This window comes from Antechinus flavipes, chromosome 2 (assembly GCF_016432865.1).
Source record: "Antechinus flavipes isolate AdamAnt ecotype Samford, QLD, Australia chromosome 2, AdamAnt_v2, whole genome shotgun sequence".
Lineage (NCBI taxonomy): Eukaryota > Metazoa > Chordata > Mammalia > Dasyuromorphia > Dasyuridae > Antechinus > Antechinus flavipes.
In genome coordinates this window covers 326,495,094-326,567,182 of record NC_067399.1, presented here as the reverse complement: position 1 = coordinate 326,567,182, position 72,089 = coordinate 326,495,094, and the positions used below count along the sequence as shown (strand labels likewise).

Sequence of the window (72,089 nt, the reverse complement as noted above, 5' to 3'; positions counted from 1 at the left end):
CTTCATATAAACAGAGTATAGAAAAAGCTATCAATACAATACAATATTGGTCTTTTCAACATCTTCCCCCCACTCCTGCCCCAACTCTGAAGAAGAGTAGAATACAATTGTCATGTCAGTTCTGAACAACGTGGATAACAATACTTTTTCATGAAAGCCAGTTTTCAGCTATCAACTTCAGAATAAGCCTTACAGGAATCAGTTGACATTGTTGTTTATCTTTGGACATTACCTTGCTCCCAATTTCTTCAGTTGTGAAGAGTAATGAAAATGCTTCTGATAAATGGTACAGAACAAAAAACACTAACTCAAATTCTATATCTGATACTTACTACCTATGTAGTTATTTAATCTTCATAAAACTCAGTTTCCTTTTCTATGTGATGAAGTTCCTTCCAATTCTACATCTATGATAAGCTACATCTCTTATCCTTGTGTTCGTGAAGGATTAAGATGAACCAAAGTTTAACCAAATCCCATAATCAAAACAAGACTCTTTAGAGCTACAATTACACATTTTGGAAGTAACTGAAACATCTTGACTTTGTATAGCCAACTTAGCTAGTTCTGAGAAAGAATAAGAAAGAAAAGAATGATCAAATTTTTCTATACAATTTTTCTGTTGACAATTTTTTCATACTTCGATCTGTATTTTCAAAATCTGTTAAGTCATTTAGTTTTATTTCCAGTAATATTGTTCAATGTGTAGGCAAAGAAGGAATGGAACAGTAAAACATTTTTCTTAATTCATTAATGTCCTGTAATGATGGGACAGTACATGCTTTCCCTACTTAATTCATATTTCAAGGATCTATGATTTACTTAGACTAAGTACTTATTTTTTCATATATATACAAAATCTTTATGAGACAATCTATACACACATTGAGGGCATATTTAAGGAAAATATAGTAAGAGGGAAGAGGCTTTCACAAACAAAATTCTATAGTAGATCATATCTTAGTGTAGATCATATCATATCTTTTAACTGAAAGTTGACAATCTTGCAGAATGCAAGATTCCAAAATGTGTTATTTTGTTGAGTATCAAAAAAAAAAAAAAGATTCAGTGGAACAAAATATCACATTAAGGCTAGTTATGATCATGCATGCCTATGATCTCTGCTACTGGGGAGGCTAAGACTGTTGGATTGCTTGAATTTGTGGATACTGAGCATCAACATAGCTAAAGCCAAATAATAGAGTGCTTGAGTTAATGATTTTTGAGCTGAAGCAGTACTGAAGTTATTTGATTATTTTCATTAAATCTGGTTCCAATATGGTAAGCTCCTAGGAATGGGGACTCACCAAGCTACTTAAAGAAGGGTAAGTCAGCCCAGGTTGAATATTAAGCAAGTTAGAATTTTTCTGTCAATTAGCTTTGAGATAGGGTTTGTGAGTGGATACTGTACTTCTAGCCTAAATAAGGAAGAGATCTAATCTCAAAAAAGAAAATGTGGTATCAAATGTTCTCTTCCAATAAAGCATCTCACATGAATAAATTAAAATTCCTTCTTAAATTCAACAGCAGAGGTAATTTTGTTCAACTATTTTCTGGTAATTAATAGCAACTTAGTCACTAAAAAATATTCATGAAATATTATTTGGCACAGTCATGGAGAATGTCCAGCATAGAACATAAAAGGAATAGGGATTCAGTATGGATAGTGAGGCATTTCAGGTGTTCATGTCTGCAGCTGATTTCATCAAATCCCAGAATTCTACAAGCCTCTTTCATGAAATCTGTTATCACTGCAAAGAGTTTAGACAAATAATGCACAAAAAACAAAATCGAATGATGAATGACAATTGTCTAAACTATATGGTAAGTAATTGTTTAGGTGGCCCATAAACCACCAGTAAATATATTTTGAACATATGTATCAGTTAAGCAGTGATATAGGGCCAGAAATGACTAAGTAAGAGAAAATTTGTATTGCATTTGGGACATTGTGAAACAATTTTATGACCCTGAGCTTCTCTGTAAAAAAAAACTCTTTTTAATACAAATATTCTTCTAGTGATACTATGTGGGTATAAATCTGGAGAACCACAATATTGAAAAATCATTATTGAGGATCAACCAAAGAACAAAAAAGAAATGTATGGTGGGCATAAATAAATTAAATTATAATATTGACAAATTATACATATACATAAATGCACATTAAAGAGATCATCAAAGATACAAGACCAGAAAAGAAGATGATCTAATCCCACAGTAACAGGGAAGGATAATAACTGACTATCATATAAGCTGTATTGGGGCCTATAGAAATTTAGAACATCTAAAAATAGGCTCCCAGTACTTTGGAGAGACTCCTTCCCTATAAAGAAGTTAGGGGGAGAATAAATATGAATCATATGAAATAAGAAGGCATATATGGGCTATTGTTTTAATCTGTTCCCTTAGAAGAAATACCTACACTAGTGTGATCAAAGATCCACAGATCTATAGCCTCTGGTGTCTTCATCCACTAAAGCACCCTAGCTCTGAATTCAAACAGATTAAGCTTAGATTAGGGGAATCTGTTCTCTAAATGAGATAATGAAAGTTTCATTGAACACTGTAGCTTATTATGCCTTTACCAAAGAAAACAAATCTTTTAAAACTTAGATTTATCCATGTCTAGAATCTCTTTGAAATGAATTATTAGGTTCCCTTCTAAAAAGATGCCAAATGTATAAAATAGATTATATATAGGACAGCTATTTTTGCAAATATGATATAACTTATCATTCCTACTTTATACTTCTAAATCATTGAAAGCTAAAACATTAAAACATGAACTATTTTGTGGAACTGCTATCCAGGCATATTATCTTTATCTTGTATATAATCTATACTGTTTGATCAACATACTAAAGTTCCCTGTCTCCTGGGCAATCCAGATCATGAGTCAGCCTTATCTTCCTGGAATTGGTCATCTTCTCCTCCAAGAAGTTGTCTCAAAAATCAGCTCTGGCTAAATAGCTAGCATCTAGACACAGCAACTTGACAGCTCAGATTCATGAGGTAGCCACTGAAATTGGAAACATCCATCTCAGTATTTTTATTAATTCACCTCTGCTTTAGAAAATAAAATCCCAAAGAAGGAGAGATAGGCAGAGACTTGAGATCTAGCCTAGAGCCTGAAATTCACCTAGAAAAATATATGTTCTTCCTGCTACAAGAGAGCAGCAGTTATAAGTGTTGGGAAGAGGAGTAGAAGGAGGTGGGAAGAAAAGTTTCTTCTTCCTCTCAATAGAAGTCCAAAGGAGAACTCTTACAATCCTAAAATATATGTTTAGAAAGAAGTAAAAAAAGGCAAGAAAGGATCTTTGTACATATGCACCATGGAATGATCACTGTTATTATTAGTAATAATTACTCACTTTACCAATATAGAACACAACAGTTCTAAGTCTTAGTCTTTATGATTTGCTATAATTTTTTTAAAAAGCCAACAAAAGTGGACCGTTTTCTAGTAAGATAGTTGGTCCATTATTATACCTGTTCTCAAAGCATTACACTACTATTACTACTATTAATAATAATAATAACAAAAGAAGTAACAATGTCATTCTTGGAGTCAGGAAGACTCGTCTACCTGAGTTCAAATCTAGCCTCAAACACTTATTGACTGTGTGACCTTGGGCAACTCACTTCACTGTTTGCTCAGTTCCTCATCTGTAAAATGAGCTGGAGAAGGAAATAGTAAAGTTCTCCATTATGTTTGCCAAGAAAAGTCCTAATGGGGTCAAGAAGAATTGAACACAACTGAACAACAATAACAACACAGCATCTAATAGATGCCAGTTATTGTGTTAAGTGCTTTGCTAAGATTATCTCATTTGATCCTTTCAACAATACACAGGAAGGAGGTTCTATTAATATCCTCATTTTACAGTTGAAGAAACTGAGGCAAGTAGGCTCATATGTAATTCTTGTCCAGAATAACACAGTAAGAATCTAAAACTATTTTCAAGACTACCTGACTCCAGGTTCAGTACTCTATCCATCTAGCTGCTGCTGCTGCTACCATTACTAGTACTATTACTGCTGCTGCTACTGCTATTACAATTACTACTGCTGCTGCTGCTACTACTGCTATTACTATTACTACTGCGACTGCTGCTACTACTGCTATTATCACTACTACTACTACTATGGCTGCTGCTGCTGCTGCTACTGCTATTACTACTGCTGCTGCTGCTGCTGCTGCTGCTGCTGCTGCTACCAACAACAACAACTGGTTTATATAGTGTTTTAAGGTTTATAAAGCATTTTGCAAATATTATGTGATTTAATGCTACCATAACCCTGAGAAGTAAATGCTATTATTATCCCCATTTTACAAATGATGAAATTAAGAAGTTGAGATTCCCCCCCTGTAATATATCATTATCAAGTGTCTAAAGCCAAATTTGAACACTCTTCCTTCCTTCCAGTACTCTGATTGCTGCTTTATCAGCTTGATAGTACTTGTCAGAGTCAATGTTTTCTACCAGAAGAAAATTTGAAAATCCAGATCCAATCCAGTCCATGTTGAGGCAGCGGAAAGAAATTTGAGTTGAGATATTTCTCTCTACACTTAAGTGTAGCAGATATAATAACTTTTGTATCACTAGCATAGGCCATATCCATTCTTTTGACTTTGAACATCTTTTACTCTCATGCATATGAGGCAGTTGATGTTGCAGGAAAGAGAGCTCTGGGTCTAGAGTGAGAAAGATCTGAGTTCAAATTCAGCTTCAGATACTTAATAGTTGTGTGATTCTGAGCAAGTCATTTAATGTCTGTTTGTCTTAGTTGCCTCAACTATAAAATGAAGATAATAGTAGTACCTACTCCTGGGATTCTTTTTTTTTTTTTTAACAATAATAGCTTTTTTATTTTTCAAAATAATAGCAAAGATAATTTTCAACATTCATCCTTATAAAATCTTGTGTTTCAGATTTTTCTTCCTCCCTTTCCCTCTCCAAACAGCAAGTTATCCAGTATAGGTTAAACATGTGCAATTCTTCTAAACATATTTCCATATTTGTCATGCTGTACAAGAAAAATTAGATCAAAAGGTGGGGGGGAAACATGAGAAAGAAAAACAACAACAAAAAAAAGGTGAAAATACTATGCTTTGATCCACATTCAGTCTCCATAGTTCTATTGATGCCAATGTCTCTTTCCATCACAAGTCTATTGAAACTGCCTTGAATCACCTCATTGTTGAAAGAGCCAAATCCACTATAGTTGATCATCACATAATCTTATTGATACTGTGTTCACTTCACTCAAGATCAATTCAGGCTTTTCTGAAATTAGCCTGCTCATCATTTCTTATAGAACAATAATATTCCATTATATTTATATACTTTAATTTAATCAGTCATTCCCCAACTAATGGATATCCACTTGGATTCTAGTTCCTTGCCACTTCAATAAACAGCTCTGATATTTTTAGGATAGTTAAATTAGTCAAAAACTAAAGACTTATTAAAATGGTGATAATTATTCATTAAGTGATATTGTTAAGTGTGCAATTGGTAACTAAAGAAATAATTTTAAAAAACAAAATGTCAAAACTGAAATTTTTTTAAATCCAAAGGCATAGTAAATGGTCCGAAGAGAAGGTGATAAAGGAAACTTCCAAAGTTTTTTAATGGAAAAGGAAAGGAGATGGGGAAAGGAACAAGTATTTGTTAAGGCATTGTATCAGGCATTGTTCTAAGTGTCTTCACTCTTTTTGACTCAGTTTCTTCATCTGTAAAAAGAGCTACAGAAGGAAATGGAAAACTGCTTCATTATCTTGGCCAAGAAAACCCCAAATGGGATCACAAAGAACTGAACACAACTGAACAATAATAGCAATACAGCAATTATTTCATTTGATTCTTACAACAACCTGCTTCAAAAAAACTTAGAAAAAATGTAATTAAATTTAAATATTAACTTTCCAGATAAAAAAATCATGTCAAATGTTACCTCAAAAAAGTCCTATAAAAATTTCTAAAAAAGAAAAGTTTTAACAAAATTCTCACTGCTATAATTGCTAAAATTAGTTATGGGTTATTTTCATATGATTCCTACAATCATTGTTAAATAAAAGAAGACTGTCGATTATTTAAAATGGAAAGTTTTCTTAATTTTTTTTTAATTGGCAGGGAAACTATAAACATCAACAATAGGAAACTGATTATTGATATATATTTACACATCAGTATCATTTGGGATAGGTTATTAGGAGATTAATATTGGACCCACTTCCAAAAATAATTTCACAAAGCAGAACAAATATTTTGAAGTCATATATATCATGCGCTATAATTCTTTGCTTAACACGTATGCAATTTTTTTTTTTCATTTTGAAAGTGTCACCATTTCCTTTGCCTCTTTTGTATTATCTGGTTTCAGTCTTACACTATTTGGCTAAAATTCCTATTCAAAATAGATTTGTGTTTCAGTGAAAGGGCTTCATCCCATTCTAGCCACAAGATTCTCAAAAAATCCCTTGTGGCTAATTGTCTTTGAGATTGCAAGGCTCCAAAAACATCTAGAATCATTTTTCATTTTTTTCAGAATAGAAATTCAAGGATTTTTTTGAGTATCATATACATGTGGGGCTGCTGTGGATAATCTGAGAGAGACCTTGAAGACATTTGAAAATCTTAGCTCTCCTGTCTCAATTTTTAAATAACTCACATGTTCAGAGGGAGCCATCTTTAAAATAAATAAGCATTAACTATACCTTTTTAAGTCCTTTGCTATTATGCCTTTAAAAAAAAAGAAGCATATTCATCAGAACTTAAACAAAAAGTGTTTTTAATTAGCCACTAAATATATATTATGAAATTATATATTTTATGTGATATTAGAAATATTTTAAGAATATTATATAATATAGCATTTGTTAAGCAACTCTCTTGAAATCAAATATATTTACCTCTGATGAATCATTAAAACTAAAGTTTTAACTAAAATGAAGCATTTATTCTTAATCACCATTATTAATAAGCCAATATAAGGTAAAAGGTATGATAAACAACAAACAAAAAATCTCTGCTCCTTAAGTGAATATGTGTGGAGTAAGCCATAGATACCAATGTATTATTCACAAAATGATTTGAAATTGTTCTTTAAAATAATAATGTGATCCATATAGATAATCTTCCCCATTGCTATATTCTTCAAAACATGTATACATTTGGGGCCCATAGAGAACGGAAATGAATTAAAGTCCAAAGTGATTTCCTAAAATCTGGGAGAAGTACTCCATTCAGTTTTTCTCCTCTAACCCATCTCAAACACTGGAAATGGATACATACAGATATTTTAATGTAGTTAAATATTTTGACTGAAGCTATTATTGTTTTCTTAATAAATAATCTTCTTTCATAAAGACTATTACATAATGGCTAGATGATAAACTTGAAGTCAAGAGGTTCTGGTTTCAAATTCTGCTTCTGCTGTTTACTAGCTATGTGACCCTGATCAGGTCATTTAACCTTAAGTTTGTCTCAAGCAACATCTTAGGACTTCTTTCCTTCTAAATCATACATTTATTCTATTGATAAAGAGAGTTCCCACACTCAGAGTTTTTCACCTTGACAAAAATGACAGGTTTAGATGTAGAAATTCATCATCTATAAAGATTTATAAATCAAAAGTAAGAAATTTATCTTTCTCAATTTTTGGTAATATTGAAATTATTGGGAAGAATATGTTTATTTTTGACTCATAAATTGTTTTAGGTGGATTTCTTTATGGTTGGAGAGACTAATTTGTTTTAAGATTATCTTCTAACTTTGTACAGATGATGATTACTTTAGACATATAGAAACTTTTTTGCCATAATAAGTCAAATGGCTATAAATGATTGTTTCATATTCTAGGCCATCATAGACAGCACAGGTAGAATCAGAAATAGGGAAGTAGCTGACTAATTTTGTAGAATTTATTGAGGGGAGACTTTGAATTGAATAATTCAATTAGAAACAGCTAGCATGGCTTTATGAAAGAGATATCTTACAAACCTTACTAGTTGGAATACTTTACAGGGCATTATTACCACAGAAAGCAAAAGGAACACAATGGATGACACATAGTTGTTAAAAATCCATGGATGTTGTTAACAATGAAGATTATTGGCTAAAACCACATCTATTGTGTAAGGTAAAATAGCTTGTTGGATTAAAAAAAAATTCAAACCCTGCAAAAGTGAGTGAATTTAATGGTAATTTTTTTTAACTGAAAGGGGGTTATCAGTGTGGTGAAATAAAAGCCCTGAAAAGAAATAACTAAAATTGAAGAACATACAATCCAACCTCATTACATTTGACTATTGTGGTATCTTCCCTAGAATAAAGGTACTAAGATCCCAGGTATTTTTAACTCTTTTCTATTTATTCTCTCATATTAACCACCATTTCTAGTTGCCTGTAGATGAGACTCAGAAAAAGGAAGAACATATTTAATGAAATAGAAGCCTAAGGTTTGGATTATGATTATTCAAATACCTATTTTTGAGGATCTCAAATTATATCTAAGCAATATCCAAACTACCTTTCCCCTATGTGCATAGAAACTAACAATAAATTTCTGGTATTTACATGTAATGTTAATTCTCTATTCATATTTTGCTAGGATTCATACCACATATATTTATATATATATTCACATGATATATGAATTTGTATAATACATATGCAAACACATATAGTACATATATATGTGTGTGTTTAAGGATAGGTAAGAAAGAAATGAAGTAAAGGATGGCCTTTTTAACCTAACCAAAAATAAACAAACAAACAAATAAATAAGGAATCAATCTGGGAGGGAAAGACCCTCAGGGTTTCTGGACAAAACAACAACAATTGCTATTTATATTCACTCTAAGGCAATCTGGGCCAAAAAGTGGGCATCTATTTTGAGAGCCTGAGCGATTTGGGTTTAAGGAATAGTCCTTAAAAAAAAGAAATTTACCCTATGAATCGCAAAATATCAAGGAAGGGAGCAATAAAATACATATTATTTACTTATTTTTGATTAGGTAAAAAAGACTGCCTATTTTTTTTCTTACCTAGCCTTAATCACTGAATGGGCAATTGTTTCAGTCAAATTGAGACCTATTAAAGACCTTAGCTAAAAAGATGGAGTATCTCCTTGCATTCAGGGCCATTTCTAGTTGTCCTGATCTAAAACTGGCCTCTAGATCCAGATGGCTCTGGAGGGGAAAGTGAGGCAGGTGACCTTGTAAATCCTTTCCACACTCAAAACCAAATCATTTGCATGTCATGACATTCCCCTCCCAGATGTGATAATCCCTTTCCAGAATGAAGGACAAACAACAACAGCAATGTGTGTGTGTGTGTGTGTGTGTGTGTGTGTGTGTGTGTGTTGCATTTCATTCAGCTTGAATATATCTAATGTTCTGGTTCATTGTGACCTGCCCGCAGAATACTATCAACATCAAAGATTCAGGAATATCAGTTCCAGTAAAGGGATGATCTTAAGAAACCTCAATAAATCAGATTAACAGATCATTTGATACCATCCAGTTAAATCATAGATTCATGAATATGCCTGTGTTTCAGATCTAGTAACAATTTGGGAGCAAAAGGGATCTCCTCTCCATTGGTTTTAGTTTTAACATGCTGTATGGTAATTTTTTTTAATCAGTGGGAAGTGAGGAGGGGAAGAGATGGAGTTATACATGTATAAAGTCATACCTTAGAAATAGAAATCATATTCTTCAGTCATTATTACTTTTTTTTTTTCAAAATTAACTTGGGTAGGTATAACATAAGATAAAAAATTGAAATACTGGTCGTCAGTTTTGTTTTGTTTTTATTTAAATTTCATTAACATAATTTAAGGAAGAGAGGCAAGGTAAGAGCATGGATAGACAGGTGCAGACTTCCTTCAGTCTTGGAGCCAGTAAGACCAGACCTCTTTCACATCCTGACTGTGTGACCTTGGACAAGCCACTTAGTTTCTAAATGTCTTAGTCAACTCACCTAAGATAAAAATCATAGAATAATTGCCAATTTGCATGGATAAAGGAAATTTCTTTCTCCAACATTACCTGCCCCAATGAAATATGAATTCTAGATGTTTTTTTCCCTTTCTCCCCTCCCCACCAAAAAACATAAGAAACTGAGAGGTAATGTTTTCAGATTAATAGAGAATTGATTAATGTGTATGTTTACATGCAAATTCTTTATATAAAAAGATATTAGTAATGTTAATAGATAAATGCATAAGATTAATTCAGATAAAATCATCCACTGGTAACTCGCTGAAAAATGTTAAGAATTATCTGAGTAAAGAATTGATAGCTTCTAAATGTTTTAATTTGGTACCTTTAGTGTCTATGTACTGTGTTCTATGTTATTAAATATATTTTATATGACTTACTTCACTAAACTACTAATTCATTTATGGAATTTTAATCTCACAAAAAGATTTTTGATGTGACATAAATTGTTTAGGCAAAAAACAAAATAGAAATTATAAATTGATTTTTCTGGCAGTACACAGAATTAGCACAATTCCTTTTCATAAAATAAGGATAGGAAAACAAGCAGTTTATGGCATTTAGAACATATAAGAAAGCAGGAACAACTGAAAAAAATCCAAAATGCAAGGAATAAACTGGTATTTGGCATTATTTATTTGTTTGTTCATTTAAAAGACTGGATCTCCCTATCTCAACTAGGCTGGAAGTGCATGGGTTATTCATTGGTCTTGTCCCACTCTTATTAACCTAGGAGCTTTGATTTGCTCATTTCAAACCAAGTCCAGATAAAAGGGTTCAATTTGCCTCCAGCCTTGCTCCTGGGGTTGACTATATTGATAGCAAACATAATATGGACACCCAATCTGGATAGCTCATTGCAAATCAGAATTCTGAAGCTCAAGAGATCCACCAGTCTCAGTCTCACTACTAAGTAAGATTACAAGTGTAATCAACCCCAAGAGAGAATGTTACATTTCTTTTTTTAAATATCATTTTTAAAATTTTCTTTTTAAAAATTAAAGCTTTTGATTTTCAAAACATATGCATGGCTAATTTTTAACACTCACCCCTGCAAAACCGTGTGTTCCAAACTCTCTTCCTTCCCTTTCCTCCACTTCCTCCCCTAGATGCCAAGTAATTCAATGTATATTAAATATGTGCAATTCCTCTGTGCATATGTCTACAATTATCACGCTACACAAGAAATATCAGATCAAAAAGGGAAAAAATGATATAGAAAAGAAAATGCAAGCAAACAATAACAAAGTGAAAATACCTTGTTGTGGTCCATACTCAGTTCCCACAGTCTTCTCTCTGGGTGCAAATGGCTCTCTTTATCATAAGATTATTGAAACTGGCCTGAATCATCTCATTGTTGAGAAGAGCCATGGAGAATGTTACATTTCAATGGAGGAAACATTTCGAACTAAAGTTTTGCACTTTTATTGATTTTCATAGCTTTTGGCTTTCAGCAAACTTTTCCATACTTCTTAGTCAACATGAAACAGTAAATTTTAGAGTTACTTATGCATTTAAACATAAGAAATAAAATTAAAAGATCAACTTTCATCAAGAAAACTTTATTCAGCACATATTTTTGCTATACTTAATATTTCTATTTTTTGTCAATCAAAGTATTATTGTTGGCATAGTTTTTAAAAGAGTTATCAACATATCTCATTCAGTCTTTAATTTGTTTCTTACTTTGAATTTGATGAGAACAAGACTACAAGTTGTGGTTCACAGAGATAAATTGTTATACACAGAATTTAGGCCCTGTGAGGATGTTTAGTAAGAAGAAGATAATCTTCTACAATGATAAACCAAAAATTATGCATCTTCACTATGGTGAAGATACCATTTCCCAATGGTTTCTGCTTATTGCAGGGATCAATTGGCTCATTCTTGAATAGGTTCTTGCCATCCAATTTTCTTCTAGCTCAAAATGAAAAGAATCTAATATACAAACCTCATTTATTTTAAGTTGTTCAGTAGGATTTATTCTTTCTACTATCTCTTTCATTTTTTGGATACATTGTAACACTCCCTTCCTTTTTAATCCCATCTCCCTTTCTTCAACCTGCAAATGTTTTCATTAACATTAGTGAATTTTAAATATCTCTGTAGGATAATGCAATTATTTACCAAGTAACACCCCTATTCCTTTGCCAAGCAATGAGTCAATCAATAAACATTTATTAAGTACCTACTATGTGTCAGACACCATGCTAAGTCCTGGGGATACAAAAGGTGTCAAAAAACTGAAACAACAAGCAAACAAATGTAAACAAATATGTAGGAAGAAAGAAAATAATTAAAAGAAGGAAGACACTAAAATTAAAAGGTATTGGAAAATGTTACCTATAGAAGATAGAATTTTAGTGGGGAGCTGAAGAAAGCCAAGGAATCCATAGAGGAGAGGAAGAAGTGGATTCAGGGCAAGCTGGTTAGTCAGAGAAAATGCCTATAGCCAAGAGACAATATGTCTTGTTTGAAGAATAGCAAGGGAGCCAGTCACGTTGATTTGAGAGGGAATAAGGTGCAAGACAGTTGAAAAGGTGAGGAGAGGAGAGTTAGCTATAAAGGATTCTGAGTGCTCAACAGAAGGTTTTATGTTTGATTCTAGAAGCAATTGGGAACCCCTAGTATTAGAGTAAGGAGTGGAGTGACATGGTTGGACCTATGTTTTAGGAAAATTACTTTTTTTGACTGAATGGAAGATGGAGTACAATGGGGAAAGATCTGAAATCAAAGCAAATCAACCATCAGATTATTGCATTGAGGTGATGAGGGCCTGCATCTTAATGGTGGCAGTGTCAGTGAAGAGAAAGAGATATGCTGGAAAGATGTTTCAGAGGTGAAAATGATAGACCTCAGTAACAGATTGAAGGGAGGGATGTGAAAAATAGTGAGGGATTGAAGATAACACTTAGATGGTGAGTAGAAAGGACTGAGAATGGTGTTGAAATGATAAAGTCAGAAACTGTATGGTAAAGAGTTAAAAGGCAAGAGAGAGTTGCTAGATCTATGTCCCAAAGATATCCAAAAAAGGGGGTGGAGGAAGAGGAAAGAACTATATGTGCAAAAATAATTATGGCAGCTCTTTTGAGGGTGACTAAGAATTGGAAATCAAAAGGATATCCCAAAAATTGGAGAATGGCTAAAATAGTTGTAGTATATAATTGCGATGGAATATTATTGTGCTATAAGAAATGACCAGAAGGATGATTTCAGAAAATCCTGGAATCATGTGAACTGATACAAAGTGAAATTAACAGAATCAGGAGAACATTGCACACATTAGCAGCAATACTGTATAATGAATTGTGAATGACTTAGCTATTCTAAGCAAAACAATGATCCAAGGCAATCCCAAAGGATTAATGATGAAGTATACTATCTACCTTCAGAAAAAGAACTGATGCTATCTAAATACAGACTGAAGAATACTATTTTTCATTTTCCTTAATTTTTTTTATTTGTCTTCTTGCATAAAATGACAAATGTGAAAATGTTTTATATAATTAAAAAAATAAATGAGATAAAGTATAATACAAACACACACATTTATATTTATATGTTTGGCCACTAAGACTAGAAGAAGTACAGGATGATATCTCTTCTATTAGCAGGGGTAGAAGGATCACATCAAGATTTTTTGAAGATGGTTGAGAGATGGACATGTTTGTAGGCAGTAACAAGGGAAAGATGAAGAATTAGTGATACAGTGAAAATGACAGAGGAAGCAATGTTTTGAAAAAGATGGGACAGAATGGAGTTTCTTGTGTAGGTAAAGGGGAAGACCAAGGCAAAGGGCAAGGCCACCTTTGTTTGATACAGGATGAAGAAGATAGTGGCAGAAAGCATCTGAATGATATGAAATATGGAAGAAGAGAGAAGAGAGAGCTCATGCAGATGACTTCATTTTTTCTCTGATGTATGAAACAATATGAAGTGAAGGTAGAAGAACCATGGGAGGTTTGAAGAGGAGAAAGAAAGTTCAGAAGAGCTATTATGGAGAGTAAAATAATGAGTATATAAAGAAGGTATAGAGGGTTGCCACATAATTTAATATTATATGGTGTTATCATTAATAATTAGCCCTGGATAATGTCAAATTCAGAGAATAACTTTTTTATAATTTTGAGCCTTATTAATATATCTCTGTATCTCCTAGCAGGGAGAAAAAACTTTGGGAAAAATTGAATTGATAAATGTATGAGTGAGGGACTGGTCCTCCTTTGAAAAATAACTTACCAACATTTTCTTATTCTGATATGTGTTCCATATTGAGAAGAGGTTTCTAGAGCAAAACTCCATTATTGGATCAACTCAGGAATCACAGTGACTTAAAATTCAAGTATGCAAGTGAAAATCTAGCAAAACTTTACCCCAAAGATTATTCTTGCATTGCCTTACTCTTCTCCAATTTTGACAATATTTTATCTAAAACTGAGAGGAAAGTCAAATGGTTTTAAGTAGATTATATTGTTAACAATAACTAGCAAACTCTATTTTTCTAATCATTAAGTTTACAATGTAATTATGTTTTTCAAAGTGATATTCAAATGCTTCTATTAATAGATGATATACTTTATTATGTCATGCATGGTAGAACACTAAAAATCTCTCCTAAATTCCACAGAAAGTTAAGAGATTATAACCATCCACACAACAAAAAGTAGAAGAATGGAAAACAAATATCAGATTATAGTATGCAATTGTATAGGAAATCATCAAAGTAGTCTATTTGCATATACATGTACATATAGCATTTATTCTACATATGATGTGTTTTATAATATATTTAATACAGTACATGAGTATGTATATAACCTGTACTGTAAACATGCAATCTGAGCCCATAAATGAGCAAAAAAAAAAGCTATAGCTTAATATCAATTGGAAAATTATTAATTCTTTTAATGATTCCAAGCAATTTGCAAGTCTATTTTTTTTAGTAAAAAAAGTTCTTCAGTTTTAAATCATTGAACACCATTTCAGAAGACAAGGCCACACAAGACCAAGAACATTCCATTCATCTGTCTTCATCATTAATTTACTTTACCACTAATCTAAATATGACATTTTTGTATATATATATTTCCCAATAGTGAGCAAACTCTCACCTTTTCTCACTATTTCCATGATAATCAGACCACCGGAATGCAAATCCTACCCTCCATCTCCTTCTACTAAGATCCTCATCTCCATTACCTTCAACTCTAATCCCACAATGTCCCAGTCCAATTTGCCTTTTCTTTCCATCATGTCTTCTGGAATTCCTGCTCTATAAATAATAAACTTCTCTTCCTCTTAGATTTCCTCTCACACTTCTTTCATCTTACTGAGACCTATACCCCAAGGATAACAATGCATCCTTGACTATTCTTTTGAATACAAGTTGCACCTTCTCTCATGCCAACTGTAACAGTAGTCTGGCACATGCAGAGTGTATTAATATACTCAGTTTATGCAACTTCTCCATATGAAGAGGCTGTTTCTGATAAAATCTGGTGGTTTTGAATGGAAATATATCGAAAAAAAAAGAGCAAGTAGCATCATGAAAATCCACAAAGTTGAAAGTGTTCAGGAGGAAAAGGTGGTTAACAGTATTAAGTGTTGCAGAGAGGTAAAGAAATATGTGAGTTAAGAAGAGACCATTGGATTTGGCAATCAAGAGAAAATAATTGGCCATATTAAAGAGAACAGTTTCAGTTGACTCATAAAAATATTCCACTTTGGAATATGTGTGGACATTCTATAATTATCTGTGGCCTACTAATCACACAGTTAGGATAAATCTTTTTTCAATTGATTGTCTACCCATAACTGGGAGTGTTTTCAAAAAGTTTACAATCTTTTCTCATTTTCCCTCTGGTTTTACTATAATATTGGTGGTTTTATTATAATACTCATGACACCTAGGAAGAAGTGATGCTATAAAAGGAGAGGACTTGGAGAACTTCTCTCTATAGAGGCCATGTGTCCACAAGAAATATGCTTTGACCTTAGTTTCTGTATAATAATGCTATATTAGTTAATCAGTTATTAGTTATATCAGTTATATCAGATATTCGTTATATCAGTTACATCAGATATTAGTTATATCAGCTAAGTTTGAGACTAACTACTCCTAAGTTCAAGTAGCAAAGAATAGGATGTCCAGGTTATACTTTTTTTTTTTTTTTTACAATATCTTCAAAGTCAATATAGCCTTTTGTAAATGCTAACTGACATTAAGCAATTAAGTAGGATTAGGGTGCTAGCCACTACTGCCTATAGGGGGGAGTTTGAACTGACTGGAAAATGAAAGAATTACTGTCAATTCCTCTCTCTTTCCTACCGCCTAAACCTAAGAAGCCCCCCAGAATAATATAGAATCTTGGAGGACAGATGTTAACAGGCACATTCTTGAGAGAGAAAGTCAAAGGATACTGACTACATTTCCAAACACGATGGTTCTGGAGGAGAAGTTAAAATATTCCTTGTTCCCCATTTCTACCAAGATTCTCCCTTTATTACCATCAAGCATATTCTCATATTACCATACTCTCTTCTTTTGAAATACACTCTATGCAAATTTAGTACATCACTGCAGATATTAGGGGCCATTATTATACTGATCCTCAAATCATTAATTTTCACTTCTCATTAAGTTTATTGTATAACTCACAGCATCCCCATCTACTACAATTTCTGTCCTTATTCTAGGGGACTTCAAATACATGTTGATGTTCCTTCAAGTACATTAGCCTCTCAGTTTCTTAGTCTATTCAACTCCCATTACCTACTTCTCAACTATGCATATAGGTAGAATTGATCTTGCTATCATTCATAAGTGTCCCACTTCTATAAATAAGAATTCATGTCTTTTAATCTAATCATACTCTCTTATCCTATTTCTCCTTTTACTTTATTCATTCTAAACTCATTTTTTGTATTTGCTGTAACCTATAATTCTTAGCCATTTCGACTTTTGGCAGGTCATTATACCTATTGTGACTACACATTCCTCTCTTCCCAGCCTTAACTTCTTAATAAACCAGTTCAGCAATATACCATCCTCTACCATTGAATTCTATGTTCTCTTGTTCTATCACCTCTAATGTATCAAACCTCCCTGTATTACTCCAACCATTCACTGTCTTTCTTCCTACCCACATGTTCCTGAATGGAAGAAATCACACAATCATGGGTCCAATTTAAATTTATGTCTTCTAATGTCAACAAGCAAAGCCCTCCTGTAACACCTTTTTAATTGATTTTCTATCCCACTCTCCATAATAGTTGATCCAAATATTATTTTCTTTTTTCAAGCTTCCCAAAGAATCCCCTCCTGCTATCCTTTCAGCTGACTTTTCACTTCAAATTTCATCAAAAATTTAAAAATAAACCATTAATTGCAAACTCCCCCACTCCCCTTCACCTTATGATTCTACCTCCTAAATTCACAACCATTAACATCATCCTCTGCTATTAACCAATATATCTCGCCTCTTTTGTAGACAAATTTCTTGAAGAAACCATGCCCATTCAGTGTCCTTATTCTTTTCAGTCTCTTACATGCTCTGAAATCTATCTTTTCATCACTTAAAAGGAATTCATCTACTGTTTGTTCAAGAAATTAATGACCAAAATTTTACTATATTGATGATTAATGATGATATAAGCAAAGTAACATTAAAGGATGGAATTGATTTCCAAGTTAAGAGATGAATACTAAAATGCACGTCCTCTATTTGTGTTTGAACAAAAGTCTTTAGTTTTTTATATTTTTTCCAACAGTATATACTATATGTGAGACATGAACATAATACTAACTTGATGTTAAAGCTATATTTGACAGTTTATGTCAACTAAAATAATAATGCTTAGTATTGTCATTGCTATCATCATTATTATTTTTACAAGAGACATTATGTTATAGTGGGAAAAGAACTGGCCTCAGAGACAAAAAAGACCTAGATGTAAATCCCATCTCTGACATATACTGACTGTGCATACTGATATAGATTGAGCATGTTACTTAACTTCTCAGTACTTTAGTCCCCAGCTTCTTAAACTGTGGGTTACAACACAATATAGGGTCTCGTAAGTGAATGTGAGGGTTGTCAAAAGGGAGATGAATATAAAATAGCATAGAATATCAAAACAATCTTTTGAATTTGACAGCATAAATGCAGAAATTAATGTTATTTGGTAGAAAGTATTTAAACATTTCAGGATCTTCAGAGCAGTTTATGTGCCAGCCCTTGCCACAGTAAGAACTGGAAAAGGAAAGGTGGTATTATCTAGAGTTACATCATGGTAACTTGAAAGCTCTTAAATATCTTCAGGATGCTCAATTCCAACTCATATAGACAGTTAAAGGTCTGGATGCCATGTTGCCCAATAAAAAGCCATTTAGAAGAAGAAGAAAAAAAGAAATACATAGAAAGAAATCCAGAAAAGAAAAGCTTATCTGAAATTCTATATGCCCTTAGTTATTGAAAGCAAAAATTAAATTTAAATGGTTAATGTGGTACAAGAGGGACAAAGAATAAAATGAATTATTAACATCAATCAAAAACTTTATTTCAGAGGCTTGAGAAGAAAACAAGGGTATAAGAACTCCTTAAGAAAGAGAATGTAAAAATAAAACAAAACCCTGCAGTTATATGTGGTTATAAGAAATCCAACACAACAAAAATTCAAAATAAACAGATTGTTTCATTATGTTAATGAACAAGAATAAGGTAGAGTTTTGCTTATATTTTTTGATATAACTGAAAAATATAAGCGAAACTCTATCTTATCAACAGAACTGGAAAGCAACAGGGGTGGAAAATATCCATAATTATTGATTCAGATATTTCATAATGGACCATAAATTACTAGCAAGTGTTTTGTCCTTTTTGTCTAAAATGTAATCTTAATCCCACTTTTTGTAACAAAAGGTATCACATATTATTGAAAGATTAGACCATTGATGACCCTTCCCCATATATGTCTACTATGTATTGTTTATATAAGTATTCATTGCTTGTGTTACTAACAAATACATTAATAAACACTTGCAAGGAGAAAAAAGTTTGCCCCAAAGTCACAGGGGTGGAAAGAAAAATTGCTTATCAAGTCAGCTGTTAAACAATCTGACTAAAAGTATCATAAAATATTTGTACTTCCTCTGTTGCCTACCACAAAGCCTTTGATTCAATTCTGTACTAATGACTTATCCATACACTACAACTATATTAAATAGACCCAAGAATAATGAACATCATAAAATATTTGATGTCCACATGGAAAACTTTTCTTTATTTAATATCAAGAACAACTGATATAAAATGTAACATTTCACAAGGAGACAATTTAAGGCCATTATAATTGTCTGTCATTAAACCATTAGCAATTTTCCTAAATAGAACTAAGAATGCTGTCCAATTTCAAGAGGCATAGAAATGAAACATGTTCTTAATCATTTGATTGACACAAATGACATCAAACCAAATGAATCTACTTTTAATAAAAACACATCAAATAGGTCCTTCATCTTGTAGAATCTTTCTCCAGTAATAACCAAAATGTTATTTGTATTTAATAAATATAAAATTTCTTAGTATACACAAGGAAAGATATACTAAGGCTATGAACTTGGATTCAGAGGGACCGTTGAATTAACAGACCAAGGAAGTATCTGAGTCTCTTTCAAACAAGAAATATGAAGTTTAAAAACATCAAAAGAAGACTGAGGTTGAATACATTAAGACTTACTAGCATCCTGAAATCAAGGAAAATAGAAAATATTTAAGGTAATTTAACACCTATCTAATATTAGTTTTAATATACCCTCCCAAAAGATGTTCCATAATGGAATTGGAAAATATTTTCACAAAAACCAATACACAATATTAGTAAAATACAATGTCCATCAATCTAAGGTAATTATAAAAGATCACCTTTCCCCTTCTAAAAAAGGAGGAAGAGGACTGATGAAATTCTTAGAGCACAAGATAATGGTAAAAAGCCTAGAATATAACTTTAGTAACAAATAATCAGCACTTCAGTGTTTAATCTGTTCAAACTAAACCAACAATATTTCAACAAAGAAGCATCAAATGATTGAATTAGTTGGTTTCCTTGTAGAAATGGAGGAGTTTATGATACCCAGTCAACTCTAGGTCATTAACACCAGAAATTATAGAGAAGTTATCCTTAAGGATCCTAGATTTTAATGATGTAATGGAATCGTGGAAACTGTATACATTGTACACATTATTGTACTCCCAAATACTTAGCAAGATATGACCTGGTGGCAAGAACTACAAAGCAGAAACTTGCTATCATTGACTAACAGACAATAAAGCTTATACTAAAAATGCAGAGCTTTAAACAATAGATTATATTGGAACAAGACCATTATCTCAGACCAAATTTTCATCCATAGTCTCCTGCACAAGACATCAAACCATAACTTAAATATAACATTTTTAATAGATGCCACTACACCAAATACTCATAAAGCGTCAAGCAAAGAAACACTTTCAAAATATAGAAAAATAGTGAAGCATACGAAAAACACTTAGGAACAAAATGAGGTATAAATCATTTATATTGTCTTGTCTCCTATTGTAATTTTACTGAGAATGTTTTCAATGGGAGTTCAAAGAATAAGCTTATGTACTAATATTCATATTCAACTGCCCCTCCAAAAGCATATATTTTATCCCCCCATGTATATGTTCATAAAATATCAAATATAAAAGAATAATAAAGATGGGGAATTATCTTAGGATCAGTTGTATCTAAGCCTCATGAAAAATAATGAGAATAAAAGATAACCAAGTTATGAACAGTAGAAAGTTGCAATATATATATATATATATATATATATATATATATATATATATATATACTACCTTTATAATGTTCTACTTTGTAAATAAAAATGGAAAAGGATGAAGGAAAGGATTTATTAAGCATCTACTATATGCCAGACACTGTGCTAAATCATTTTACAACTGAGGAAACTGAGAGAGACAGAAGTTAAGTGGTATGGCCAGAGTCACATAGCTAGTAAATGTTTGTGGTCAAATTTGCACTCAGATTTTCTAACTTCAGTCTCAGTGTTTTAACTGCCTATATTTTATTTCTTAAATATGAAAAAGGAAGGAAGGAAGGAAGGAAGGAAGAAAAGACGGGAGGGAGGAAGGAAGGAAGAGAGGGAGGAAAAGAGGGAAGAAGGGAGGGAGGAAGGAAGGGAGGGAGAGAGGGAGGAAGAGAGAAAGGGAGGAAGAGAGAGAGGAAGGAAGGAAGGAAGGAAGGAAAGAAGGGAGGGAGGGAGTGAGGAAGGAAGGAAGGAAGGAAGGGAAAAAAGAAGGGAGGGAAGGAGAGAGAAAAGAAGGGAGAGAGGGAGGGAGGGAGAGAGGAAGAAAGGAGGGAGAGGGAGGATTATAATAATGAGATAATAATGCAGACTGTGCAAGGAAATGATAAACTGGGCAATACATCACAGAAGGCTGCACAAATTTACACCCTACTAGTTACTTAACAAGACCTAATCTAATGACCAATATTTTACAACAGACTCTGACAACTTTTCATTCATAAACTAACAGATGACAAATCCTTGAATTAAAAATACAGACTTTAAAATATCCTTGAGAATTCAACAAATAAATGACAAACAATGGAACTGGATCATTATCACAAATAAAACTGTAGCCCACAGTTGCATAAATATAACATTGATCTGTAGAAATTTTAGAATAACATTTTAACTAGATATTCCCTTACCAAAATACTCATAATCTCCAACTAATACTCCAAAAAGCTTTCAAAATAAAGGGAGCTAACAGATGAATTCAAAACCATGTCAAAGCAGAATGAGGCATGTATCTATCATCCCATTTATATCTATTACTAGAGCTGCCTCAAAGAAGCTTTTGGAGAGCAGACAAAGATGAGTTTGCATTCCAATTATTTTATTCAATTATAAAAATAGTTATGTTATCCACCTATGCAACCATACATAGGACATTTAACATGTAAAATAATATCAGGGTAGTAATTTTATTGTTACCATTTCTAACTGAACTCCTATTAATGTTCCTCTTAATATTAATAAAATAATCATGTTTTCCATTTAAATGATGCTTTAAGGTTTACAAAGAAATTAAATATATAGGATCATGACAATGAAGCTTTCAGATAAAGAATGAAAACTTTTGTTATTTATCTATATACCAAGCAACCAAGAAACTTGAAAACATCTGTAATTTTTTTAAACTTTTCTTTTGGATGAATGGTAACACATAGAAGAACCCTAAATTTTGCCATTCACTAAAACAAAAATACTCACATAATTACAAATATTCTGATTATCTCTATGGTGTGGCATCACCTTCCCAACCATTTTATTTTTTGTAATTTTTTTTCTTCAGTTAAAATGTATTTATTTTCTCTCTTTCCCATTCCTCATTTTTTAAAGAAAAAGAAAAAGAAAACTCTAGTACTCAAGTATACATAGTCAAGGAAAACAAATCATTACAATGGCCATATCTAAAAATGTATGTCTCATTAGGCATATCAAATTTATACTCTCTCTCAGGAGACAGGGAACATAGATCATCATTGGTCTTAAAGAATTATGATTGGTAATTGCATAAATCAGAGTTCTTCCATCTTAACAATGTTGTTATTGTATAAATTGTTCTCTTGGTTATGTTCACTTCACTCTGCATTTGGTTATACAAGTCTTCCTAAATTTCTCCTTTTTATTATTTCTTATGGCATAATAGTATTCCTTTACATTCACAGACCACAATTTGTTCAAACATCCATTAATTGGTAGACACCTCTTAGCTTCCCAGTATAAAAAAAGCTTGCCAGTATAAAAAGAGCTGCTATAAATATTTTTTTTTATATATGGGTCCCCATCCAATCATTTTACATGTTCTAATCAATACCTATCACCATGGTCAAATCAATAATACAATGATCCACTAAGATTATAGAAATTAGCAAATCTACTGAGCTTTAGTTCATGCTGAGAGAAACAGTAAAATGAAGCCCCCCCCCAACAATTCAATTCAATTCAATTTGATATTAAATATCTTCTATGTGAAAAGCATATAGTAATGGATCTTCACATGACAATGTAAGGTTTATAAAGGGATTTACATATATTATCTCATTTGATGAAATAAGATATATATATCCTGCCCTCAAGGAGTAATCTATTAAAAGTAAAAAAATTGTAAAAATTCAAATAAAGTAACATTTATTGTTGCAATATTCTGAATGACTCAGAGATATAATAATTTTAAAATTATTCATGACTATCAGTCATATATATTAATAAATATGAGTGAACAGATATTGTTACACATTGCAATACTACTGACCACTAATAATAAAAATGCTTACTGGCTTCTCAAATATTTAAAACCAGAATGAGCCTTTTCTTCTATGAAGCATAATTTAGAAAATTTTTCTTCTGCTATATTATAAAGATTTTCCTCCCTCCATTTTTGTATATGTTGGATAATTTTCTGCATGTACTGATCTTATAATATCCTATTATTACTAGTGAAATTAATTAAGCTTGATCCATAAAACTAAAATAAGTTTGAAGACCATTTTATTTTGCTTTTTATGTCCTTTAAGACAAATTGTTAAATGACATATTTCATGCAGACAGCATTTTAAAGATTAGTTGTTAAAAGATATGAATAAACAGAATAAATAAAAAAGAAGAAAAGCAATCTCTCAACAATTATATGAACAACATGCCAAATTACTAATAATAACAAAGATGAAAATTAAAACAACTTTGACCTTCTATCTCATACCTATTAGACTGGTAAAGATGAAAAAGTAAATTTACAATTATGAGTGGAAATCTGGGAGGACAGGCACACTAATGCAGTATTGGTGGAGTGATCCAGTCATTACTATATCTGTCTTATTACTAAACTTTGGCCCTTTGAATCTTTGTTGCCACTACTAGGATTATATCCTAAAGATGTCAAAGAAAGGGAGAAAGAACTGACATAAACAAATATATTTATAGTAACAAAGAACTGGAAACAAAACAGATCCCACAAACTGGGGGATGACAGAACAAATTATAATATGGGAATGTAACAGAACATAATTATACCATAAAAAATGACAAAAGGGATGAACCCCAAGAAACCTGGAAACTCTTGTATGAACTAATGCACACTGAAATGGGAAAAAAATGAAAACAATTTATACAATGAATACAACATTGTAAAGGAAAACAACTCTGAAAGACTTAAAGAACTTTGATCAATACAATGACTATGATTCTAAAATATCAATAAAGAGTCAAATAATGAGTCATGTTTTCTACCTTTTGACAGAGAAGTGGTAGACTAGAGATGCAGAATGAGACATACATCTTCAGAGATGACTAATATGTGGATCTAGTTTGTTCAATTATGCTAATTTGGTTATAAGGAAGGGCTTTTTTTGGAGGGTGAAGTTATAGAAAAAGAGCTGGAGTAGTAATAGTGATAACAAAAAAAGAAAAAGAAAGAACATCAATGAAACATTTTAAATTGCAAAAAGAGAGCTGAAGGAAAACAGAGAAAGACACACAGGATAGTGTTGGAACTGCTATGTTTAATCTGTTATATACTTTTTTAAAAAGTGAGCTAAATGTAGTAGAGATTTCTGATTTCACATGCAATCCTTTTTTCTGTTCTTCTTTGTATGTAGAAATGATTGTTTGTTGATATTTGTCAAGTTAGTAATAATTTTAAAAAGATTTTTAAAAGATAACATTTAAAAGTAAAATACCATGATGGGATGCTGAGATTGAATTCATCCCAGCATGCCACACCACTGCTCTTTGGATGGCAATCACAGGACCCAGACATCAAGCTGTGGAAGAGATTCTTCCAAGCAACAGCATCTGGCTCTTTGGCAAACTGAACAGGCAGTTACACTGGTGACTTTGGAGTTGCCTCTGGGTTTGTCACATGGTTAGCCTGCTGATAGAGTGTCTGAATCCTCTCATCCTTATGTGTAAATGTTTCTTTTCAAAGAGTTTTTTAGAGTCAAAAAAAATTTATATCCTTCTATATATGACTATTTTTTCCTCCTCAAGTCATGGTGACTGGTATGAACCCTGCTGTAGTGCAGCAGCAAGCATCTCTGTTCATTCCCAAGTCACTCATATCTGCCAAAAAATAGGCAAACATTCTAGCATTAACAATATTCCCTTTAACATACCACCAATACACAGCATCAGAAATGAAATATTCTGTTCTCAGTCCTGAGTATTTAAACCTATATTTTCATGTTCCTTACTTGCAATAGATTTTGCCATATTAACTTAACAAATTCATATGAATAGCAACCTAATCTAAGTTTTTCACTCTAAAGATTGCACAAAACAGGTTGATGCTATAATTTAAGAAACATTGTGCTCAGTATGAAAACATTATTGAATTTCAAAATCACACTCCTGGAATAATAATCTTGAACATCAAAACTGGCAGCTCCAGAATAAAGGAGCCCTCTCATTCTCTTAGCAGTTAAGGAAATCTTGAAGACTTAAGTTTGATTAACTAAGAAATGAGCTCAGTAATAGTTCCTAAGATTTAAAAAACATCATAAATAAGTTGCACAAAGAACACTCATCAATAAATAATATTTGAAAGTGGTTAATCTTCCTATACATCAAAAACTAATCATAAGTGCCAACTCCAAAATATTACAAATCTACCCTTCATCAGAACAGGATAAGTGCAAAACATTAATGGTAGAATCACATACAGCACATTTGTATGGCCTTACTATATATATATCAATAATTATTAGATCCCCTCTATTAGAGAAATAATATGGAAAAGAACCACAGTTGATTAAACTGGCTAAAAACTTAACTACAGTCCTATTTAGACCGATGATAATCTACTTCTTGGTTGAGTTCTGAATTAGTTTATCTTTAGAAAACCAATGATTACTAAAAGGAAGGAAAAAACCGATATTAAATATAATTTTTTAAAAATCAAGCTCCTTTTAGTGCAAGGAACTTCTATCAATACAATTTCTTTTATTGCCTTAGAGAGCTGTCTGATATCAAACATAAATTATTACTTGGGAAGAGATGGAATTGAAAGAATAATAAAATATTTCGCTTCCATATCCAACAAGGATTTGAAGTTAGAATAGTGATGAATGGTTATATCTAGTTCATGAAAACTTTCGAAAATAAATAAAAATGGAATATCCAAAATTTTATCTTACTATTGGGCCTATGGTAGCTTTTCAGGCATTTAACAATTCCATGATGAGATGATTTCTCTTTCAGAGAAAGCCAGATGATACAGTGGAAAGAGTACTGGATCCAGACTTCAGGCAGGTCATTTAGCCTCCAGTTGCCTCTATTTCCTCATCTGTAAAATGGGGATAATAATAGCACCTATCTCTCAGGGCTATTGTAAAGATCAAATGACAAAATACTTGTAAAGTGCTTTGCAAAGCTTAAAATGCTACATAAATGTTAACTATTATTATCATTAAGCTACTGGTGATTTGTCATAATCATCAACACATTTTAAAAATGTATTGTTTTGTACATATGTCGTTAGAATGCCTAGGCTATATGAGATAGCTGTTACTGCTCTGATAATATATATTTAAATATATTTTTATATTTGTGTGTGCATATATATGTAGACTGATACAATACACAAACATGCTGCTTTTAGATATTGGATAAAATTAAAGAGTTAAAATTTAGAATCTTTTTCATTCACATTGTGAAAATTCTCTTCTGTTTGTGAGTATATAATCTATATAAATACATAACAAATTACACACTCAGTTGCATCCTGATCTTATTTTTCAGAAACAAATCAAATTTGTACATTAAGAGCCATCTACTTTTGTCAATTCATGCAAACAACTCCCACTGCTCTCCCTGGGAGTTCTGCTGTGGATGATCAATCCGAGTATGTGGTCTTTTGAGCAACTGACAAGTCTTTTCAGGTTTCAATTTTGCTTCACACGTATTTCTCCATACTCTGAAAAGTAAAGACTTCAAAACTAGCTCTGACCCTGAATTTCACATAGTAGTTCGTTCAGAGGAAAAATAGATTATTTGGGTCAAATATTTATGATAACATTTTGTGCCTGCTTCAAAGTGATAGATGCATTTCTGAGAAGTATCAGTAAGTGAGAAAATGGGGGTACACACAAAATGGGGAAATGTTTAGCCCCTTGTTATAAATAACAATTTATTTCTTTTCAGATATAAAGCCCCACATCTAGCTACATTTACTTTAATGAAAATACTGGCATTTGGGGAGGTTGGAGGCAGATTTATTTACTAATTCATCATCTCTTTATGGGTTAATATAAACAAGTGATAAGATTACGTTGATGCAAATATATAATACAGTTTGAAGACTACAAATTTCTTTATCTTCTAATGCAAAACGTCTTTTTTCTCAGAGAACTTCTTTATTTTAAAATGTTGCAGCTTAGGTTTTATCCAAATAGTAGCTATTTGGAAATATTTGAATGTTTGTGATATCTTCCATTTTTCTTTTTTCTGTGTGTGCTCATAGGCTCACATTAATGACACCTTAGTAGAGATCTGGTATTTATAGTCTGATTTAAAAACAAAATAAAAAAGTATTTCTGGCAAAATAAAGCAACCTTTCCTATTAGTTTTTGTTTAATTGAATAGTTTTACCTGTACTAGAAGGTGAGAGTCCTATTAGTTTTAGTCTCACAATTCTATTAATACTATATACCTACAGATCAATACTATGCTTTTCCTAATAATCCCTGCTTGTGGAAGTCATCCAGGCTTCTCTAAAATGTTTTTGCACACATCTTGAAAAAATATGATAAAAAGGAAACTGCTTTGCCAAATAGAATTCAGAAGATATTGCTTATGTTATATGCATTGTCCATTTTCTTTAAGTCGTAAATTTAACTATCACTTTAGTATGTAAGCATTTGGAATCAATGCTTTCACTTCTTGCTTATTCCTTAGTCAAATAAATAGCTGGAAATGTGTCATTTAGAATGAGAACTGTATGTGTGTGTATACACATACACACACACACACACACACACACACACACACACAGGAAAACTCTAATGACACATCAGAATGCCAGGGTTAGAAACAAGTCAAGAAGGGAACATATTACAATTTTCCTTCCCTTTTAGTAAATTTGACAAAGAATGACCAGGCCCAATATGTCAGTACCCTTTCATTTAAGAAGTTATATGTAGCAAAGCATTTGAAAGAATTGCAGAATCTGAATTCACCATGGGAAAAAGAGAGAGGAATGACTAAAGTGAAGAATAGCTAAATATAGATAGCTGATATCTAATACCTGTTGCTGTATCTGTATCTGTGGCTGTGCCAAAGAAAAATTATAATGGGATCAGTGTTGCCCTAACCCTATATGTCTTGGGGACTCCTAGACAAATCCACCACTCTGGGACCTTAGAGAAAACCTTAGATTTCTATGAATTTGCCATATAGTGTTGTGGAGAAGTGGACGGAATGAAAAATGTAAGATTGAATGTGAATGGATAAATCCAGTACAATAAACGTTTAGCACCTGGAACGCAGTACTCAGGCTGAAAAAGGGCCAGCAAAGCCTTTGAAGCTAGACTAGAGAGAGTTGGGTATTTGAGTTAGAGTAAAATGAATAATCTTTCCACCACCACAATGACCCTTGGGGGTACAGATCCAGTCAATTCGGAAACCCCTCAGAGTATTCCAGGAGTGGCTCTGCCTCCAGCCTAGGTTTCCTATAGTCCCTCAGTGGTCCAGTAACCTCAGATAGGACACCTGAGTCTCAGGTGGACTGGCAGTCTTTTCTCGTCTTTCTCTCGTTCCTATTCGTCCAAAGGGGCGCAGCACCTCCCCAGTGCTCATAGACAGCCACGAGTCCGGGCAGGAGGCCGAGCAGGACCCTGCAGCTACAATCTGCCATGGCCCAGCCTTGCTTCCCCACTTCCTGACCAATGGGAGGCACCTCCAATATCCCTGAATTCGGAGTCATACTTCCCACCCCTCTACATCCAACCCTCAGGGAAGGAATTGCAGGACTTGGTTAGTCTGCGACTAGCCATCAGATAGATAATGACCGGAGGGGTCCTCTTGGGGGGTGGGGGGCGGAGTCGGGATTCCGGCGGGAAGAGAAGGAAAAGGAAGGGGTAAAGCACAAGAGAAATAGGTTTGGCTCATCTTCGCTCAGTTGGCTACAAGGCGGTGAAGGATTCCGAGAACGCTACGAGCAAGATAAAACATGCCCACCCTAAAAAAAAGTCAAGGGTCACCCCAAACTATTGCTGCTCTTCTCTTTCCTTGTGTTCACCAAGTAGCAGAATACTAGGAAGCTTTTTAGCAAGTTATAGATACCCGAAATCTAGCTTAAAACCTTGCCCCCCAAATCCCTTCAGGTTATGAAAACCTAAGGCAGATGCAGTCTCCGATTTAGGCAACTCAGGATCCCCTAATGCTTTCCCAAGGAATCCCCTCGGCCGAATGGAGCTGCAGCTATTGTGGACAATACGAGTAGGGACCTAGGAGTCTGGGGATGGGGGAGAGAATCCCAGGATGAGGGAGAGAAGGGGAGGTCCTTCGGAAGAGCTCATCTCCTCTATCTCCCCCCCCCCCCCAACTCTTTACAAATCTTTCTCTCGGCACCTCACCCTATCTGAGATTTTATAGGAAAGGAGTCTTGAATCCTAAACAAAAAACAAACAAACAAAAAGTTCTTAGAGACTTTGCAGGAGCTTTTCAGTTTCACCTAAACAGATCAAATTCAGGAGTCAATCCTCTCCTCTTCCCCAGGCTCAGCTTTAGTCAGTGGCTTTCGGATCTCGAGAAAACGCAGTAACACACCTCCTATCTACTTAACAGTATTGAACTGGTAGCTGGAGACTTGTTTATTGGACTACTTTGCCTATTGTTTAATTGAAAGACCATGCTAGCTCATTAATAGGAACCAACTTTTTTTCTCTCTCCTTAAGTGAGTAAAGCTAAGATCCATCTCTCCAGGGTAGCTGATATCCATTTGCAAACTGCTTAGTTAAACATTACATTTCGACATCTTAGCATTAATTTTTCAGATATTGTAAAGGATACATTTCTCCAAAGAGGCGGATGTCAAAGGATGCAGTTATCTCACTCAGTCTAATCAGGTGAAAGACGTGAGGTTTTGTTTACGAAACATGTGAAACATTTCTGCTTTGTTCTGATGGGTTGGTTTGTTGTTTTAAAGGTACAATTTCATAGGTTTTTCTATCTAACTCATTCTATCGCTTTGCCCAAAATACTAAGGTTTCATCGTCATTTCTCAGCTTGAACAAGGTAGAATCACACATTATGGGATCCTACATCTTTATGAATGAACAGAGAAAGGAGGAGTAGAGAACTTTTCACTATTTCAGGTAGTGACATTGATGCAACTACATTAGAGTTAATGGCAGCAGCCTGCTCCTCATTATTAATTGTCTTTGTGTTTGGATAAAGTATGTAATCTTCTTCTCAACCACACCATTAAAATAGGTTGCCTTTTCAATTAAGAACTATCTTGAGCACAGCAGTCAATTTTCCTAATGAAGATGCATTATATTTTCACTTTTTTAATAATGGAAAATCCCAGGTTTTCATTAGAAGTGATTACGGAGAAGTACAAGAGGGCTTGTCTAAAATAGATGTAGCCATGTAGTGCATTAAACACTAGGCTTTTAAACAAATTGGAATTTCTTCAGATAAGAGGAAAGCGTGGTTTCAAATATGTTCAAACCCGCTTCATTCAGATTTAAAAATATAGAATTCATTCTGCAAAACGCTCTTATCAGATATAAAATAATGATGAAATCAACTGTAGCTATCTTTATCTAGACTTACGCCTATAACTTTTTACTCTTTCTAGCTTACAATTGGTTGCTGATATTAAGCTCAAGACTGGTACTGATTGAAAATGCACTTTTAGATGTTGTGCAGGTTTTGAACAAACAACAAAGTCTAACCATTCAAGAACTAAAGTATTCAGCCTATGCACCTATAATTAGTTTTCTTTTTTCTTTCTTCCTTTTCTTTTTTAGAACAATTACAAAGCCAATGAAATTAATAAAATTGTTTAAACTCCTTATTTTTATGATGAGCGAAGTCATCTCTATGACTATAAAAACTGAAAGTATGTGAATCCTGATTTAGAAACACTAAAATCTTCTAAAGAGTAAATTAGAGAAAAGCAGTAGTTTAAATTTGGGCATTAACAAAATAGCAAAAATATGTAAGGTTCATTTCCTAATTTGGGGCACGCTTTTAAAAAATTGCATATAGTAAAAAGGCTTCCCCTTGTTTGAATCTAGTTGTTAATTTTAAATATATATATTTTCTTTACATACAACATAATATTTCAAACAAAAATTTCTCTCCACTGTTTCCTTTTAAACATTAGGGGCAACCCTAGACATTAATGTAAAAAAAAAAAAAAATCAAGTCAAAATCCAAGTTGAAGAAAAATGTCCAAAATCAGAGTTAGGCTTTTTCTTTATGAAACAACAGTTGGTTTCTTACAAACATAATCTTTTTTTTTTTCAGGTTTTAGATCATTAATATTGTTGTTGTTGTTGTTGTTACTGCCAAAGCCCTGAACATTTTTTTAATCAACTAGCCACTAAAGATGATCTACTAAAGAGTGGGAAAGGAGATTTTCGATTAAAACCTTATCCCATCTTGAAGGATTACTTATATTGATTCTTAAATATAGCTACAATTGATGGACTCTAATTAAAAATCCAAAGGAAAAGTCTTTTCGTGCCTAAATAAAAGAAGCTTTTCATATATGGGAAATAAAGCTTATAAAAGGTTACAAATAAAAGATTAGAGATTTATCCAAACTAGTTTCAAGCTTCACTGTGGCTTTCTTTTCTTCTTCTTTTCCTTACTTACAAAAACCATTCCTGAGTCTTTTTTCCTCAATTGTATATGAAGTTTGAAAACAGTCAAGATATTGGATTGTAATAGTTGTTTTATATCAGGTCTATAAACTAGAGAATGGTGGGTACAGTAAAACTGCCCTCTAAGCAAACTTGATGACTATATGAAAATTATATGAACTGATAATTAACTCTCTTATTTATCCTTGTCCAGATCCAGTTCTTCCCTTCCCCCCCAATATTCTTCCCACTCCAACATACTTTTACTTCTCAACACCTAACAAATATTCTCTCTCTCTCTCTCTCTCTCTCTCTCTCTCTCTCTCTCTCTCTCTCTCTCTCTCTCTCTCTCTCTCCTCTCTCTCTCTCTCTCTTCTCTCTCTCTCTCTCTCTCTCTCTCTCTCTCTCTCTCTCTCTCTCTCTCTCTCTCTCTCTTTCTTCTCTCTCTCCTCTCTCCCTCCCACCGCCTTCACCCTCTTACATTCATTACACACTTAGTGCTCACGTTCTTATTGTTACTCGTTTTATACTTATTTTGAAAAAAAAAAAACCTTCACACACCACATTTCTCTTGTCACACAGAACTTCGCTATCTTCTTTCCTTTTCTCTTATGCCTTTGAAATTTGTTTCATACTGGACTGTTCACACCTGCCTATCTTCTAATCTAGGTTATAATTTTCCTTTCCTCTTATCTGAGAGAATAGCATTATTGGGGGTGAACTACTGATGCTGAATTATTAAGTGTTGATGCCAATTATGCTTTCAAAAATATTACCTTACATCCAGTCTAATCCCCAGGAAATGGGTATCAAAAGTTGATTTCAACAGAGTTTACTCTGGACAAATCTAAAAATCTAGAGGAGAAAGTGACTTACTTTTAAAACTTTCTTAGAATTGTTGGTGTTTTTTTTTTTTTTTAATCAATAAAGTTCCCTACCTCAATACCTTATCATTGAAAAGTTTTGACATTCATTTTAATATTCCAAAAGTCCTCTTTGGGGAGGGGGTATTTAACTCCCTCCCTTGTCATTACCCAGCCCCCCCACTCAATACACACCCCAGTCTGTTCTCGAGCCGAAAATGTGGTTTGTTCTTGGTTTTTTAATTAGTCTGAAAGAGTCCAGAGATCTCCCCCACCCCCATCCTCGCAGTTGATAAACTTGACGGAAGGTTTAGAATATTTTAAAGTAGCAAACCCGTGGGAGTGGGAATGAGGGGTAGGGAAAGTTAAATGAGCGCCATGCAGAGATTTCAGAATATCTGTCACATTCTGGAAGCTAGATGCAAACGTCACAAATAATTTGATTCAGGTTTATTTATTTTCTTATCTTTAACCTTCTAAATAAACGATTTAATAAGCATATATAAAATAATCATCCCAAAATAGCAATTTTAAAACGTTGGCTTATTGGTGCAAACAACCTACTAAATACCAAAAATCAAAAAATTCATGGAAAATATATTCAAAGACATAGATAACTGAATGAATAGAAATTACATTGGAAGCTTAAGGACTTACTGAAAATCAGGAGTTAGATTTTTCATCCAAGGAGATCTTTTTTCCCCCTTACAAAAGGTCTAAGGCTTTCAGTTCAACAGACCATCCACCCACAAGAGACCAGTCGCTTTGTCCCGAACTAGACTGGGGTTTGCTGGGACTGTACCTGTGACAGAGCTGCTCTGAAATTTCCAAATTGACAAGAAGAGACTGGTAAGTAAAAAGCATGTTCTTACAGGTGAAGAGCAATTTAGCAACTTTTCCATTAGACACCCAGGAGAAAGCTGGTCTGTTACCAAAGGCTGCAAAGTCTGTGCAGAATTCCTCCAGAAAGAAACAGAAAGTCCCCCCTTTTTTTGTTCTCTCTCTCTCTCTCTCTCTCTCTCTCTCTCTCTCTCTCTCTCTCTCTCTCTCTCTCTGTCTCTGTCTCCTCTCTCCTTTCTCTTCTCTCTCTCTCTCTCTCTCTCTCTCGCTCCTCTCTCAGATCCAATCTTTGCTTCACCCCCAGCACATTGCCAAGCTAAAGGGAAATTCTCTTTGATGAAGAGGTGTTTCCAGCTTCTGGGTTTTTAAAACCTAAATCTATATTCAAATCTGGCTGAAGGTGTGTTGTGGGATTTATGAAAGCCTCTTAAAGGGGTAAATTTACCAAACCGTGACAAAATCATCACAATCTGACTTTAGATAGCTGAAGTGGATGAGAATTTTAAAGAGACCCTTGTTTATTTAAGTAACACTGTCCATTTCTGTCTCTGGATTTATTGGCCCCACGCTTATCCCAAAGTTATTGGACTGGAGGGCAAAGCAGGGGCTAGAAGCTATCTTTTTCAACTCCCCTTCGGGAAAGGAGCTCACTCTTCACTGCCCTCCAAGTTCCTCTAGTAGAGTCCAAACTCTAAAATGTTCAGAATAACCGACCCACGACTTTATATAAAGCTTCAAGCTTTTTCTAAAGGGCAATGTAGAAACTTTCTTCACTAAAGAATTTAACCTAGTTCTCTGGGAAAGTGTCTTTGGTCACTTTTCCTGACGTCCACCGCATAACTTTCTCCAAGGCCTTCACTGTCCATTTCTCCTACCACATACTTTACATTTCTGTCTTTTTTCCCCCGGCATTCAATCCCTAAAACATTATGGTCCTCTAAAACATTAAGTGCAAAAACATATACTTTCTTTGCATTTTTTTTCCCTAGCAAGCCAAACGTTAGTTTAGGGTGGCGGTACCGGAAAGAAATAGAGAGGAAGAGGGGGCGTCAGGAGAAGTGATGTTAAAATTGGGGTTCGGTGAATTTGCAATTTTTTTTGTCATCATAGCTTTTTTGTTTTCTATGGAGATATACGAATGTGTTATGGTCTGTGTCAGAGCTGCGATTATATTTATCTCTGAGCAAGGATGGTGACATAAACGGGAACCGTCTGTATAGGATTCAGTAGATGAATGGGGGCGGAGGGAAAAGAGAGAAGGAAAGAGAGAAGGAAAGAGGACTGCGCTCCTCCTCTTCTCTCCACCCTTCCCCACCCCCTACGCACACATACCAACTCCTGGCTCTCAGTGATTCAGGATTCCCGACAGAAAATCCATCCTCTTTCTCTTTGTAAGAACCAGGGACACTGAGGGGATTGGGAAACATCCTCCTTACAGCCAGACTAGAGCTGGAACCTCGCAGTCAGCCCAACTCTCACAACTGAAAGTCAGTATCTCCTACCCTTCTCCTGCCTGGAAGATGGAGGGATGCAAAGAGGAGGCAGAAAGCTCTGCCCCAGGGAAGCAGGCAAAGCCAACTGCTGAAAGCCGGGCTGCAGATTGCTTTCTGACTCTCACGAATTCACATAATTCATTAATTGCTGTAAATCCCAAGGACAACCACATTTGATTACACATACAGTATAAGAAGTAGCAACAAAGAGACGAATTAATTACCAACTTCATTAACATAGGTCCCCCAATTAAAACCATTGAGGTTTTATTTGGGTCGGCTTGTGGGGGGAGGGGAGGGAATTGTTGAGCGGGTGGTAAAGAGGTTTAATTTTTTTTTCCTGGGGTGCGGGTTCGTACAGACTGGTTTTCCTATGATTACCCCACTCCCATCCTTTCGGCTTCCCGCCCTCCCTCATCCCGCCTCCCAGTTCAATTTGTTTTTGCTTTTACCAAAACCTACTTCTGCTTTAAATTTGTCATTTCCCTGTCCACCGTCTAATGCGAAAAGGTTAACACCTGCGGGCTGTATCTTCTTCCCTTCTCATTCAAATTCTCCTTCAGACTTTACTCGGACTCATAGCTTTGCTTCCTCGGGGTTTTTTCAAAGTCTTTTGCAGCTGCCGCTCTTGGTCACATCGCGATGCAACTTTATTATTTTTTAATCTTTAATTACTTGATTGGTTTTAAAATATTTGGGGAGTGGTGATGGTAGGTTTTTTACCTTCCATTCTGACTGTTACTTCCATATAGATCTCAAAATTATAGCATGAGGTACCTTTTCAAATCTGTCTCTTTCTTGAATTCTAAAACTTCTTATCCATGAAGCAATATCTTGGCTGAAACGATACAGGCTAGAATGATCATTTATAGTCTGCCTTCTAATTAAGGTTACTTAGTTGGGCTTCGAGAATATGACTTGGTGAAACCGTAAGGTTTGAGCTAGATTCTTAGTTTTTATCCGTTTGCTCTTTGATCCTCTCTCTCTCTCTTTCTCTCTCTCTCTTTTTTTTTTTTTTGGTCTCATTAACATTCTTCCTCTCTCTCTCTCTCTCTCTCTCTCTCTCTCTCTCTCTCTCTCTCTCTCCTCTCTCTCTCTCTCTCTCTCTCTCTCTCTCTCTCTCCTCTATCTACCTCTATTCCCTTTCTCCCTCTTGAGTATCCCTCCTCCACCCTTTTTCTTCCCTCAGCTTAGTCTCACCCTGTTTGATACTGCAAATTCTTGTTTTTGACACGCTTTTTGCGTCTGATCCAAACACTTCTTGGCAGCTTTGGCTGGGCATTGCCCATATTTACCAACCTCCCCCTTTCTCCCCTTCCAAATGTTTACTTAAATATTTTTGTGCTCCAATCTTAGATTTCATTTGTTTCCTCTTCTCTAGCAAAGGGAGAGAAAAAAGGAGGAAGAAAGGGGAGAAAAAGGTAATACGATCTCTCCTGTCCATCATTTTAATTGTACAATTAGTTCATATGCTCTGGCCCATAATGTATATTTTAAATCTAGTATAGTTTCTTTTATGTATATTCTATGTAATTTTGGGAGCTGTTATTTGTTGCCTCGTCGTCCCCCTGGTGCAGCAGTGGCCTGTTTTCCTCCCCCTGTTGTGTGTTTTTATTATTTTCCCTCTGGCTTAGATGTGTCAATCATTCTCTCCCTGCCATTGGTTGGAGAGTTTGCGTCAAAAAGTTGCCAGAGAGGCGCTTTCTCAGCAAATCTCCCTGAGAGAGGCACGGACCTCAGCTCCAACTAAGTCTCCACTATTATTAAAAATAAAAATCATTAGACCATACCTACAACATCTACTTTGTATGTAACTCACGCCGGTTAAAGAACTGTAGAGTGGGGTAGCCTTTTTCTTTTTATACTTTTTTATTCCCTCTTTCACTTTTTTTTTTTGCTTTTTTTTTTTGTTTGATTGATTTTTGTGTATCGGGTTTTTTTGTGGGGAGGTTTTGCTCGACTTTTTATGAGAAGGTGAAGAACACAAGATTTCTAACTTACTGCTCTTGATTTCTTTTAGGACAGCTGTTTATTGGAATTTGAGAGAAATTTTTCGTCATTTTCCCCCCCAACCTTCAATGAGGCTGTAAGGTAAGTGCCTCAATCTGTTGGTATAGCTGCCCGTACATCGTTTTTTTCTTGAGAGACTCGCAGTTTGAGTGTGTATTATATATGTATGTAAGCATGTATGTAGTTATGTTGCTGTGTGTAGGGTAGAGTGACTATTCGAGGTTTAATACACTTAAGTAGAATGCGCCGCCTTGGGTGCTATAGAGTGATCCCCGATCCTCGGATAGCTAGCTGCGTTAGTTTTCTGAAATAGTTGAGTATGTGGAAAGACAGAGCTGGGAAGCTAGTTTTTTTTTTTTTTTTTTTTTTTTTAATTTTAAATCGTTGAGAACTACCTTCTACTTATCAAATTGATTGATGTTTTAAAAATTAAACCCAATAATATTTTCGAAGTCAAATGAAAAGGGTGAAAAAGGGGTGGGTGGCGGGACGAGTTCTATGAGCCAGATCCATGGTCACCCCGGACTTTCTAGCTTCTTCATTGCCCCGAAAACCGGAATTCTTTCCTCCTCCCTAATGAACATGAAAAGAGACCAAAGCAGATAAATGAGGAGGCGGGGAAAGCATTTACCACCCCCATCTCTCTCTTTCTCTCTTTCTTTGTCTTTCTTCTTTCTCTTCTCTTGTTTTATTTTCTCTTCTCTTCCCTGCCCTTCCCTTCCCTCTTCTCCTCTCCTCTTCTTTTTTCTTTTTTTTTGTTTGTGAATCTCCACCAAAGACGCAAACTGATCCACGGCATTTTAATTTGACATGGAGATTGGATTCTTCCTTTCCCCCTCCCCCTTTTGGCCTGTTCTTATTGCTTCTAGCCCCCCTTTAAGGGTGGGGGAAAGATGAGTGGAATTAAATCCTTCACCTCCTAGATATTGACAAACAGATTGCTGCCCAAGACTTTGATCAATAGACTACGTCTAGGAAAGTAATTTTGCAAACAAGAATTTGACCAGAGACAGCTCGGGGCTATAACAAAGACAAGGAAAAGCTATATACAGATTGTATATAGCATTGGAGTAAATAAAGTGACTAGTTTCCTTTCTCCTCCTGGAAGTCCGTCGTCCGAGATTTGAAGCTGGAGCAAAGTCATATTGGTTTGTGTTACTGGCTTACTTAGTCCATTCTTAATTTGGGATAGGGGCATTGGGCAGCCACAGTGCATAAAAGGATACAGCCTCGCCGGTGTTGCATACTCCGAATCACTGGATTCCGAAAATTGTGTGCCCCTGAACCCATGGGAATCCATTACTCAATCAGCCTAAAGTAACACTTACAGTCTAGATCTAGGAAATAATCGAACACCTATGTAAACTCTGCACAGCACTTTTAAGGTGAAGTGGCCTAAAAAAACTTTCTAGCAATTATATTCACGTCAATATGCTTATGTGCTTTTTAAAAATTAATAAGATATATATGTTATATATATATATATCAGTTATTTTTTTTAATCTGTTCTTCCTGTCACAGTTATGTTGATATAGCTATTGTTTTATAAGTAATTAGATGAAGGGGTGAACCAGGCCTGGGGAGGCAGGGCAGGAGGGAAGGAGAGTCAGCTTTCTTTTTAAAAAATCATCTGAAGTTTTGGGGTTACTTTTTAAAAGAGATGGTTTAAAAGAGATGGAAAAAATCCATTCTATAGGTTTTCTATTTAAGTTTTTTTTTTTTTTTCCCCAAGTGCTACTTCAAGCTCTAACAACTTTAAGAGAATCCAAAAGTTTTGCTTTATATCTTCAGGAAAGAAAAGAAGGAGGAAAGAAAGAAGGAAGGAAGGAAGGAAGGAAGGAAGGAAGGAAGGAAGGAAGGAAGGAAGGAAGGAAGAAAAGAAAAGAAAGAGAGGAACTCCTCCCAATTCTTTCCCCTGCCCCCCAAGAAACCAAAAGGAAAGTCTTGCTCAACTGATTATTTTATTCTTTCCCAAATAATAACTAATCAAGTATAAATATCAAATCTATTTTTTTTTCTTTCTATAGAGGAAAGGTTAGTTGATTCCCCAAGGCCTGAAACTTTGCCTGCAGTTAAAATGAGAGAAGCAAAGAAGCGGGTTTGTCTGCTTTTTCTTTCTCCTTCTAACAAACAGCATGCTAGTCTATATAGGTTTTGTTTCATTTCCATCATGCAGAAAATTAATCAGCACAAACGATCAGCCGAGCTGGGGATGGCGTCCTGTAATTAGGGAACGTGTGCCCCTCGGATTATCTCGTTAGTTTATCAAGAAAACATTTATTATAATTAATTCTTGGACGGGATAATTATTATTGAGCGAGGACAGAGCAACTGTTAGATAGGGTCCTTGGAAAGGAAAAGGGGGAGGGGGCGACAGATTGCGCGAATTGGCCGTGGGATATAAGGCTGTCATTCGGCCAGGACCAGGGTCAGTTCAGCAAGTTCGCTTCACCGGCTGGGCTGCTGGGCAGGTAGGACACAAAGCGAACTTTACCATGCTTTACAAGAGGTAAACTAGGGTCTTTTATCTAACCATTCAATGAGCGGGTTTTCTCCTTGAGTATACTATTTATATAAAAGGTATCATCACGCAGTCATATTGGAGCTTATATTTTTAAAAAAGATATTTTCATTCCTTTATCGACTCTCCTTAAAGGGGAAGGGAAAACAGTATCTTTCAGGGAAGAATCTTAAATTCGTTGACTTTTAAGTTAGACCTTAGAGAGAAACTCAGAAATACTGCTTTTTTGAGGGAAAACTATACTTTAGAGTGACTATTGATACCTATCTGTAGCTTTTGTTTTTGTTTTTTAAACAGAGAGGCAGTGGATCTGAGAAAGTTCGGTTCTGAGAATATTAAACACAAGAAATTAAGACTTTGTAGCTTAACTAAAAAACCTAAATCTTTTTATAGTAGTGTGTTATTATGCCCATTCATTTTGAAGAAGGGATATATTATGTTAATGTAACACATATATCATATTTTAGTCATATCTGTAAGTGTAGTCACAAACTACTTTTCTTCTTAACACTTCATAGTTTTTATGTTAATTATGTTATTATTTTCTATTATCTAAGTTCTCTGAGAACTTTTAAAAATAAGATTGCTATTTTAAATTTAAAAAACTTTGTAAATATTTAAGCAAATTTCAAGAAATTCTGTTAAAAATAAATTCATTCCCTTCCTAATGAAATAGAGCAAAAAGAAAAAGAAATTGTCAGAAAAAGCAGTTTTTGTTGTTCAACTTTATCTTACTTTTGGGAATAATATGTTTCTCTTTTTCTTCTGCCAAGGATATAAGATGGAATTGCTAATATCACTGAGCCAAGTTGGAAAAAAGTCATTTAGCATTATTTTTGCTATTAATTTAAACAAATAAAACCTGCAATTTTTCAGACTCCTTAAACATTTCTTGGTGAGACTATGCTCCCCTGATGCCCTGGACAAATTAGCTCCAGTAGTCCTTAGGATTGGTCATTTGGGTACTTCTAAAAGTGAGAAAGGAGTTATCTTAAACTTGTGTCCGCCATTTTGAGAAATCTCTTGCTTCACCAAAGTTGTAAAGTAATGAGATCCTTACAGGATGGGTGGCAAAATCCACATAATACACGCCGGAGTCTGAAGCTGTCACTATGGGTTAATGTCCATCTTTGGAAACTTGCACCAGGATGGAAAAGGTGGAGAAAGTAAATAGCTGTTCCTCCTTTTCCCTCTTTCCTTTCCTTCTCTTTCCTTGTCTCCTTATCCTCAGAGAATTGTTGGAGACTTTTAGTGTGGAGCGTCATTCTTTTGGTTTGTCAACCTTGGGTCACTTTCTTTTCTTTATTTAAAAAAGAAAAAAAAAGAAAATCCTAAATAAATTTGGGGGAGGGAGAGAACATTGCCAAATGAAGCAGGAAATTGTTCAGGCTTATTTCAGAGTCCAATGTATTAATACTCGCATTCTGCAAAATGTAGCCTTCAGATTTCAAATTCATCATAGAAGCTGGACAACATTAATATTCCTAAAAATGAGTGAAATGTAAAATTTCTAAGATATGCTTTTTTATCCTAATAAGACCAGCGCACTTTCTTAGCGAGTACTGAGTCTGCCAGTCTGCAGAAAATTTTGCAGAAAGTCTAGCTATTTGCTGACTTTTGATTAGAAGTTAAATATTTGTTTGTTTAGCTCTGTAGAAGACTCACAGAAAACCTAATAAATCTAGCTTACCTCAAATCTAATTACCAAGTGTACCAATTAGGTGAAAATGATTACTGGAAATGACTTAAGATGTGGAATGATAGTGGTAGGGGACTTTTCTCAAGTTTGTCGATTAGCAAGTTGGTATTTCAGATCCTAAACACACCAACATTTTAGGTTCACAGCAGCAGAAAGCCATAAAAAGCTTGGATAATTAAAATCTCTACCAGTAGAAAGGCAACTGGCCAGGAGAGATAGTTTTCTTGAATTGTTTCTTTGTTTCTCACCACTGGGCTTTGTTATCAGCATTATTTATTTAACCAAGAAGATCTTTGTCTCTGCAAATGGCCCCAATCAAGTTTTGTTTGAGACAATTAGCAAGAGCCAACCAAGAAGTCCTATGCAAATGTAGGGATAGGAATGCAATGTGTGCATTTGAAGGCCTGGGGTTTTGTCCTTGAGTAAGGCAGATTGTAATTACTTTCTAGGGTGTAACTTTTTTTTTTAGTTGAGAGTGGGGGTGGGGAAGACGTGTTTATCCACATCTCCTCTGGTCCCAAAGGCAGCTTGGGGGCCTGGGAGTCCTTTAAGAGCCAAAGGATCCTTTAACCTCTGAACCTCACGCCAGCTTGTCATTGAAGATAAAAGATCTGCACTAGACATCTCAGTTAACCAGGACTTTTAAAAATTATTACTATTTGTCTTTGTTTTCATCTTTAGAAACACCAGGTTTAAGCCTAGCCAGCAGGGACCCTGAATCCAACAGCTCCTGAGGAATCGAGACCTTACTGCCAGGTCTCCATTTTGGCCAACTTTTCTCCTCCAAACTTTAGCATGATGTCTTATCTTAAGCAACCACCTTATGCAGTAAATGGGCTGAGTCTTACTACCTCTGGAATGGACTTGCTTCACCCCTCCGTAGGCTATCCCGGTAAGAATGGCTGCATTCCCCCTTCCCCCTTCCTCCTTACCTCCAACCAGTACAAAACTGACAAGGGAACTGTCTTCGGAGATATCCCCAATCTTTGGGTTTGTTTCTCTTCATGAAAAAGATGAAGCAAACTACTTTTGAACTTTCCACTGAATGACTGGGCACCTTTTTCAGTCCTCTCAACCCTCACTTCTCTCTACTATGGAATGACCTGGAACCAGGGAGAGGGAGAAATGAGACAAAAGGAGGGAGAAGGTTGATTTGCACTAATTGAAATAGATCTATTTCATTTTGCTGGACTATATTTTCCAAACAATTAAAGGCAGTACTGAAAATTTAAGTTAGGTATGCTTGACTCTATGCCACACTCCCTCCAAGTACACTGACTTCTGAAACTCAGTAAAAATAGCCCCCTCTTCCCTTTTTTTGCTCTCCTTTTTGGTTCTTCTTTTTGGGGCTTCCCTGTTTTACATATTTCTTCCCATCTCCCTCTCAGCTTTCTCATCCATTCTATATAATAGTAACATATTTGTTCCAACTCCTAACTAAGCTGTGGATTTTTATGCAGGCCTATTTACTCAGAATTGTAAAAGGGTGTGTTGATTTTTCCCTCTTTGGGTTCAAATTTTAATTAAAAATACAAGTAAAACTCTCAGTCTTTTGAAGCTTATATTATTAACACCCATTTGGGACAGGGAGATTTTAGGAAGTTTCAGGTAGATGATACTGTGAACAGGCAGGAACTGGAAGCCAGATATTTTTTGAAGTCCAGGGGATCTTGACCTGGAAACAAGAGCTGCCTATCTTGATTCTTTATGTTGTCCTGAATTATTATTTAGGGATTTTTCCCCTCTCTCTCTGATATGTACAGCCAAGAGACCAGCCTGATTTTCCTGAGTTTGGGTTCTCTGAGAATAAATCTGCAGGGCATAGGCAGCCTCTTCTTATAAGGCAAAAGCTCGGCATGTAAACTGCTGGTTAATGGGATCTGTAACTGGGAGGAAAGGGGAGGGAGCTAGAACAATGGGGACTGGCAGCCTCTAAGGAGTGGCAGTGGCACCAGGAGTCTCTCTAATGAGGTTGTTGCCAATGGGGAGGAAAGGAAGGGGGCTGCTGGTTTTAGCAGATTGTTGGCTACAGAGGGGTGTTTGGTTAAAAGGGTGATTGGGGGAACATTCTCCCCTCCCCCCCCACTATATTTGGGAGGCTGCTATACTCCTCTAAAAGCTGTCATGAACTTCTTGTCCTGTAGCAACCCCCAGAAAACAGAGGCGGGAGAGGACCACCTTTACCCGAGCTCAACTGGATGTGTTGGAGGCACTGTTTGCCAAGACTCGATATCCAGATATTTTCATGCGGGAGGAAGTAGCACTGAAGATCAACCTTCCTGAGTCTAGAGTGCAGGTAGGGAAAGTGCTGCTGCCATCTGTTATCTTAAGTCTACTGTGTGTAACTGGAAGACATTCTCTGTCATTTTGCTAACTTTCATCCAATATTCCACAAACTTTTGGTCAGATATCCCTTGAGGCACAGGATAATATCAATACTTTGATCCAGTGGCCCTTCCCATAAGGAGAGAAGAGAAGATAGGCTTCTGTATCCATTCTCTGACATAGAAAACATTTCAAATCCCCTTTTCTTCCACCTTCCATTTCTTTCAGTCCTCTTCTCCCCATTCACAAGTTCACCTTTCCCAAGTCCTTGAAGTACAATGACTGAAGCAAGATGGGTGAGAGAACGGAAGCAAAGACCCAGAGGATTTCATGTTTCTTTGGGATACAGATCTGGGGTTAGGAGAACTTAGAATCCTTGCTGGCTAGTAAAGCTTGCATACATATTCACTGACATTCTTTTTTATTTGAAGAGCTATAGAAATATTAATTGTTATTATTCTTGTTGTTAAATTAATCTAATTGTGTACAATGAGAAGCAATACTGAGTGGTGGGTTGAACTAAAGTAGAAAGATGAGAATGTAAGGAAATCTCTACCCCTTCTACATATGGACTGTGTGACCCTGTTCAAGTCCCTTCATTTCTGAGTATACTGGGTAATTTTCAAAGGCTATAAGTTCCAAGAAGTGGCAAATCATACTAATTTGTAGGAGTCTCTCTCCTATAGAATTCCCTCTATCAATGAAATCACAGATCCATTTCCTGTCCCAATCCTCCTTCCTTATCTTATTGCACAACTCTGACCCTTTACCTTTCTGCCTATTTTAATATCTTCAGAAAATAAAAAAACTATTCAATAGAGTGAGCTGACTGAGAGCTTGTTTTCTCCTTTCTGTGATTTACACAGAATTAGCTAGGGCACTTTAAACTGCAGAATACATAGTTTGAAGTGGCTCAGGGTGACTACAGAAAGCATCTTAAAAACACTAACACTCCCTTTTCTCCAGCTCTATTCTGATTTCACAAAGCTAGGTTTAACAATTTAAGAGGTTTCTAGACTACTGCATGTCACCCAATACTAGTTAGTTTAGGTAAGAAGCAAACTCCAAATACTCTTTCTCAGTAGAGGCTTAGTGTCTAGGAGGGGGGAAAGAAAAAAAAAAAAAACCCTACAAATCTGGAATTCCCCTTCAACTAGGGCAAGTTTTGCTGAAGGATTAATCCTGGGACTGTGATTCCAAATCAAAGAAAGAAAGAAGAGAAAATGCAGTCTCCTCTTAAAATTTAATTAAGGAGGAGGTTATATATGAAACTTTGACCCTTCTGAAATTACTATAAAGGGAAATTAATGGATAGGATTGGGTTTTTCACCCACTGCCTTTAGAAATGAACTTTAGGGCACTATTAAAATAGTTTGTACTGCCCTTAGGGATAGTTCCTTCTGTGAGATTTTAGGGATGTTCTGTTTGGCCACTTACAAAGGAGAAAATTAACTAGATTCTGTGTCATTTCAAAATCTGACATAGTGATAGTTTCTTATCACCCTTACTCACCAAAGAAATTCATCAAATGACAATGCAAGTACTGCCTTGAAAATACCCATACCTTTTTTTTGAGCAGTAAAAGCAGCTCAGGTTTCACACATTTAAATCCAAAAAGCTGAAATCTTGACTTGGCCCTTCTGAAAATTATGTTGGCTCTGCTCATTCAAGTCTTCCCTCCTCTCTCATTTCACTGGAGAGTCATGGTCACTTCTGACTAATCTTGTAGATACTTTTCCAAAAGGAGAAAGAGGCAATTGCTCTGAGTCCCTACCTGTTGGAGGCATTAGCAAAGAAGTAAAGTGAGAGGCCCACTTTGCACTAGATCAACTTCCACCTCTATAATTTTGTGACTCTAAATATTAGATGGCAGAACTCCTGAGAACAGGACCCATTCTTTATAGCTTCTTCAGGACCTAGCCTTATGTCTGCATTGTAGAGACTAAAATAAATATTTAAACTGAATTGTGAAAATGGTTATTAACGACATAGGAATACAAAATGCTGCTGTTTGGTATTTGTTCGAATAGGCTCTGTAATACAATATGGACTATGTATTAAGGATTAAGGACAATCTCCAGTCACATGATTTTTGTAGCTCTTTTAAAAGTCTCAGCCATATCCAAGTGCCCCATTCTGGAAGTAGAAATGAATTCTTGTACATTGGGACAAAAGAAGTCTTTATAGATGGACTAATATACAGGCTAATGAGTTTTTTCCATTGTGTGGATAATTTGAGTAGTATTCAAATCCCACTTATTCTCCAGTCTTGACATCTAGAGGCTGGCAAAGAAGGCTTGTTTTTTGACCTTATTTGTAGGTAGGTTTTGACCTAGGCCATCTCATCCTTTTAGTGGAGTTTATCATGGAAAACTTTTGAAAAGAATTCTTTCCCCTGTTTCTCTTTTTTTCCCCCTGCTTCTCAAGGTATGGTTTAAAAATCGAAGAGCCAAGTGCCGCCAACAACAACAGCAACAACAGAATGGTGGTCAAAACAAAGTTCGACCTGCCAAAAAGAAGAGCTCTCCAGTCAGAGAAGTGAGCTCAGAGAGTGGAACCAGTGGCCAGTTCACACCCCCCTCTAGCACCTCAGTCCCAGCCATTTCCAGCAGCAGTGCCCCTGTGTCCATCTGGAGTCCAGCTTCCATCTCCCCTCTGTCAGATCCCCTTTCCACCTCCTCTTCCTGCATGCAGAGATCCTATCCCATGACCTACACCCAGGCCTCAGGTTATAGTCAAGGATATGCTGGCTCAACCTCCTATTTTGGGGGTATGGACTGTGGATCTTATTTGACCCCTATGCATCACCAGCTTCCTGGACCAGGGGCCACACTCAGCCCCATGGGCACCAATGCAGTCACCAGCCATCTCAATCAGTCCACAGCTTCTCTCACCACCCAGGGCTATGGAGCTTCAAGCTTGGGTTTTAACTCAACCACTGATTGCTTGGATTATAAGGACCAAACTGCATCCTGGAAGCTAAACTTCAATGCTGACTGCTTGGATTATAAAGATCAGACATCCTCGTGGAAATTCCAGGTTTTGTGAAGACCTGTAGAGCATACCCTTCCCCTTTTGTTTCTGGTGATTTTTTTTTTTAACATAATGGGCTGAACATTCCAGTTTTAGCCAGGTCTTGGTTGAACAAAGACAGTTAGGCAAAAGTATGTTCAGATTCATCTTCTGATCAAAGCTCTGGGAAGAAATAGGAGGAAAAATGAAGGAAGGGCCTTAAAGGGGAAAATCAACTAGCAACCCAAAGTGGACAAGGCCACTCATTTACATATGACCCATGTAATATTTAGCTCTTTATTGGTTTGTAAAAGTATGGGGGACAAACATTCCAGCCATGGTCAACCAAATACAAACAAAAGCAACCCAAGGAAAGGTGGGGGTAGTGTCTTTCTTCACCAGAGGTTCCTAGTGTGTTAGCCAATCTTGGTTAAATCTTAGGAATGGACAGTGTCTCTCTCAAGCTCATTCACGTTTCATGACCAACTGTTAGTTGGCACTGAAAAAACTTTTCAGGGCTGTGTGAATTGTGCGACTGATTGTCCTAGATGCACTACTTTATTTAAAAAAAAATAATAATGTTCATAAGGAGTCAATATGTAGTTTTAAAGAGACAATCAGTGTGTGTCTTATATAAATGGTACATCTGTTGTTTTTAATCTGTGCTAGACTTCAAAACTGTGATCTCCTGTATTGTATGCAACCTTGAACTCCGCCTCTGCAGGGGTTCTTCTGTGATTAAATAGATTATAATTATAAGCAAAATTCAGAGCAACTGAATCTAAAAAGATTGCCTTTGGCCAGAGGTGAACTGCACTGAAACTTTTTACAACAAACTTTCACTGAATGGAAAAATAAAATAAAATGAGAGAGAGCCAGAGAGGAGAGAATCAAGAGGATACTAGCTCATCTGATAATAACTTACTGGTGGCAAAGCTATCAGTAAACAAATACACAAAGACATTGGTCAATTGCTCTGACCCTGATGAATTTAAACTGAGATCATTGTTGTTTATGCTTGCAGATGTTAACTGGAAAAGATATATATTATATATATATATATATATATATATATGCATAAACCTTTTTTTCTTGGATTTGGCAGATATGTATAATTACATTAAAATGGTTCTAGCACAATTTGGGGTCTTCTTCCCTTTAATTTTACACAATGAATTATGGAAGGGAAACCACACCTTGACATAGAACCTCTATTTCCCAAAGTAAATGACTTGAGGCAGAAATAAAACAGCAAATATTTTTGTTGTTTTAAATTTGAAATCACTAGTTATATTTCAGTGCCTAACACAGTGCTCTGCACACAGCTGGCCTCCAATAAAGGTTCTTGACTGATTGACTTTTTCATGAGGATTGCCCAAGGAAATCCCAACAATTGCTATTCTCTTCCTCCTCTCCTGGCCCCTAACACCTCCATCACAGAGCATTTAACAGGCTAGCATTCTTTCTACTTTCTATTTTAAATCTAAGTAGGATGATGAAAAGATTATTGAAGCCAGAAAACTATGATGATACCAGGTGATGTGAAAATAGAGGCCTGAGAATGTGAGAGAGGAGAGTCAAAAATCCTAAAAGTGCAAGAAAACCCTTTGTTATCATTCCCCATTTTTTTTGGTGGGGGGTATAAAATGGAGGAGGGGTTTGTAGGGAGGAGAATGACAAGAATTCCTTGTTCCTGCTTGCTGTTTGGTTAAAGGGCTGTTTCTTAAAGCTACTAAAAAATATTCTGCGGTAAACAGAGAGTGTAATCAGAATCTGAAAGCAATTCAAGCAGAAATGATGTCTGAACAAAAGAGTTTTGGAAAAGTTTTGAAACCTATCATTTCAGCAGTTAAACATGAAGTGCCCTGGTCAGATTTTCTTCTTTAAAGTAAATGCTGAGAAAATAGGTCCCTTTTCATGTCTTCCTGCATTTTACAAAAACAGCAGAAAAGACAGAACTGCAGCAGTGTTGGTAGCAATTCCCTAGGCATAATCAACTTTTATTTTAATTTTAGCCTTATATTCTGTCTTGAAATTAGCCACATTTAAATGAACCAGAACTGTACTTTTATAGGAAAAGTATTCAACTGCCAGTTTCAACCATTTCCCCCTTCATATACTATCACTTAAAACTGACTTGGTTGTACCCAGTTTTCTCTTTCTGGTTATGCAAATTGTTTTGAGCACTGTGTGATCTTTCCTAATAAATCATTTGCCTTTTTTTTTTTTTGTCTGCTAAAGGAAATGCATTAGTTTGATTCCAACTCTGAATCTTGAAAATTGATGGAGAAATTTTCCAGGACCTGTTACGGATAATTGTCTCTCCCGTAGTACTTTATGCTGAAATGAAACTGGGACCATTCAGTGAGGTTTCCTTTTTTTTTTTTTTTTTAAATGGTTGTCCAAGTTGAGATTCTTAATCCTTCAGTAAATTAGAAACGATTCTCATTCACGTAAGAATATCTGGATTCTTATGATTGCTTTCCATTTTAGAATGCCCAGCAAAGGGCGGGGTATTAGTATCCTTTCTCTAAAAGTTGACCTGAAAGGGTTTGGGGGAAGTGACACACAGACAAATATAAAGATAGACAAGAGACAGACAACTGATAGACGCAGAGATAGCGAAAGTCAAGAGACAGAAATGCAGAAAGGCAGGAGAAACAAGAGACAGGTAGAAACAGAGACAGAGAAATAGAGGGAGACAGAGACAAAGTGACAAAAACTAACAGGAGTGGGGAGAGAAAGGGAGGAGGCAGGCAGAGAGAGAGAGAGAGAGAGAGAGAAGGGAGGGAGAGAGAATATGCTGATGAGAAACGCGTCAGTGTAGCCCTTGACAAAAATTTGAAGTTAAAAATAAAAAAAAAAAGGAAGGTGTCATCCTCAGAAGACAATTTCCCCATCATTTTTGTGCAACCAAATATGAGAATGTTAGAGGGAAATCCCTTTGCAGTGAAGAAAGAGGATACAGTTAGGAAGGAGAGAGGTTTGGTTTGAAGACATGCAGAGTGCTTATAATCAAGTTTAACGACAGAAATCTCAATAATAACGAATGTTCTTGGTACTTTTCGTCTGAGGCGTCAGAGAGCAATTTCTGCCGCGTTAGAACGCTGGAAAAACTAAATCTCCCTTCCCTTCAGACTGCAAAGACAGAACCTTAGAACTACTGTCCTGGAGGGGGCAGGATGGAGGTAGTTTGGTTTTCAAAGATTTGTTTTACTAAAGCATTATCTTCTTTGCTAATGATTCTTGGTCCTTTGTATTTCACTTTGGGAGGGCTTCTCCCCCAAGAGATAAGAGAAGAAATTCAATCAAGTCAATTAAGTTCTTGCTTTTGAAATCTTAAGATTAGAGGTTCAGATATGGACACTTTCTTAGTTCCTCTCAAATCACCGTTTTCCAACTATCGTGGTTTTCCTTCCGGAGCATTTTCCCAATCTTCACTGATACCTGCAAGCGTGTTCTTTGGCTATTTGAAGACTCAGGAACTTCTTGCTGAACAAATCTCAGCTCTTGTGGGTCTTGGCCCAGCAGGGAACTGATGAAAGATGGTGGGGAGGAGAATGGAGAACTAGAAAAATGCTTAAAAACAACAATAACAACAGTCCTAGTTATTTTCAACGCCTCCCTTTGCCCTTCCCCCATGCCAGATCTCAGAAGGTTACTTTCTTACACGTCGTATTTCCTCTACCTTGGATTCCCCTGGAGACTTAGTGTTACCTGGGAAATGCAATCAAACGTCAACCCAGGAGCGCCTCAGGGCAGAAATCGAAGTCTAGACTGGGCCCACCTTCTTTCCTCCGCCCCGGACACTACTCTACGGGGGCTGGGGAAGGGGTGGGATCCGGTTCTAGAAAAATTCCCTCTCACTCCTATGCTTTTCTGCCCCTCCTCCTGCTAGAAGTTTGGCGGAGCCGGCCTAGAAGCCGAAACCTCAATTTCTGAGTGACTTTCGCCGAGAGCCGAATCAACGCTTGTTTGCTTTTTATGTCTCTTCCTCCTGGTCCTTCTCTTAGGATAAGAGAAAGTCCAGACCGGGAAGGGGGTGCTTTGCGGAAGATCCAGAAAGGGAGAAAGAAAGTGGAGAGGGAAAGTCAGATAACTTTTTATGTGACTTCAAAGATGCGATTTCGTTCCTCAACCTCTTCGTTTCCCTTGTGACTATAGATTCCTTGCAGGAATCTTTATTCCCTAAGGACATGAAGATTGGGCCTTTTCTCTCCTGACTATCTAGCCTTTACCTTACCCAAGACAGTGTTTTCTCTCTTTATTTCTTAGACTGAAAATACTATCTAAAAACTTCCCCACTGACCTATTCTTCTCGGCCCTGAACCCACCAGCTCTCTGGGAAATTAGAGCTCAGCCCCGGAAACAAGTGCACATTCACACTATCTGACACCACGAGGCCCATCAAGTCAGCTTCTGAGCAAGGCTAAACCCTAGCCCCATAAGGTGAGGTCCATACGATTGATCCCATACCTGAAGACAAGTACTGGTGAGCAATGTGCGTTCACTGACCAGAACTTGGAGCTGGGCAGTTTGGAGGCTGAGCGTCTTTGGCATTTGTCACTCACTCTTTAGTTACGTGGGGACTTAAGGATCGGCGTAGATCCGGATGGCTTACTGCACCGGTTAAAAAAAGGCCCAAGCTAGAAAAGGTGGGTTAGGGGAAAGGGGGTGGAGGTGGGGTGGGGGTGGGGAAGTCTAGCGACTGAAGGGGTTTTCGGACATCAAGGGAGAGAGTCTGGCGGGATAAGGAGGGACAGTGGTTGGCTTTAGTATTTCAGGTTTTCCTGGGAAGACGCCAGACGGCGGGGTGTGGCAGCTACCCGGGCAGCAAAGGGAGCCAGGCTTCCATCTCCACAGGAAGAGAACTTCACTCCATTCAGAGTTTGCAATCTCCGGGGCACGTCCGCCAGATGTGGCACAGAGACGCTGCTCCCAGCTGGGCTGGGATCTTCCCTACCTCTACTGCCAGATCCTTGCCCTCCCCCGGAGAGAAACTTGCAGGAAAACTAAGGAGATTTTAATTTTTGAGTTGGGGGGTATTTTATTTGCTGAGCTAGGCTAGTTGAAGCCGTTGGGGGCTTCAACAGACACCCAAAGAGTAGACCGGGATCCATTCCTCTCTTTTCCTTCCTCCTCCTCTCTTTATAGCCGTCTTCAGTGGGCTGGATTTTTTTTTTTTGTTTGTTTTGTTTTGTTTTGTTTTTTAACGTGCTATCTCTTTTGCCCTCTTTCAGTCCCATGAAGGTGCTTAGTCATTTGCACTTTCTTGGGGGTCCGCCCCCGCTCCAGTCCTAAGTGGGCGGCTATCGGCAGTCTAGCTCCCCAATGCTACCGTCGCCGTTCTATTCTACTACGGGGAGCAATTCCTTGGCGGTCACAGTGGGCGGTGGACCTAAAACGATTTATTTACGCTGACTCGGAACGCTGCAGTTCCGCTCTGGCTGCCTCCAGCCCAGGGCTCTTGAATGGCAAGCCTGTAGGTGAGAGGTGGATTGGGGGTTAGAGGGTGGGAGGAAGCCGGGAAGGGTAGGGAGGAGGGGAGAGGACGTCACGTGCCTTCTTTCACGTCCCCCCAGAAAAGTACCGGCCGGCACGCGTATCCGATGCTTTGTCAAATCTGCGGCTTGAACCCGCATTCTACACTGGGAGAGATCTTCTCTTTAGAATCTAAGCCTTGTTAGATGTAGGAAGGTGTAAGTAAAAAACATTCATAGTAGGTGATGGGTTATTCCACACAGATGTGTAATAATCAAACAAAAATCTGAGAGGCAACATCCACCTAACTGGCAGCTAGTCAGTCACCTGATGTTGTTCAAAAACAAAAAAAGAGACTCTCCTTGCAAAAGAGGCTTATTTCAAACTCTGCTCCGACATCAGTTCTATGATTTTCTCTGAAAAAGGAGAGATATATTTCCTTTCTTTACCCTTTCCATGTCACCACTATGCGTCCCAAGCTCCGAATACGTTCTCTTCTTCACTTTGTCCAATCCTGAAAATTGCTGCTTCCCCAACTTCTTTGCTTTCTCCCCTCCACCCCACCCCCTCACCTCAACCGTATCCCTTTAGTGAAGTTTGCTGAAGGAATATGATCCGCTCTGGGGGCTCGATTTCCTCCATTAGGTGACCGTAATACAGAAGACAGGGAGCTTTTTTTCTTCGAAAGAAAGAAAAAAAAAAAGAAAAAGAAAAAAAAAAAAACAGGAACCCAAAACAAACAAAACCTATCCCTGTTTTCCAGTATTGTGTTTGGAAATTGCACAGATTATAGGATTTATCTGACAGCATTAATATTATGCGTGAAACTGTAATACTCTAGTGTACTGAGACATATTGTACATGATTACATAAAACATTTCTTCAAAACTGCCTATTAATAGCATTATGAGACTTTAAAATAATAAGTATTATTTTGATACGAAGAAAAATAAATTGAAGAACTATTTGGAATTGTAGACAATTCCGTTTCTTTAATGACAGCAGTTGAAAAGAAATGAAGGGAAGTAAAGTGGGTTTTCTTAAGTAGTTGTAACTGAGGAGGAAAAGGAGGCTGGCTCGGTGTCGAACGAAACATTTTCCTACTTTTCAAAACAAAAATCTGCCAGCAGTGTATATTTATTCATTCGTTCATTCATTCATGCATTTATTCAGTAAACATTTATTAAAGTGTCTACTATGTGCCAGGGCACTGTACTAGATAGATGTTTGGAATTCAATGACTTGGCCATGCCCTCAAAAAAAGTGAAAAGGAGAGAGCGAAAAAATACACACTTATGTATAGTGAAAATTAAATACACATTTTATTCAAAATAGTCGTGTCTTATATTTTAAAACAAATGACTTCGCCCAAACAAATCATGAAATAATAAAACTCAAGGAGATTCGCAAAAAACAATCCCTTTGGTATGAGATCGGATGCAGGTGCACGACCTTCCTCCACTGTCAGGGGAGAAGGCATCTTTGAATCCTTCCAACCTGGAAAGAGCGGGGGGCGGGGAAAATTTTGAATAGTTTTGAGATCTAGCGCTCACTTTTAGTCCTCAATTCTCCTCACCGTTCGCCTTCAATTATTATTGCAATACAGTTTGGAAGGGAAATCACACACACACACACACACACACACACACACACACACACACACGAAGCCCACAGCAAAATATCCTAAGAAGAGGTCAAACTTTGGAATGACTTTTCTTTTCTTTTTCTTAAAAACAAACAAACAAACAAACAAAAACACCACAGAGAGTAAAGGTATTGAAAGAACCTGGAGCAATCCATTGCACACTATTGTCTGCGGTAATTTGCGTTGGGCGGGATCTGGAGGGTGCCTTTCGAATTTAGAATTTCAATCTCAGTCTACCTAGCATCACTGGGAGACATTTTCCAACAGAGAACTTCTTAAATCAAAAATCAAAACCGCGATATCGGACCACTGGCCAGGTGTGGAAGTGAAAGGTTTTTGTTGGTGGGCTGTTTTTAGTCTTTCCTCTAGGACTGATTGTGAAGTGATCAGCAAAGCTTTTCCCCTCCCCCTCCCGACCTTTCCAAGAGCCAGAGAACTAAATGCTTGCTACCCATACCTCTCGCTTCCCTGCGTTCTTCCTCCTCCTTTCCCCCTTCAGTCATTTAAAGGCCCAGAAAAGAGCTCCTTAGAGACTATTCCAGAAAGGTGCTGAATGAACTCCAGCTTCCCAAACCCCTGGACCGAGCCCCAGTTTCCTGGCTTAATCGCGGAATGGTGCGATTACTTGAAATTAGAAAGTCACCCATCACAGTCTTAAACTGTTAATATCTGCTCCCAGAGTCAATTGTGACTTTTTCGGCTCATGAACCATTAATAAAAATCTCCTTAACATTCAAATGGTGCTGAAATGCGTGGATAGCGGATTACCGGTGCCTAATGGGCGTCCTGTATGATAACACGCTTTCTAAGCATCTAGGTCTGAAGGGTGTGGGTATGACCACCGCTACCTGATTATCAGCTTACGGCCAAAATGCTTCTTAGCCGTGATGCTCTTAGGAAGGGGCATTCTTCTCAGGATCAGATCCAGAGAACACTTTCATATTCTTCATTTAACCAGATTTAACATTATCATATGGTTTGGAAGAAGGAGGTAGAGCTGTGGTGATGCGTAACCAAATCTAGCTTGGGAGGCCCTCCTTTACTCCCCCCTTAAACCTAGTCCTTATGGAATGATTACTGGAGGCCGGGGACCAGCCAAGCAATTAAGCCTCGGGTGGGACTGGGGCACGAACTGTTTGGGTCAGCTCACTGGGGGGTCCTCTAGGTTGCACCTGAGGGTCAGACAGGTCGCCTCTGGCTTCACCGCTCTACCTGTATCTCTTTCAGAGTCTAGGAATCGGCCCTTTAAACTGGAACCCACTCATAAAAGCCAATCTCTGCGTCGGGGCAGAGCCAAGCTCTGGGGCATTCAACAAAGTCAACCCCCATCACGGCCGCGAAATTGTTGTTTGTTTTTGGTTCCGGGGTGGGGTAGGGAGAGATAATATTCTTAATTGTGTTAAACTGACACAACTTGAATGCAGAGCTAGGAGGGAGTCTGTTTCTCTTGTGGGAAAGGGAAAAAAAAGACAAAAATGTTTGACTTCCTGTAAATATGAAAATAGAAATTTGATTTGATAACGTCTATTCGTTCCATGGGGGGGGGGGAGGGGAGGAAGAGAGAAGGAGGAAGGGAGAGGCAGACGAAGGGAAAGGGAGACAGAGGGAGGGAGAGAGTGTATTAATTAATGGAGTCGGCAATCCAAGAGATCCCTCAAATTAGTGATTCCTGTTAGCTTTGGAACCGCTTCTTTCTTTCCTGGGAAGGCCCATTTTCTCAGAATATTCTCTTCAGTGGGTAGGGCAGTTGTCTGCCTTCTCTCCGGGATTTTATTAGACAATATTAGAAATATTGTCTAGAGATTCTACAAGTACCTTTCTGGGACCTATAGTGTATATGCCTAGAAACGGAGGGGGTCATTGGAAGGGATCAAAGGCAGTTTTCCCGCCGGCCACTTGACTGCTTTTGAACTTGGCCTTGATGTCGGGTCAGAGACGCCGAATCTGAATTCCCTTTGCTAGTCCGTTTACAAGTCTCTTGTGACTAGATAGATAGATCCATGCCTAGTCAGATGGAAAAAAAAAAAAAAAAATCAGGCGTCGGACTCAAGTCTCCTTCAGCCTCTCACTTATAACTGCTGCAGGTCCCAGTATGCTTAGGTCCCCTAGGTTGGCAATGCTCCTAAGTCTGGCCTGAAAGGAATGCGAAATGAAGGCAATCGCACACAAAGCGATTGACTCTTGCCAGTACTAAGGCTTCTGCATCGAGCAGGAACTGGGTCTGGGTTGTGACCTACTGGTCCACTATTAACCAGAAAATATTCACAAGTGAGAGGAAACACACTGACGCGTGTGTTCAGAACTCTGCCAATGCGCTTAAGGAAGAAAACAAGAATAGGAGGAAATTGTCCTCATCTGCCCTTTTCTCTCTACTCCCTCTTTTCATTTTTCTTGAATTAACCCTGTAGGAATGTCAGCAGTGTGTGTGTGTGTGTGTGTGTGTGTGTGTGTGTGTGTGTGTGTATGCATGTATATAAGTGTGTGTGCAGTGCAGTGACTCTTCTCGGACCCGAGTAGTAAATGTACAGTTCCTGCCTTATGGAAAGCGCAGCCCTTGCTTTCTGGCGCCGTGCCCATTCAAACCCCATAGTCCTCACTAGGTCCCGTGGCAAAATCCCGGCAGTAGCTTGTTCTGGCTTGGAGGAAGTGAGCTCGCAACAGAAAGGGCTATTGCTTGGTGGGATGTAAGTTGTAGGTAGCCTTCAGGGGCTAGATTGCTTTTCGATACCTTTGACTGGGGAGGGGGTGATTTTGATTGGGTGCGGGGAGGAATGTGTGTGACTAGTCGTGCATCCTACAAAGTCAGTGATACAAAATCCGAGGAGAGAGAAATGGGGCGCAGCTTAAGGAAGATGGGTAGGCCTTCGAAGAATTGCGTCAAGCCTTGTTTCTTCAACTTCGTTGACAAGTGTGAAGAGGAAAATTAATGTAGAGCCTAGAGCCTGAATATGTGATCTGCAGTGGCCCCACATACAAAAGCGGAGCTTGGAACGTGAGCTCGAGGCAGGTGCAGTAGATGTGGAGGTAAGGGACACTGGTTGGACAGGTTCAAGTATGGCTTTGGGTTGGAAACAAGGGCACTAATCGATGACCTATCATTTCAGGAGGAGCACCTTTCATCCCCTGTATTGGAGTAGACCATTTTCCATCCAGTCCCTGGAACATGAAAAGGGGAGATTGGAATTTAGCCAAAAGAGATTTCACCTGTTCCCTTCTCTCACATATACAAAAGGCTGACAATGCCTTTGAGTGACATTGGAACACAAAAATGTCCCTTGTTAGCTCCCATGGATCCAATAGGAGTCTACAGAATCCCAAATTTTTAGAACTTTGAGAGATTTTAGAGGTTATCTTAGATCAACACCTTTATTTGGTAGAGAAAATAACTGAAGTGCAGATAGGTGATGATTTTTGTTAAAGATCACAAAGCTAATGAGGGGCAGAGATGAACCTATAATACTTCTTTCCAGCCTAGAGTACAGTTTGGGTGCCTTTCCATTGAGGGTAAGATCATAAATTTAGAGGCAGAAGGCCAAATGGTTTAATGGGTTTAAGCTTATAACTGGGAACATTTGGATTCAAATTCTTCTCCTGCTACTAGGGACCTATATGAACTTGGACAAGTCATACACTCTTAGATGACTCTTACTGTCCCTTAGAGCTTTAAATCTATATTCTTACAATTTTAAGGCAACTTGGAGATAATTTAGATGAGGAAACTGAAGCCCAGAGAGATTATATGACATACCCAAAATCAAATATGTAGTGAGTACAAGAGCCATCCCATCTAACTCCAAATTCAATGCCCCTTCCTGCACCAAGCAGCCATTATCCCATGGGGTTCTTGAGACCTTTTTGGCGCTCCACAAGATCAAAACTATTTCTTTATTATTACTAAGATATAATTTCTAATACAATAAAGACAAATAGATCTACCAAAAAAAGCTTTTTGAGGGGTCCTTAATGATTTTTAAGAGGGTAAAGGGTCTTAAGACTAAAAAGCTTGAGAACTGTTGGTATAGAAGAAGGGAAGGAAGAGAGGGAGCAGACAAAGGAAGATACAGAAAGGGAATAAAAAAGGGAGTAAGACAGTTGATCGAGGAAGTTAAAGATTCTGTCATCGTTGCCAACTTGGATTTAGGAGGAAAAGCAGATATTTTTGTAGCTCTCCATATCTGGCCTTGTGCAACAGTCCCCCAGTAAATTTCTGTTCTTTTATTCTGCTTTCATCCACATAGGTGGAAAACTCTGCAGTTTCCAAAATTGGCCTCAATATCTGCTTCTGCCATACTCCTGGTCTCTGCAGGACAGATGTGTAGAAAAAGCTTGCAAATGCAGGTGCAATGAAATTACAATTTTAAAAAGAATGCCCTGCAGACCAAAAGCCACTTAAAAAAGTCTACTGGTACTATCTTTTCTGTGTACCAATAGGGCATGTTTGCCCAGTGAATTTGGTCTAGGCTATCTTTTCTTTCTTCTTTTGTCTTCTTACTAAGACCCCCAGTTTTAGGGGTCAGTCCTTATGTACCAATCCAGAAAAATTGTAATAGTTCCCCCAAACAACTCTGTTGACCTTATCATCTTCTAGTCACTCTAAATATATAATCTTAAATTTTCGCTAAGAAGTCATACTATTTGTATTAGTTTAGATGTAGGTTTTTAAAAAATTAAATATTTTATTAATTTGAATATAGCTTTTTAACATCAAATTAAAATTTTAATATTAAATATTTATAAAGAAATAATACTTTTAAAATTAATTCAGATGTAAGTTTTTAACATTAAATTTAACATTAAACATTTTCAACATTTAACTTAAACACTAAATATGTGTATTAGACACCAAGCAAATTCTTGTAAGAATTAAGGTAATAAATATTAATTAGTTTTGTTGTATAGACTTACCTTGTGCCTGATACCTAGTTGCAAAACCAAACCTTTAAAAAAATTAATTTGGTAGAGTGGTGACCTTTAAGAACTAACTATGTTATTTTTGTTTTCCAATAATTGTTATCCTTTAGATACTTTTTTAAACTTGGGGTTACATAGTCATAGGGAGCTCTCAATAAGTAACTTCCTCTACTGATGCAGATGACTGTGAACTTGAAGATTTACAGAGTTGCCTGAGGACATTTAAAAGGTTAAGTGATTTTTGCCCTGCCCCTACTCTCTCACTCTTGTCAGGCAGCTAGTATTTGTTAGTAAATACCCAGGTCTTTTTTTTTTTTTTTTTTTTTTAATTCTCTAGCCATTATAAAACCTTATTGACTCTCTTTACAAGCTTTTGAAGATAGTTTTATAAGGGAAGTGTCATTTTTATTAATCAGTGTATTTTTGAGAGAGAATAGAGGAGAGGGGAAGGCCAAGAAAAAGGAGGAGAGAAAGAAGACAGAGGCAGGGATGGAGAAGGGCAAGGGCAGTTTGCATAGTGGATAGAATGCTAATCTTGCAGTTAGGAATATGTGGATTTAATTCCTGCTTCTGAAACATACTAGTTATGTGACCACAGGCAAGCCAGTTTCTTTTTACAAAGCTATAAATTACAAGGAAATGCTGATTTGGGTTGGAGAAGAGTTTCTCACATTAATGAAATAATAGGTCTTTGAACCACCATCCACCCAAATGAAATTAGCTACTCCTTAGAGGGGTGTCAAATGATTTTTTTTTTCTTTTTAAAAGACCATTACTATCTCAAGCAAAGGATTTAACTCTTCTTTTTGTCATCCACTCTTTTGAGAGTCTGGTGAAACCTAAGGATTTTTCATAATTATGTGTTTAAATGCACAAAATAAAATACATAGAATTATATAAGATCATATTGAAATATAGTCATCAAAATCTTTTTTAACTCAAATTCATGTACCCCAGTTAAGAACCCCTAGAGTTCTTATTTTGATACAAGTTGTTGCTTAAATTATCCAATTCTTCCTAGCCCTATGGGTTATATTGCACCTATACTGTTCCTGGGGATCTCTTTGCAAAAATACTGGGGTGCATTTCCTTCTCTGGTGAATTAAGGCAAAGAGAGGTAAATGACTTGCCTAGAATAATACATTTTAAGGATGAGGCTATATTGGAATTAGGTATTCCTTTAATCCAAACCCAACATTTTATTTACAAGCCACCTAATTGTAAGTTTGCTTAAATATGTCTTTCAAATGACTTCTTTTCCAATATTTAGGAACCTGTTTTCCCTTGCAATTGGAGTAAAAACATTTGAAATTGAGAAGGCTAACTTGAATCGAAGAACTTGGTTCATTGTTAAACAATCAACCAATCAATCTACAAGCTTGGAAGGACTTAAGTGCTGGGCACTATACTAACCCCTTGGTATAGACATACAATAATGAGACTTTTCCTTTCTAGAAGCTTACTTAGTGTTGTTACTTAAGAGGTGACATAGCTGGCTGCTTTGAATGCACTGAAGTCTCTGAAACAACTGAGGTTCTGTGACAAAGAAAGAGTTTAATTATCAAGTACTGAACTACTCTTTTTTTTTTTAATTGAGGCAATAGGGTCCAGGATCATGCAGCTAGGAAGTACTAAGTGTCTAAGATCAATTTTGAACTCAGGTCCTCCTGACTTCAGTGCTCTATCCACTGTACCACCTAGATGCCCCCTGACTACTCTTTATAAGTGCAGGAGATGTAAAGTTCATGGGAGAAGTTTCTTAAAACTTATGAATGAAAAATATTGTCCTTATTTTTCAAAAGTGTTTTGTAGTGAGTAAGGGAAGGAGGATTCCTAAAAATCATATATGATAAGCTTTATATGAAAAATGCCAGAATGCATTGCTTAAAAGATGGTTTGAAAGCACCTAGAAATGAAGGTGGAGACCAACAGAAGTTAGTATTGGTTCATCAAGCAGTCATAACAAATTAACATCTTTTTTTTTTTTTTATAGGATTTGGTTACAAGATTGGTAAGGCAGAAAATAACCAGAGAGTATCTCCATCTTAGAGAAGGCATTTAATAGTCTTATGGACAAAACAGAGAAAAATGAGTCAGATGATAATATGATTAGGTAGACATTCCTTATTAAACCCAAAGAATATTGGTTAATGAATTAATGAGTTGATATTAATTGGAAAATAGGTTTGTAGCCTGGGCAAAGGATTATGGGATTTAGGGCGATTAGAAATTCTTTAAGAACATCTCATTCAAGACTTAGGTGGAAATTGGGGTCCAGAGAGGAAACTTAGGTAGTAAGGTCATATGGATAGTTAATAGTAGAGTTCTGAACACAGGTTTTCTGGCTCCATAATCCAGTGTTCTTTTTACTATACCATGTTGCCTCATATTACATCTGCAATTTTTTCAGTACTAGGAACCACATTTTAGAAAGGACATTCATATAGTATGACAACATACTTTCCTAAAATGAATCCATTTCCAATGTATGCAATTACATGTAGAATACAGTATATCTGGGTCACTTTCAATCCCTGCACTTCAACCCCCTTTAGCATGCTTAAGATGCCCTTTCAGGGTTTTGGGATAATATGAGAACTTTGAGGCATGTTTTGAAACAGAGTGTTATATCACTGAAAAGATTTGGTGTTTTAGAATGATATGGCAAACCCTCAGTGATCCCACTTAATAACAGCAGGGGAACAACATGCTTTACATAGCTTCTAGTTCAGCTATCTCAGTTGTGATTCTCTAGCTGGCATAATGTGACTCTAAAAGGAATGAGTCTATCATAGTGACTTTGCCCAGGGAGCACTCATTCATAAAACATAAGAAGATAGCAGAATGGATTAGAAAACACAACAATCCAACAAAATGTTTCCAAGACGCACACTTGAAATTGAAGAACACAGAGAAAGTTAAAATAAGAGATTAGAAAAGAATCTATGCTTCAGCTGAAACAAACAAACAAAAAAGGTATGATAGTAATTATTGTCTCAAAGCAAAATCAAACATAGAATTAATTAAAAGATACTCAGAGGAACTACTTCTTGCTAAAAAATAATGAAGTACTACAATACTGAACGTATTTGCATCAAATAAAATAGAATTCAGATTTTTAAAGGAAAGATGAAGTGAGTGTCTGGAGGAAAGAAGCAGTAAAAATATACTAGTGGAAGACTTTAATTTACTTCTCTCAGAACTAGATAAATCTAACCATAAAATAAATAAGAACAAGTTAAAGAGATCAATAAAATTTTAGAAAAGTTCTGATAGACCTCTAGAGGAAAATGAATAGGAATAAAAAGAGCATGCCCTTTCCCCCATTATACATGATAACTTAAAAAAAAATTGACCATATATGAGGGCATAAAAGCTAACAGGTGCAGGAAAGCAGAAACATTAAATGCATGCTTTTGATCCATAAATGAAATGAAATTACATCTAACAAAGAGTGATGGAAACATAGATTAAATATTCAATGGAACCTAAGTACTCTATTTACAAAGAATGAGTGGATCAAAGAACATTTCATAGAAAAAATCAATAATTTCATAGAGGAATGACAAAAATGAGACAACATAAGGAAATTTGTGAGGTGCAACCAAAGCAATATGTAGGGGAAAATGTATATCTCTGAAGAGTGATTTTAAAAAAGAGAAAAAGTGAAAGAACAGATCAATTAATTGGGGATGCAATTTTAAAAGTTAGAGAGAGAAAAATGAAAAATCCCCAATTAAACATGAAAATAAGAATTCTGAAAATCAAAGAAGAAATTAAAAAGAATTGAACTAATAAATAAAACTCACTCTTTTTTACCTGCCTTTGCATTCAATTTATTATCATGTTATTTTGGTTGAAATTAGAAAGAATATCTAGTTTCACATAGTTATATAGTTGGAAATGGGAAAAATATGTTAATAGATAAATAACATCTTTATATTATTGTGAAAATACTTTAACCTTTTGGACTTCCCAAAAAGATTTCAGTGATCCACAGACCATTATGTGAGGAATACTCATCATTTTAAAGATGAGGAAACAGAGAATGTTATTTTTGATTTTCACTAAATTTACTTTGCATCACTTCATATTTCCTTGTATTCTTTGTCATTTTAATGGTTTAATACAAAATTACATCAATATATTGTACTTTATTTGGCTTAACCAAATTGTTGGATATGAATGTTACAAGTTTTTCACTATTACTAAAAAAATCAGCTAAAGGTAATTTTTGTAAAAGATTAATTGTTCCTTTTAATAATAACTCTACTACGCCTTTCCTAGGTACTTGCTAATCCTACCACAACCCTAACTGTTTTTGAGACAAAAAATACGATCTGTTTCCAACTCTTTTTTTTGAAAGTTTTTTTAATTATAATTTTTTATTGACAGTACATATGCATGGGTAATTTTTTACAACATTATCCCTTGCACTCACATCTGTTCTGATTTTTCCCTTCCCTCCCTCCACCACCTCCCCTAAATGGCAGGCAGTCTTATACATGTTAAATAAGTTATAGTTTATCCTAGATACAATATATGTGTGCAGAACCAAACAAAAACTCACTTTTATTAAGGAAAAATAATGCAATAAAATAGATATGTCATGCAGGAAATTCAGGGCTGCTTCAGATCTTGTGTGATCTTAGTTATGACTTCAGCACTTGAACTCTTTCTTTATGGCCATTTGTAGTATTTTGTTTTTGTTTTTTAATTTGGAAGTTTGGGATTTTGAATATAATGTTTCATTTTAAAATTTCTTATTTATATTATCATTGAATTCTTTCTATTTTCACTTTATTCTCTGGGTCTAATAGATTTGGTCAGTTTTATGCACAAATTCTTGAAATATGCTAGTAAGACTAAAATACTTGAGATTTTCAGATAATCTAAAGATACTTGAATGATGTGTGTGTGTGTGAATTCTGAACTTATAAAAAATAAAGCAAAAGTTTCTATAAAAAGTAGTGAATGATCTTTTTTTTCATTTGTTTTATAGGTCAGTTGTTTTTGATAGGGGATGACATATTTTCTGACATTTTTCATTACTATTATATTCTAATATTCCTTTCACGTAGCATTTATCTATCTGATTTTTATTTCATTTTAAGAAGTTTATAACCTCTGTAAGTTTTTTCATCTTTTTAAAAAATAAATTGATTGTTATTATTTTAATTATTTTCTCTAGAGCTCTCTTTTCCTCTTCTCTCCTTTCTTCTCCTCTCCTCCCCCTTCTCTCTTGTCCTCATTTCTTCTCTCCTTTCCTTTCCTTTCCCCCAGACATCTAATTTAATTTATATAATTATTTATGAAATTTTACTTAAATTTCTTCCAGAAATTACAGTAGGATTGTGGCAAGTTTCTTTCTTTCAGGTTTTTTAATTTAGGAATGTGAAGTTATTCTCTTTTTTTTAGATTTGTGTCATTTCTACATGATAGCTGTGTAACAATATTCTTTTCTTTTTTTTTTTCTTTTTTTTCATACTTATTTTGGACTTTATGTCAGGGACCTCTTCCATGTATTAATGGAAATTAGAAGGCATAGTGGAACATTTTTTGATTCTGATGCATATTTTCTAGTTTATTAGTAATGAGTGCTTTGTTCTTTTTTTTTTTTTAAATTTTATAATAACTTTATATAGACAGAATCCATGCCAGGGTAATTTTTTAACAACATTATCCCTTGCACTCGCGTCTGTTCCAATTTTTCCCCTCCCTCCCTCCACCTCTTCCCCTAGATGGCAAGCAGTCCTATATATGTTAGGTATGTTGCAGTATATCCTAGATACAATATATGTTTGCAGAACCAAACAGTTCTCTTATTGCACAGGGAGAATTGGATTCAGAAGGTAAAAATAACCAGGGAAGAAAAACAAAAATGCAAATAGTTTACATTCATTACCCAGTGTTCTTTCTTTAGATGTAGCTGCTTCTGTCCATCATTTATCAATTGAAACTGAGTTAGGTCTCTTTGTCAAAGAAATCCACTTCCATCAGAATATATCCTCATACAATATCGTTGTTGAAGTGTATAATGATCTCCTGGTTCTGCTCATTTCACTTAGCATCAGTTCGTGTAAGTCTCTCCAAGCCTCTCTGTATTCATCCTGCTGGTCATTTCTTACAGAACAATAATATTCCATAACATTCATATACCACAATTTACTCAGCCATTCTCCAATTGATGGGCATCCATTCAATTTCCAGTTTCTAGCCACTACAAACAGGGCTGAGTACTTTGTTCTTTAAGGAGCTCAAGAGAGACTTCAAACTATAGTTTTTACCAGGTTAGTCTTATCCAGGACTTGTCATGATCAGTGCCTTAACATCCAAAACTCTGGACCTTGAAAATTGTTCCATCCCAGGACAATAAATTCTCAGCTTTGTTGCCTTTTTGAGAAAAGCTAGTGTATTTCATGTTGTAGAGATCTGAAGAGGGTAGATAACAGTTTTATTACACTGTCATGGAAGATTTTAATCTAGTAGAAGGTTGTTTTGTTGTTGTTTTCTTTGTTTCCGAAGAGGACCAAAATGACATCACTATGTTACAGTCAAGTTACAATGTGTCTGATTGTGGCTAATTATACCATGATACCAGAGCTCTGAATTCTCTGCTACAGATCAAACACAGATATTCACTATGAATTTGCAGCGGCTTCTCTAATTTTGTGCATCTCACATTTCTTCTGAGCTAATTCAATTCTGTTTTGGTCAAAGAGCATATCACCTTTTCTAATGAGGGCATGCCATGGTAGTGGTCCTGTGTCAATATCTTCCATGTCAGACAATCCATTCTAAAATTCTTAAGAAAGGCTTTGAGAGTATCCTTGTATATCTTTTTCTGACTACCTTGTGAGTGTTTGCCATGTTTGAATTTTCCATAAAATAATCTTTCTGGCAAACATACATTTGGCATTCAAACAATGTGGCCAACTTAATGGAGTTATTCTCTCTGCAGTAGAGTAGGAATGCTTGGCATTTTAGTTTAAAAAAAAAAAAACAACCTGGAAAATAAGGTAAGAGACCTTACTCACAGTATTCACAACTTTACCATGTAGTAGAAGGGAAAGTATATTGAAATGATCATGATATCAAGAAGAAACATATTCTAAAAAAAACAAACTCATTTTGAGACAGATAAATATCACAAAAAAAAAAAATCCTTGTCCACAGAAGGCAATAAACTGGGAAAAAAATTTTTACATTTAAAGGTTCTGATAAAGGTCTCATTTCTAAAATATATAGAGAAATGACTCAAATTTATAAGAATTCAAGCCATTCTTCAATTGATAAATGATCAAAGGATATGAACAATTTTCAGATGAAGAAATTAAAACCATTTCTAATCATTTGAAAAGGTGCTCCAAATCATTATTGATCAGAGAAATGCAAATTAAGACAACTCTGATGTTCCACTACACACCTTTTAGATTGGTTAAAATGGCATGAAAAGATAATGACAAATGTTGGAGGGGATCGTTGGTGGAATTGTGAATTGATTCAACCATTCTGGAGAGCAATATGGAACTATGCCCAAAGGGCTATCAAACTGTGCATACCCTTTGACCCAGCAATGTTTCTACTGGGCTTGTATTCTAAAGAGATCATAAAGAAGGAAAAGGGACCAACATGTGCAAAAATGTTTGTGGCAGCCCTTTTTGTGGTGGCAAGAAATTGGAAAACTAAGTGGATGCCCATCAGTTGGAGAAGGGCTGAACAAGTTATGGTATATGAATGCTATGGAATATTATTGTTACATAAGAAATCATCAGTAGGATGATTTCAGAGAGGCTGGGAGAGACTTACATGAAATGATGCTAAGTGAAATGAACAGGACCAGAAGATCATTATATACGGCAATAGCAGGATTATACAATGATCAATTCTGATGGTCTTAGCTCTAGTCAACAATGAGTTGATTAGACCAGTTCCAGTGGTTTTCGACAGAGAGCCATCTGCATCCAGAGAGAGGACAGTGGGAACTGAATGTGGACCACAACATAGTATTTTCACTCTTTTTGTTGTTTGCTTGCATTTTATTTTCTTTTTAATTTTTTTTTCTCTTTTGGACCTGATTTTTCTTGTGCAGCATGATATTTGTGGAAAATATGTAGAGGAATTGCACATGTTTAATATATTTTGGATCACTTGCTTATTGGAGGAGGAGGTGAAGGGAAGGAAGAAAATTAGAACACAGGGTTTTGTAGGGATGAATGTCAAAAGTTATCAATGTATATATTTTGAAAATAAAAAGCAATAATTAAAAAAATAAAATAAAAAAACCTTATCTAAATTATAGCTCTACTTTTGATAGCAACAATAAAAAAAACAATTTCTATAAAGCAAAATCTAAATCAATATTGTACCTTTACATAACATTAAAATTTCCCAATATTGTGTAAATTTTGGCCGTAGATGTTGACAGACTATCTTATGTCAGTATATAATTGTGAATTCATAAGGTTTGTCCAGTAGGAGAAGCATTTATCTTAGAAATTTAGTTCCCACAATGATTTTGCATCTTTGCCTCATATCTTTGACACCCACTCCTCAACACCAACTTTCTCTTGACCTGTGTGTGATTCAAAACAAAATTAATACTGTCTAGTTGTCCTTTGCAAATGTGTTAGAATCATTGTGATTGTATTAAATTGTAAACTTCTTGTCTTTGTATATGGTGTTTGCATACATTACAGCTTAGACAGCCTAACATATTTTTAAAATTATGAATATAAAGTAAGATTGATATTCACTTATTGTTTATTTCAGTGTTTTTAACTTTCAAGTAGAGGGATAAACTAGGCAGCTGTAGTTTGGTAAAAAAACAAATAGTGGTTTTAGAATCAGAGGACCCGATTGGGTAAGTCACTAAAGCATTGCACAATTTATTCATTAGTAAAATGAAGTTACTTATACTTATCCTCCTTATCTCATAGTCATGGTGAAGATCAAATAAAATAATGTGCCTCAAGTGCTTTGTGAATTGTAAAGTGCAATATAAATGCAATATTTTAATTATAATTTGGTCTCCTATTCTTTCAGAAATATATCATATGTACTTTGCACACACATCTAGGTGGCCTAGTGAATAGAGTGCCAAGATTGAATGAGAACTCATCTTCCTGAATTCAAATGTGGCCTCAGACACTTACTAGTTGTGTGACCCTGAGCAAGTCACTTAATCCTATTTGTCTCAATGTCCTCATCTGTCAAATGATCTAGAGAAGGAAATGGTAAACTACTCCAGTATCTTTTCCAAGAAAACTCCAGATGGGGTCATGAAGAGTCAGACACAATTGAAATGACTCAGCAACAACAACAACATTTAGAACCAGGGAAACTGGGCCTGAAGTCAGAAAGACTGAGACAACCTTGGATGCCTACTAAGGGGGTGATCCTGAACAAGTCATATAAGTTCTGTTTGCCTCAGTTTCCTCAACTGTAAAATGGATACAATAATAGTGCCTATCTCCTATAGTTGTTGTGAAGCTAAAAAGAGATATTTAAAACACTTAGCACAATGCCTATCACATAGTAGGCATAATATAAATACTATTATTGTTTTTATTAATTGCTATTAGTTAAAGAGGCAAATTATCTTTAGAAGCTTCTAAAACTGAGCATTTCACTAAAACCTGGAATTGATTTGGTATCATCTACCTCCCAAGAGAGAGCATTTTTTTGCGATATAAAAATCCTCAACACAGTTTTTAAAAATAATAAATTATTTGTTTTTGGTCATCCATCTAATGAAAATCTGAGATAGAATTCAAACCTATCTCTTCTTAATAAAATCTAACACTCTAACCCCTATACCACACTATCTTATATGTTCTGGCATGTGAATATGTGGTTACCACTGAAATTTTATGTGTCTCCCCATTTGTCACATTTTTGCATGGCACTAGATATGGAAATATATTATTTGAAAATCTCATTTTTAGAGGATGTAAAATTGTCTTGAGGGAGATGCTGTGTGTGAAAAAAATTCACACTCAGATTTTCATAATCTGATCACCGGAATGTGGGAAAGAAACAGATGGTTGTCTGAGAAATTTTTTAAAAAGGCTATTGTGAATGTATTTGGTCAACTGTATGCTGTGGTAAGATGCTCTCAGTAGGACTTGGAAGTGGAGAGGACTGGGAAAGCAAACGAATTGGAAGCCAGCAATCAGAGTTCAAGACTTAGCTTGATCTCTTATTGGCTATATTTGGTGATCTCATTGATTCATCCATTCATCCATCCAAAAATTATTTGTGTTGTTTTTGAATCATTTCAGTTCTATCTTTCTTTATTTCCTTTTGTTGTTCTTCAGCCCTTTCAGTCATGTTCATTTCTTTGTGACCCCATTTGGGATTTTCTTGGCAGAGCTACTAGGCTGGTTTGCCACTTACTTACCCAGCTCATTTTACAGATGAGGAAAATGAAGTAAACAGGGTTAAAGGACTTGAGCTAGTAAATGTTGGAGACCAGATTTGAACTTGGCAAAGATGGATTTTCCTAATTCTAGGACCTGCACTGTCATCAAAAATCATTTATTAAATGCTTTTTATGTACAGAACTTATATTCTTCCTTTCTCCTCCCATTAAAGTCCTACTTCCATTTCTCATCAAAGAATGAAGGTGACCATAACAATTTTCTGGAACTATTTCTAGGAAAAGAAGGAAACAAGTAAGCATGGAAGCATTTATATGTCACCTACTATGTACCAGGTATCATGATAAGTTTTTTAGAAACATTATTTCATTAGATCCTCTTTGAAGTTAGAGGCTATTATTATTCTTCCCATTTTATAGTTGAGAAAACTGAGACAGAAAGATTAAGTGACTATTCCAGTCTGAGATTGGATTTGAACTCAGGCCTACCCTGACTGTAGATCTAACACTCTATTTCTATTTTACCACTGGTTACCTCATTTTGTGCCAGGGGACCACAAATTCTGACAATTCCAATAATCTCAAAAGCTTCAAACATTGTCTAGAAAAGGATTGAATTCTACAAGGAGAAGACTAAGTTTGGATAGATCCATTTTCTTAGCCAGCTGTGCTTATGATTTTTTCCCCAGCCATTATAACTTATGAAGAATATCTATTTAGATAATAAAAATGGTACAATCTCTGATGACTGAAAAATAATGGAGAAAACCCAAGTTAGACTGGGACACTCTAGCTTACTTCACATCCTTATTCTTATCCAAGAATGATGTTAGGCACTAGAAAAGATACATAGATAAATAAGAACCATTCACTGATCCAAAGATTTTTTCTTTTTTTTTTACTTTTTATTTTTTAAATAAATGTAAAGATAAGTTTCAACATTTACACTTGCAAAATCTTGCGTTCCATTTCTCTCTCTCTCTCTTCCCCTCACTTCTTTAAATAACAAATAACCAATATAGGTTAAACATGTGCTATTCTTCTATACACATTTCCACAATTATCATGATGCATAAGAAAAATCTTACCAAAAAGGGAAAAACATTAAGAAAAAAACACAAATGAAGCAAACAACAAAAAAGGTGAAAATACTATGTTGTGATCCACATTTAGTCCCCACAGTCCTCTTTCTGGAGGCAGGTGTCTCTCTCTATAACAAATTTATTGGAATTGGTCTGAATCACTTCAGTGTTGAAAAAAGCCATGTCAATCAGAATTGATCATTGCACAATCCTGTTGCTATGTACAATGATCTCTTGATTCTACTCACTTTACTTAGTATCAGTTCATGTAAATCTCTCCAGTTCTCTGAAATCTTCCTGCTGGTCAGTTCTTACAGAACAATAATATTCCATAACATTCATATACCATAATTTATTCAACCATTCTCCAACTGATGGGCTTCCATTCAGTTTCTAGTTTCTTGCCACTACACAAACATTTTTGCACATGTGGGTCATTTTCCCTTTTTTAATGATCTTTTTTTTTTGGGGGGGGATAAAGGTCCAGAAGAGACACTGCTGGATTGGATGGTTTAAAAAACAACAAATGTGTGGATTCCAGTTTAAAACCCCTGTTAAGCAGGGAGGTGCCATCCCAAACAAAATGTAGTTTGAGTATAATATGATAAATATGAAGGCATATAATATTCTTTATGTCAGAAATTATAGGCCTAGTGACCTCTCCCCCCAAAAAATCTCTGCAAAGTACAGTGTTGTGGCTGTTAGTCATTTTAATTGTATCTGACTTTTTATGACCTTATTTGGGTATTGTTGGTTTTTTTTTTGAGGGGGAGGGAGAGATGCTGGAGTAGTTAGCCATTTTCTTCTCCAGTTTATTTGACAGATATGTGACACAGCTACTAATTGTCTGAGGCTGGATTTGAACTCAAGAAGATGAATCCTGATTCCAGACTCAGAATTCTGTGTGCATTATGGTGCCATCTAGCTGCCCATAACCATGTTAATCTGCTATTCAAAGCTCTATTGCATCCTTAGTGACTAGGTTGAAATAGAAAATGGTCTAAAATCTAAAACCCTTTACAAACTGACCCCAACCTAATTGGTGGAACACTGAAGAGAATGCTGGCCCTGGGATCAGGAAACCCTACTTATTAACTATGTGATATGGGAAACTCACTTAACTTTTGTTTTCCTTAATTTCTTCAATTGTAAAACAGAGCTAATAATAGCACTTATCTACAGTATGAAGATCAAATGAAAAAAAAAATTGTGAAAGTGCTTAGTGCAGTGCCTGGCATATAGTAAATATTATATAAATTTTTATTTCCTGTTCTTCCCCTTTATCTTTCCAGACTTATTTCATTTTTGCTTTCCTTTCTATACTTCATATTGACCTTTTTACTGGTTCTCACATTTGTACAAAAACATATCTAATTTTTTTAAAGAAAGGAGAATCAAAATATGATGCTATGAATTAAGCAGAAACATAAAGGAAGAGGAACAAATTCAAATTGAAAATATTTTGAGTTGAAATCAATTTACTTTTCATTTTTGTTTTTGAATTGTACATAGTGAATAAAAGCACACAGAGAATTAAATCTCCTGATGACCCATTCTCAGAATTGTTGTATTGGGTATCTTTCAATAAAAAACATTTAAAATAAAATTCACCTTTTTGCTTAGCTGAGTAATTATTTACTAGTAAACAAATGTTATTTAAAAGATGGTCCTTTCCCCAAGAAATATACTGTGTTTATTCAATCATACTGCTCTCAGTGAGAGCAAAAATGATTTTTATTTTATTAATAACTAAAATAAAAATATACTTTTGACTTTCTATTTTGTGTTTTATAATATACATATATCAAATTAAATTATTGCCATAGTATTAAAATTATATTTTATTTATTAAAATATTATTATTTTTAATTATTAAATTTTTATTAA

General features: G+C 35.8%; 1 protein-coding gene across 1 annotated transcript; it reads left to right on the top strand.

Moving 5' to 3' along the window:
- Positions 1-36,843: 36,843 nt before the first annotated feature.
- On the top strand, positions 36,844-48,906 carry OTX2 (orthodenticle homeobox 2). The gene is made up of 5 exons (XM_051973490.1): positions 36,844-36,941; positions 37,156-37,226; positions 42,047-42,266; positions 43,495-43,661; positions 46,118-48,906. The coding sequence occupies exons 3-5, from the start codon at positions 42,161-42,163 to the stop codon at positions 46,736-46,738; spliced, it is 894 nt and encodes a 297-aa protein (XP_051829450.1). The 5' UTR covers positions 36,844-36,941; positions 37,156-37,226; positions 42,047-42,160; the 3' UTR covers positions 46,739-48,906.
- The last annotated feature ends 23,183 nt before the right edge of the window (positions 48,907-72,089 follow it).

Coding starts and splice junctions, on each gene's coding strand:
- OTX2 (XM_051973490.1), top strand. CDS start 42,161: ATGATGTCTTATCTTAAGCAACCACCTTATGCAGTAAATGGGCTGAGT. Junction 42,267..43,494: donor AGGCTATCCCGGTAAGAATG/GCTGCATTCCCC, acceptor AGCTGTCATGAA/CTTCTTGTCCTGTAGCAACC. Junction 43,662..46,117: donor TTCCTGAGTCTAGAGTGCAG/GTAGGGAAAGTG, acceptor CTGCTTCTCAAG/GTATGGTTTAAAAATCGAAG.